The following is a 57,870-nucleotide window of genomic DNA, read 5'->3' on the forward strand; positions in this document are numbered from 1 at the left end:
CCATGATTGATTTTCTTTGTCTATATATACACCGTCCCTTCCACCATTTCCTACTTAATATTCTTTCACATTTCTCCCTTCCTCGATTCCAGTGCTATCCCGCTTTCATGTAGCTTATATCGGCCATCTGTAAGTAAGTATACCCTCTTACTATGTGTGATTCTACTTATTCTACATCGGGAGGCCGAGTTTTTGGCTCTCCTTGAGAAGAATCCGTAGAGAAAGACTTCGACTTTCCTACACGAATCGGTAGAGAAAATCTGGTACGACCCGAAATCCAACCATGTTTTCATTAGATACTTATTTAAATGTCTCATTAAATTCTTCACTAAATACCACATTAAAAGCTAATTGCTTCCCGATACGAGCTTTCCGGGCGCAGATGGAGAATCATCCAAACTCAACATACCAATGAAGAATCTATAGTGCCTTTGTACTATGACCTATAAGATCTTTTTTATCATTAGCTTTATCAGATCAACTTTAGTCCACTCCCACGTTATCTAAAATGCTCATGATCGGAAACTAAATCGATTGCTACTACATCGTCCAATATTTTCCCTCTTATCCGGATAAAGCTCTAATCCTCGAGACAAAGACCCTTGCTTAAGTCTAATTCCCGCCCTATTGGATCTAATCTAGTATTCTTTTGACTACTAGACCTCTTAGTTCCTGCCCGAGCTCGTCAATCCTCCGAACTTGGGACCCGGGCCTAGGGATTCTCCTTCAACTACTTCGACTTACAACCACCTCTAACTATATGAGATGCTTAGGTGAATTACACAAGTTTTTATGCATTTAAGACCCATTTTAACTCTCTAAATAGCTCTCTAGTGATAATAACGAAATTCAGCTTTTGAGTTCAAATCAGATTTGTGTGGGTACAATGTTATAAAAATATAAATTTTAATCGGAAACATTAGTCAACATAGGGGACCGAAATGAATTTTACCTAATTTTTAAAGGGTTCACGTGGGCCATGGGAATGAATATTGCACTCGTTGTAAATTTGTTCGCGTTGTTTATGGTAAAAAATAAAATAAAAATACGCCGAATTAGTACAGATTAAAAATAAATAAATACTTCAGCGCTCCCAGTGCAAAATTTCAAACAAAAAAAAATGCTTTGGCCTCGTACACATATTGCTGTTACGCAGATTTGCAGAGAGTAAGAGATCTCCTGCAGCAATGCCTCATCGCAACATCTCCACTGCTCAGTCTCATCCCCTCCCTCTGCTGGTATCGCTCAATTGCATCGAGGACGCTGTACTTGAACAGCAATGCTTGTCGGGAATCGCGCGCGTGGAGCATGTGCCTCTCAGCAGGTTGGCCGAGTCTCGGATCGAATCTGCGGCGGCTGTGCTTCTCCACTCGCTCGCCTTCCTCCCGCGCGCTGCTCAGCGGCGACTCCGCCCTTGGCAGTTGATTCTCTGCCTCGGTTCGGCCGACCGTGCTGTTGATTCAGCCTTAGCTTCCGACCTTGGCTTGAGCCGGATGATCCACGTTGACGTCAGCCGTGCGGAAGAGGTGGCGGATACCGTGATGGCGCTTATTTTGGGACTCCTTAGGCGGACGCATCTGTTGTCGCGACGCGCGCTCTCGGCTTCGGGGTGGCTCGGCTCAGTGCAGCCACTTTGTCGTGGAATGCGCCGATGCCGTGGTCTGGTGTTGGGGATTGTTGGTAGATCTGCCTCTGCGACGTCTTTGGCTAATAGGAGCTTGGCGTTTAAGATGAGTGTGCTCTATTTTGATGTTCACGAGGTATGCTGAACTACTTAATTGTATTTGTGTTGGCAGTTGGCATTGCTCTATCGTATTTTCATTGCCGAACTATGCGGACTGTAATTGTTTTCTTGTAGTTTTACTTAGTTCATTATTGGTTTATCGGTATGGATTACAGCTAAAGGAGTTCTGGAAACTGTTATTCAGTTTATACTTTTGTATATCTTCCCCTGTGTAGTATAGCCATTCACTGCCTTGTTAAGCTACCGTTTCACTTTAAATAGTTGTGATTAATTGTACTTTGTAGTTTACAATCAGTTCGATTATGCAATGTGATGTTCTTGTTGATTCTACCTAGTTTAACATTATTTTTGGATGCATTTTTTTGCTAATTTCACGGTGTTGCATGCTTAATCCGCATATTAGCTAAGCTGGCTACCAACAGTTGTATCAATATTTCGGTGAGCCAAAAGTTCTTTTTTGATTATTATGCTAACTTTTCGAGTATAAAGTTCTGTACTTTTAAATTATGTCTTGGTTTCATTGACTTCAGCTATTTTGCATATTTGATAGGGACATTCATACAGTTACACGTGTTTATTCTCCTTGTATCATCTTCTAATTAAGGTGTTTGTTTCTGGAACCTGTTTAGGACAATGGTAGAATGAGTAGATCTTCATTGACATTCCCAGCTGCAGCGAGAAGAATGGATACTCTAAATGACTTACTTGCTGCAAGCGACCTCATATCTCTGCACTGTGCTCTGACTAATGAAACAACTCAAATTATCAATGGAGATTGTTTGCAACAAGTAAAGCCTGGTAAATTAATAAATTGCTTGTGAGATTCTGTGGTCCTTGATTTTTGAACCCCGTGCCTTATAAGGATGATATTTCTATGGAAGGGGCATTTCTTGTGAATACTTGTAGCAGCCAGCTGCTGGATGATTGTGCTGTGAAACAACTGCTGATTGATGGCACGCTTGCTGGCTGTGCCCTGGATGGTGCTGAAGGGCCACAGTGGATGGAAGCATGGGTATGACAAATAGTGTTAGCCTGTTAGGGTATGGATGTGATAAATTATAAATATGTGGTTTAGAGAGATACGAAATTGCATTTTTCTTTTGGATATGATTGTTATTATGATAACTTATTTTGTTTCTCGAAGGTTTTTATTGCTTTTGTTTTTATGCAAATCTTGCCCATATCAAATGTAGCAACCCCTCTAACTGAAAGCTTGTGTATTTCGATTTTTTCTGTCCTTCATACTGGGGTGTATGTGTGGGATCACATTTAAAATTTGGTATAAGTACTCAGAAAACCAAAGGAAGGGTGGTATATAGGGTTTGACAGAGTGATGCATTATTGCATTTTTTTGGGTTCAAATTACTAATATGGTTTCCGTGGTCATTTGTTCGCATACTGTAACTGCCACCACTGAGAATATAAGCCCTGACATCTCTCAGGAATCGGGATAATCATATTGCCTTTTCTCTAGCATTTTACTGCAATTTTATCACCAAATTTCAGGTGAGGGAAATGCCCAATGTTCTGATACTTCCTCGAAGTGCAGATTATAGTGAAGAAGTATGGATGGAGATAAGAGAAAAGGCAATTTCCATTTTACAGAAATTTTTCATGGATAATGTCATCCCAAACAATGCTGTATCTGATGATGATGAGGAGGAATTGGAAAGTGATCTGGGATTTGTGAATGAACACCATCATTTGCTTGGCAATGAAACTTCATTCCAAGGTTCTGTTGGTGATAGAGTGGCTGAAGATATTCAGTCACCAGCTGAAAGCTCCCAGAAAAAGGCTTTAAATCAGTCAAAAGAGGCATCATCCCATACCCAAAGTTCTGTTTTGTCTCAAAATACTTCCAGTAGATCTGAAATAAAGCGAAGCAGATCGAGTAAGAAGGCTAAAAAGAGGCATGGGCGCCAAAAATCTCAGCATAAAACGGATGATTCTTCGACTTTTGAAAAAGTAAATACTTCTTACAGAGAAGATGACGCTAATATGAGTGGCACAGATCAGGTGTTGAGCTCCAGTTCACGTTTTGCTTCTCCCGAGGATTCAAGGAACAGGAAGACATCAATTGACTCAAAAGCAGAATCACCTCCAGAGCTTATCCTGACTCCTTACTTAGAACTCTGTGAAAAACCTGGTGAACTGCTGAAAGACGGTTGTATTATTGCTTTACATGCCAAAGATCGTCCTGCGCTTCATGTCTCTAGGCAAAGAATTCAAGGTGGTGGTTGGTTCCTTGACACGTTTCCAAATGTCACAAAAAGAGATCCTGCTGCACAGTTCCTCGTTGAATTCAGAAGCAAGGTATGTAGATTGAGATTTTCTTTTGTTTTTTTGTTGTACTTGATATGATCTGCTTTCTGTGGTTGTTGATGTATAAGAGCTAAAAGTTACAGAACATAGTGAACGAGAATGGTATGTAAGAAATCTAATTATTTTATCTTTGATAACCATGCTTTGCAGGATTCAATGGGGTTCAGATCATTTACAGCTGGAGGAAAGCTGTTACAGGTATTGCAATTGAGTTGTAAATATGTCGTCACGCACTTCTCGAGTGTCTAAGAATGATGGAAGGGGTAGGATGTGATGATATATTTAGGATCTGTCAAATAAACTAATCTACTCACAATGGTTAAATATGTGGGTTTAAAAGCATAAAAGTTAATCAAGTTCTGTATATTTGACTTTTGTTATCGTATAATTGAGTTTGTCCAAGTTCTCTTTCCAAATAATGCGTGGTTCTTGACATGACAATTAGGAAATAATTGGAACTTTTAATATCTCAATATTAACTTTGATTTTGCAGATCAATAGAAGAATGGAATTTGTATTTGCTAGCCACAGCTTCGATGTCTGGGAGAGTTGGACAATTGAAGGTTCTTTGGAAGATTGTAAGTTGGTGAACTGCAGAAATCCTTTGGTAAGTTCTCATTTTGACAGTGCCCGTGTTATTAATTTGTGAATTGCTGCTACACAAATCCTGATTTTATGAAGTATTATATTTTCTCTTATGTCACACTTTCCATGAAATATGTTCTATTCGCGATGATTTGCAGGGCATATTGGATGTGCGTGTTGAAATTGTTGCATCCATAGGCGAAGATGGTATCACCCGCTGGCTTGACTAGGCCTTTGGAGTTGGAACGATCAGTTTTAACAATTTGATTAAGGTTTGTAATATGTCTGAGAAGATCTTATCATTTGTAATGCATTAAATGCTTGTGCTGAAATCACGGATGCAATTTTATGATAGATGCACCGGCTTTGTTGGAAAAGCCATGTTGCTCAATTTCAATGATATCTAATTCTTCCACTTTTGGGTGTTGGCCATTCATTCCTCTTTGAGTTTTTTCTTTGACCAACGACTTCTGGTGCATATTTTGGGTCTCTCCCCATCGAGTGCAAGCATGAAGACCGAACTTTGTGTATGAAACCACCTCCATTTCTTCACATTCAAAAACCTATCAGATCTCATAAAAGAAAAGAAAAACTATTAGGTATATATCTAATTTTACTTCAATGTTATCCTTCCTTCTTTTTTTTTATTTATTGGATCTTACAAACTAAAAAAAAAGTTGATTATTTTAAAGCGAAAGTCAATTTTTATGTTTTAACAAAAGATAAAAATTGTTGGATGATTGTATGTATAATTCGATAAATTTTTAAAAATTTCGTTAAATTTTGAGTCGATTTAATTCAAGTTCAATATTCTTGGTAAAAATGATGTTTTAATTAATATGTTAATTATTTAAGTAATTTAACACCTTTGAAATGTAGTGTATTAGTGCCTAATCTAAAAAAATCATCAAAATTCTTTTTTCTAAATAAAACTGATTATATGTAATTATTATTCTGCTACATAATTTTTATTAAAAAAATGTAGTCTTTTAAATCCATTTACCTGAAATAATCATAATGATTTATACTCGATAATTTTAGCAAATACTCGTGACTTGTTACATGGCGTTGATTGCAATGTTATATAATACATTAATGCATTTAATATGCTGAATCGATCTCTTGCTTATCCAATTCTCCGTAATTAATCTCTCTCTCTATTGTATTAATTAACGCGCACTTTGTTATACACGTATCTATCTGTTAACAACCGTATAAGTTGCTGCGTCTGGAAATGATCTTGGCAAGCGTGCCTATGGCTAAAGCCTCCTTTATCGGCGCAGAACAGCCTCTGGCTCCAGATCTCGCTGCTGATCGTTCAGTCCTCCGCACCGGCCGAGCTTCTCGCCGCCGCGACATCGTATTCGTAGTAAATCCTCGAGGTATCTCGTGTTTTACACACGCTCTATCAGGTTTTGACTTGCTAAAAAAATGGATGTAGGCTTGGGGCACACTGTTTCGCTCACGGTTGCAGTGTTTGCAGTTTGAGTTTTGAAATTTCTGAAATCTGAAATTTAGAAATGCTGACTCTGAGCAGGAGCTAATGGAAGGACGGGTAAGGAGTGGAAAAAGCTGTTGCCTTACCTGCAGTCTCGCCTTGGTTCTGAATGCAATGTGAGAAATATTTTTATTCAAAACTATTAATTCGAATACCGAGTTATTTTAACTAGTGATTTGCTTCATGATAAGCTTAATTTCTATCCTCTATAATGATCAATGGTGGTGTTAGTCTTTCTTTTCGCTTAAGTTTCTTCTTCTGTTTACATTGAACTCTGCTGGTTTGGCTTGTAACTGGCAGATAGCCTATCCCTTCTGCGGTATGGTTCTTTCCGGTTGGCTTTACCATAAACTCTCAGTCGATGAATTTGAAAAAATTTCATGGCCCTTGCTATCTGTGTGTCACAGCATATAAAATTAATATATTGTCGTGTTTGCTATTTTTATTTTGACATAAGCGTAGCTTACTTTTGCGTGTGGGTTAGCATAGCTTCACTCACGTGCTTCTTCAATTTTCCATGGAGTAATTTTCGAATGTTTTTCCCTCTTATGGTCAGATATGTGAATCTTTGACTGCTGGTCCTTGTCATGCGATAGACATCACAAGGGAGGTGAGAAATACTGTCTAATGTATGTGTAAGCTCATAATAATCAATTATTTGAATCGAAATTTATTATATAACCAGGCTATACGTGAGGGTGCTGATGCGATAATTGCTGTTGGAGGTGATGGAACTCTTCACGAGGTATATTTTATTTATACTTCAGATAGATTCTAGTTGGCTACAGCATGAAATAACTTATTGCTGCCACAATAGAATTACATTGTAGGTGACATCATCATGTTATCTCTGATATCTTTTGGCCACTAACTCACAGGACATTATCTTCACGAATTTCAATTCCTCATTTAAGTGTTTAAATAATTCGGAGGTTTGGAGTAAAGAAATAGCTGAAGGGGTTAATACACGAGCTTGCAAGATTGTTCGATGTTCCATATTGTTAGTTCATACCACGAGCCCTTATTTGTATAACCATTTGTGGCATATGTTGATGCAAATATAATTGTTTTCGTCTTAATAATATGTGAATGGATAGCTTCTCTTTCCTGGATATGGGCTTTTGACATCTCACATTTTTTTCTCTATTTAACTCTTTTAACATCATATCTCACGAACCATCATGTATTCATTGTAAGGACAAACTGTATATTGCTTTAAAAGTGGCCTCTAATATCAATGTAACAAAGTATGACCCGGTTAATTTGAAAATTGTAGGTTGTAAATGGCTTTTTCTGGGGAGGTAAACCTGTTGCTAATAATGATTCGACTGCTGTCCACACCACTGCTCTTGGTGTAAGTGATACTTGTGTGTTTAAATTCTAACATATTTAAGTTAATGCGTTAATCTCTTTTGACTTGATCATTGGAATATAAGTTTTATCTGCTGTTCTCTCTGCAGCTTATCCCCTTGGGAACTGGTTCCGATTTTGCAAGAACATTGGGATGGTCAGTTCAATCTCCCGCAGCTGGTTGTTTCTGATTGGCTTTCTGTACTTCTAATTTCATGCGCACATGAGAAGAAAGAAACAGATGTTCTTTTTTTTTTTTGGTGTTATCAGGAAAAATGATCCTTATGATTCCATTGACCGAATTGCTAAAGGTATATGTTGTCTGCTAGCGCTTTACCAGATTTCTACTCTTGTCAACATTGTAATAAGTAGCAGCTCTACCGCATTATGTGCCCTTTTCTTCTCCTCTATTGAGTAATTTTTCAGGGATGAGATCTCACATTGATGTTGGATTCATTAGTGGAGAAAGTGGCGAACCACATTATTTCATAAATGTTGCTGATGCTCATTTGTAAGGATGAATTTGTGTGCATCTATTATGGAGTAATAAACTATGGTTTTGTACTAAAAAATCCATCTTGATTTTTATTTCTTGTACTTCTAACCTTGTAGGAGTGCCAAGGCTGGTTATTATGCTTCAAGATACAAAAAGTTCGGAAATCTATGTTACGTTATTGGAGCTTTGCAAGCTTTTTTCAGTCATCATAACCAAGACCTTAGAATTAAGGTTTATTTTGATTTTTTTCCCTGTGCAAGATCTCTACAAAATCTTAAATAATTTGCCTTAAGTTATTCTTGTCTTAATACAAGCTAACATTTTGTTAATTTCATCAAGGTTGATGATGGTGATTGGGAAGTATACTCCCAAGTAACGGCTCTTTGCATTGGAAATGCTAAATATTTTGGTGGTGGAATGAAGATTTCCCCAAATGCCGACCCCTCTAGTGGGAACTTTGAGGTGAAATGTTGACATAATTCATTTATCCACGTCTATTGCTTTTTGTCGCAAAAACTTTACTTTCGCATACCTGTCCAGGTGGTCATTCTTCAGGATTTCAAGTGGTATGACTTTGTTCTCAAACTGCATAAGCTATACAATGGTACACACTTATCAGTGAACAATGTATCTTCAAGAAGGTACCCATCTCTCACGTGAAAACTATAATTTGTCCATTCCTCTGTATTCTATACTCATTGGTCACTGTCGTGGACTTTGAAGATAAGTGTTCTGTATCTGATAAAGTTGTAATTCGGGCAAGTAAATGAGGTTTCAAGTTGTTGAGAAATGTTTGAACTTGTTACTAAGATGAAACACAATTATTTTTAATGACCGACTTAGTGGCTTAGTGGCAATTTTAAAGTTCTCAACTTGTGAAATTTAGATTGCTTGAAGCTTGCATGTTGACTTCTTCTTGATTTATTTACGTTGATATAGCAAATTTTTTTTGGCTTCGTTTGGTATATTTCTTCTGGTTTATATGACCTGGTATACCAGCTTTAACGCTTATTCTATTTTCCAGAGCATGTTCAATTGAAGTCCAGGAAATTGCAAGTAGTGGCGACATCTTTGTCCAGTCGGACGGGGAATATTTAGGCTTCCTTCCAAGGAAATTTAGCATATTACCTGGCGCTATTGAAATGATACGCTAACTTCCTCCCGACTAACTCAACATGAGTGAAGAAACCTGCTCCTTTTTGTAACACAACAATAAATGCAAGCTTCCTATTGCCTGCCGGATTGCTGTTCGCCAGAATCAACATCACAAGAAAGAAGATGCGCTCAACATGAGAAAGAAAAAAGGAGTCCTTCTGGCAAATCCATGTTGTTGACTAGATTTAAGATGATGTTTCGTGGCTGGTTGAGTAAAATGGGGTTGATCTTGTGAAATAAAGTTCGAACTTTTTTGTAGTGTTATCATTTTCTTTGACATTATTCTATCAGTGTATATTTATTTCTCACCCTTGTCTGGATTATCAATTGCGATGCGAGCTCGCCTCATTTCTCTGTGTTTTTTCTTGCCAACCAGAATATAATATTGTTTATCAAAACCTTATTTTATATTGAATATTTTTAAATTCCACGTATTTTTCGTTTGCTTCTGCATCTGGTAGCAGGAGTGCCAAGTCTTCCGTCTGATTGGCACACAATATTTTATGGACAATATTTGTTGAAAGCTGCTACTGATACCGCTCTTCTTTTCTGCAAGCTTTTTGCGATGGACACTTTTCTTTCATTCAGACCTGTGCTTATCCCTCCCTCTCCAAACCTCTATTCTAACCATCAGATTTTTAGTCCTAACTATTGCCAGAAAGTGAACAAATCCGAGGCTGTGCAAAGAGTAAAACTAATCAAGATTCTGAATCGGAAAATGTGTTGCTCAAAATCGCCTGGTATGGCTCTGAATTTCTTGGTATAGCTGCTTCTTTCCTCCGTTCTCCAACGAGGACCGAGGATACAGGATGAGGTGTCACAGAGCTTTCTATTGATGGTTTAGGAAAGATTGATCGGGCTGTGGTTGTGGCAGCCATCAAAGAGGACTTCAAAAGATCATACTTTGTCACTGGTAAAATACTGATACTAATGAAATAATTGCTCTTGAATATATCTGCATCTGCAAATGGCAAATGAGCCTTGTACAAAGTAAAATTGCAAATTACCCGTGGAACATAAAATCTGTAGATTGGTGTTTGATTCGTCTTAGTGGATTACTTCAAAAAGTGCAAATTTAACTTAGGTAAGTGGGTTATCATCTATGTAAGTATGCGTTTGTGCTTACGCCTGTAGAAACACCCCCTAAGTTTAAAGTCATTGGATCATGTGAGTCCACATATTTCTTGGAGCATCTACTAGTTATTTTCATCATTCAAAGGTCCAAATCTTGTCACACTAAATGTGATGAATTTGACCCCTTGTAGCATAGAATTTTCCCAATGTAACCCTTTACAGGGATAATCTCGACTTTAGGTTTTGCGACAGGGAATTTTATCATTTTTTCCTCTCGAGAAAGTGAGGTTGTCATTTTGACTCATCATTTATTGACAAGGAAAAGTGTGTTTTTGGTAGCCATGTGCTTTAGACATCTATGATTAATATTTTTTTTTTCATTTTGATGGAATGGCCTGGTGACAAAGTTGAATCCCTCTACTTCGTATGCTGTTAAAAAAATTGCAGTTCGCCATGTTTGGGACCTTGGGGTTGGAAAATGTTTGGCTTCTTTGTGGGGTGTGTTTTGAAATCACCTGAGCTATGGACATCCTTTTATTCATTTTTAAAGGTAACGAATGAGTCAAGGAAAAACTAATCCTGCTCTTCTTTAATGCTTCAGGAAATCTGACACTTGATGCTTACGAAAATAATTGTGAATTTGCTGATCCAGCCAGTTCCTTTCGAGATCTAAGTGAATTCAAAAGAAACTGTACCAATTTTGGTTATCTACTTGAAAAGTGAAATATGAACTCATGAAATGGGAGGACTTTGAGGTCAGATCAACAACCAAACAGGTTGTAAAATCCAGGATTTTAGATTTTATCATGATAATATTTTGTACCAAAATTTGCGAGATTTTCGGAATTTGTGATGTGGCATTTTTTGGAACTCAAGAATTTAAATAATATCGTGTATATTTTTTCGGAATTTGAGATATGCATAATTTTACCGGACATAGATCTAAGATTTGATATACCTGGATAAAGATTTAAGCAAGAAGATAACCCAATCTTGGAACTAAAAATCTTGAGGATTTTATCATGGGATTTTCGAAAATAATATTGAAAGAATATTAGGAAATTTTCGAAAATCATAGATAAAGGGAAAAGTTTACACGATAAATGCAGCTTGGGAAAGATTTAACTACCAGGATTTTAGGAAAATAATCAAAATCTTATTTGGGAAAAATACTACTAAATTTCGGGTTTAAGTCAGCAAATTTGTGGGATTTAAGAAATATAATTTTTATTATTTTAAGAAATAAAAAGTCTACCGAATATTGGGAATTAGACACAAAAGTTGAAATTTTGCAGGCTGGGCAAAGCATAAATTTCGAAATTTATCCTTGGGATACATACATGAATTTCGAAATTTAGGTCTAGAATAAAGAATAAAATTTAGATTTGATCACGATTTTGGATGGAGATTTGATTCAAGTTTAAACGCGCGGATGACATCTATCGAGATAGCAGCCAATCCCTATAAATAAGAGGGCCTATAACTCGAAAATTCACACCATTTTCTACTCCCGTTTTTCGAGTTTCTCTCCTAGTTTTCTTAGGATTTTCGAGAGCTTGCTCTCTCAGTGTGCGAAGAAGCGAAGCGCTGCTGCAGTCCAACCCCGAAGCTAGGGTTCGAAATTCCAGTGCAGGAATTCCCTCTATTCACGTTTTCTACGATATCTAAGGTAAGTGGGCTTGTTTTAAATGTGTAATTTCGGTGTATGCATTTTCGTATTTTCGAAATTTCGGTCGAGTACAATTCTTCTTCTACCCCTTCTGGCTACGATTTGTGCATGAGTTTTATGTTGAAACTGTGATGATTCAACTTGATATGGGAGAGAATCACAACTATGATATGACCCTCATACGGTGGGGATATAACCGATCCGGCCTCGCCCCCTTAGATGAATAAAAATTTAGGACTGACGTCAGTAAACCATTGAAAGTAGAGGAATCTCAGTGTCAGGTCAAGGATATGAATGTGGTATGAGTCAATTTATGCATGGTGTGTGTGTACGTATTTCGAATTTTATATGCATGTTGTTGTGTACTCGAACGGCCCCCACTTGCTGAGTATTTCCCAAAATACTCACCACTTACAACCTTCCCAGATAAATCCGAAGATAAAACAGAGGAACAGGTTGAGGAAGAAGAGTCGGATCAATTTTGGGGCTGGTGAAATTATTTAAATTTTGAGAATTTTGCTGCAAGGATTTAAGAATTTTAGTAGGTTTATTTTAATTGTAAACGCTTCCGCAATTTATTCAATTTATTCAGTTGTAAAGACAATGGTTGTTTTTGCGAATTTATGAAATAAACTGGTTTCGGTTTATACTGTACTACGAGGCTGGTTGTTTTTCGATTGTGTGATTGAGGAACAACGCCGGTGTCAAATCCCGAGTTTTGAGGCGTGACATTTAAGTGGTATCAGAGCCGCCAGGTTCAAAATCCGAGTGGAAGAATCGAGTTTCAAAAAAAAAAAAATTCGGATTTCGGCCAAACAGCACCTTACGTGCGCCGCCGAGCTTTTCCGCCGATTCCGGTAACGTGTGTTCGATCAGAGACCAGTTCCGAAATCGTCTCGACGAAACGAACAATAGCCCTCAACCAATTTCAGATTTAGTGTTAGGGTGAAGCCGTAATTTCAGATCTAAGAAATAGGGCGTGTAAACCCTAAACGCCGAATATTGTTTTGTCCAATTACCCTACCAATCATACTTCGATTTTAAATTAATTTTACAAAAACGATACACAATCCATGGGTAACGTTTCTCAACAATCAATTTTGGGATCGGATCAAAAAATCAAAAACGCCCAATTTCAAGGGAGTTGACCGATTTTGAGCGAGTTCCGGCCAAATTAGGCAGTTTTCCGACCGATTCTGGCCATGCCATCACCGGTTCCGTAACCCCTACCCCGTCGCCGACATACGCCTCTGCTCCGACCGTACTCCGGCGAGTCAACCCAGCGAGTCAACTCGGCCGAATTATCGAGTCAACCGGCCAGCTTTAACCTCCTATTTTCGGAAATTTTCGAAAAATACATATAAATTTCGATACCTTGCTCTATTAGTTCTTGATATTTATTTTATCCTATTTTTGATATTCTGAGCGTTTCCTTTCTTTATTGTTTCAGGAAATGGCTCGTTTTCGTGTCACCGCTCGTAAGAAAGTGACCCCGATTACTCTTACGGAGACTATTCAGTTGGATTACCACCAGCATCGCACACGCGCTCAGGCTGCTATACATTTAAAGGAATTGGCTATAGGACACCAGGATAGGACTATCAGGAGGCTGAGAGCTAGTAATCTTGAGAGGAGGCAACAAGTGAAAAATCTGACTACCAAACTGGAGACAGCAGAGAAAAGAATTGACGAGGTCTTCCAAATGTTCGAGCTCGTTAAAGAACATAACTGCGAACTGCGAGAGTCATTACAAATAACGATGAGTCAAGCCAAGCAAGCTAAGGAGGAAGTGGATAGACGCACCATAGAACTGTCTGAAGCTCGTCAAGCCCGGCTGAGGGATAAGAAAAAAATTGAAGAATCCTGGAATGTGATCATGCAATTATCTGAGAATAACCAAAGGCTATCCAAGGAGGTAGACGAAAGGAAAGCAAAAGAGAAGAAGCTCATCCAGAAGAATGAAACAAACTGCGCACACGCAAGAAATGAATTGAATGACGCGATAGGAAAGATTCTGACCCACAGGGAACAGATTGCTGAGTTGGAATCAGAAAATCATAGCCTTCAGATGCAGCTGGCAGATTTCATAGACCCAGAGATGCCTGATGACCCCGAGGAGGAAGAAGCCCCACCTGATGTGGCAGTGGGAAATGACGAGATAGCAGATTAGAACATTTAGTGGACCATTTCTTTTTGTAGTATTTCCGTTGTTGCTACATTTTATTTTCTTCAGTACATTTATTTATTTAGATTGGTCATGTTCATTTATTTTTCTGTTTGAGAAATCAATAAAATATTTTATTTGTTCCATTGATTTCAATTTACTTCTGCGCAATCTTCAAATTTCAAATTGTTTCGCCTTCTTTGCATTCATGAACGTCAATTGCGACCGTCCCTTCTTTTTGTGTTGGAAGCACTCTGCAGCAATTTCTCCTTGGAGGCTGCAAATAAAAAGAAAATTGAGAATTGAAGCAAACGAGAGAATACCACCTGTCTAGCCATGTTAATGTATTTTGTTTTGAAGATATAGTCCGTTTACCTTGTCCCATAAATTGGGATCAGGCTTCTTATAAACTTCCACTCTATAAATACTAGAAGGATCATGATCCATCTTCCAGTTGCAGCTCGTCTCTGACTCCGACACGACGTATTCGCTAGCCGTTTTGTTTGTTGCATTGTTAAACACGGCGTTGGATAACACGTAAACTGATGGCCTTTCACAAGCATTCCTTCCCAACGGTCTCGTGTTGAATATCAAACCAGAACCATCACCTACTCTGTACCAATCCAGAAAAGTTCTTGTGGGCATCTCCATGTCAATGGCCCTGATAAGGCCGCGATAGATGTGGGCTGACCATGAAAAAGTATTACTTTTTATGCTAAGAGTATTATTTTTTATTGTGAATATCGGTAGGGTTGACCCATCTCACAGATAAAGATTCGTGAGACCGTGTTACAAGAGACCTACTCAAAAAATTTATGTTACTTTCTTTAAAAATATTTTTTTTAAAAAAACTAACTTTTTGTAATTTTTTTTATTATTGACATCATTATTTGAAAAATGCACGAGACATGTTAGTATGCCACCCGTTACTACCACCGAATCCGAGGAAGAAATCAAATCAAACCTGGTGAAATCCAACTTCCTTCGTGAGAGGAACTCCAAGTTCAGACATGCAAGCGTGGATCCTATCATCTGAGCCGTACAATGCAGGGTATCTCTCTATGCTATTAAAATTGTTATTATAGAAAAACACGTTTTCAACAGAAGAGACAACATTTTGCACATATAAATAAGGCTTGGCGGTTACTGCGATAAATAGAACATTTTTCCGAGCATTTTCTTTCTTCCAGCTTTTGTACTCATCTGTTGGTTGAGTTTACATCAATGAAGATTTATTGCTCAATTGTTTTCTTGTGTTTTCTAATATGGTATCAGAGCAAATAATTCACTGAGCTGTCGTTCCGATCGTCCATGGCCAAAGGAAATCAAGCCTCCACTTCCTCTCAAGCTGTGAACAATTCCAGCGGCCGAGCAGTCTCTGAAGATTCAACCAGTCCATTTTACCTTCAGAATGGAGATCATCCCGGATTGGTGTTAGTTTCGCATCCACTCGCAGGTACTAACTACAACACTTGGAGTCGAGCTATGCTGATGGCGTTAACTGCCAAAAATAAGCTCATCTTCGTTGATAATACTTGTTTACGTCCTCAACTGGATGATTTGCTGTATGGAGCTTGGAATCGCTGTAATAGCATGGTAATTTCGTGGATTCTGAATTCTGTCAGCCGCAAAATATCAGATAGCCTGATGTACATACCTACGGCTTCTGAAATTTGGATTGATCTGAGAGATCGGTTTCACCAGAGCAATGCTCCGAGAATTTTTCAACTCAAAAAGCTTTTGACCGCTTTACATCAAGGAGCTATGGATATTAATGCATATTACACAAAATTGAGGACTCTTTGGGATGAGTTGAAGGATTTTCAACCTGTTTCTGTATGTAATTGTGGATCAATGAAAGATTGGGTCAATTATCAGAATAAAGAGTGTGTGATGCAGTTTTTGATGGGATTGAATGTCTTATGCGCAAATCCGTGCTCAAATATTGATGATGGACCCAATACCTGTGATTTCTAAGATTTTCTCGTTGGTGGTTCAAGAAGAAAGGCAGCGGTCCATACATCAAGACATCCTAGGATCTTCTGTGAACTTCTCTACTGACCAACACTCTTTCACTCAACAATCTTCTGTGGTGGCTGTGGCAAAGGGGAATCAGTATGGTAAGGAGAATTCTGATGATAAACCGACGTGCTCTCATTGTAATCTTAAAGGCCATACCATTGATAAATGTTACAAGGTTCATGGATATCATGTTGGTCATCCGAAGTATAAACAACAACAATGGAATGGTGGTCGACCGATACACGTCAATCAAACACATACTTCTCTTGTTCCCTCAGCCAACCAACGACAAGTTCTCTGAATCCTGATCAGTGCAGACAACTCGTTACCCTCTTGAGTTCACAACTTCAGCTTGGTCATCCCAACACACTATCCACACCACAGATTGAATCCTCTGCTTCTTGCTTTACTGGTACATATTCCTTATCTTTTGGGCTTAGTCCTTCTCTTAATTCAAGCTGGATTTTGGACACAGGGGCAACTCATCATATTTGCTGCTCTCTGAGTTCTTTATCTTCGAGCAAGGCATTCTCTTCAAAGGTTACCTTACCTGATAACTATGTGGTTTGTGCCACGCATATTGGCTCCGTAAATCTGTCACATCATTTGTGTTTAGAGGATGTGTTGTTTGTGCCTTAATTTAATTTCAATCTACTTTCCATCAGCTCACTGACTAGTAAAATTCCATGCTCAGTTCGTTTCTTTTCTGATTCGTGTTTTATTCAGGCACTTACCATCAAGAAAATGATTGGGATGGGTAGCATGATGGGAAACTTATACGTTCTGCGTCATTCCTACTCTCCTTCTCCAACAACCTCTCCAACAATCTGTAATGTTTCCCTATCAAAATCACAATTGTGGCATTATAGAATGGGTCACCTATCTTTTTCTAAGCTGACAGCTTTAGGACATGATTTTGGTTCTCACTCTTTAGGACATGATGATGTAATACGTTGTTCGATTTGTCCTTTATCCAAACAAAAGCGATTACCTTTCATTTCACAAAATACATTGTGTGATGCTCATTTTCAATTGCTCCACATTGATGTTTGGGTCCTTTTACTCCTTTAAGCACTGAGGGATACAAGTATTTTTTAACCATAGTTGATGATCACACTTGTTTTACATGGATATATTTGCTAAAGTCTAAATCAGATGTTTTGAGCATATTTCCAACTTTCTGCAAAATGATACAGACTCAATTTGGACATAAGGTTCAATCTGTTAGATTGGACAATGCACATGAGCTTAGTTTTTCTGATTTTTATAAATCCGAAAGGATCATTCCTTCCCATTCTTGTGTTGAAAGGCCACAACAGAATTCCGTTGTGGAAAGAAAACACTAACATATCTTGAATGTGGCAAGATCTTTGATGTTTCAATCCAACATCCCATTACCATATTGGAGTGACTGTGTGCTTACATCAGTTTATCTCATCAATTGCACACCGTACTCTTTACTTTCAAATCAATCCCCTTTTGAACTTCTTTTCCATAAGAAACCTTTGTATGGTCATTTGAGAGTTTTTGGGTGCTTATGATACGGTTCTACTCTTTTGAGTCATCGTACCAAATTCTCCCCTCGTGCCGTCAAATCCATCTTTTTAGGATATCCAAGTGGTTACAAAGCCTATAAACTCCTCAATGTCCTTACTAATGAGGTGTACATCAGTAGGGATGTGGTGTTTCATGAAACCATTTTTCCTTTCATGGACCAGCCATCTCACTTTGCACATCAAGATGTTTTTTTTATAGTGTTCTTCCTACGCAGAAACCTGTTGTTCAGGATATTATTCCAGCACCTGAGCATTCATCTCGGTCATACAGAGTTGTCAATAAACCTTCTCATTTACGTGATTACCATTGTTATGCTGTTAACTCTTCTCTCACATCGTCCACTGCTCATCCCCTATCAATGGTTCTTGGTGGTGCTCGCCTATCCAAAACTTATTCCACTTTTATCAATAATGTTTCGTCTGTCATTGAACCCCAATCCTTTTCTCAAGCCATTGCTAAACCCGAGTGGTGTCAAGCCATAGCCACTGAACTTGAAGCTCTCGAGGGGAATGGGACTTGGTCTATTGTTTCCCTACCTCCTGGGAAGGCTGCGGTTGGATGTCGTTGGGTTTATAAAGCAAAATTTCATGCTAATGGTAGTCTAAAAAGATACAAAGCGCGTCTAGTTGCTAAAGGGTACACGCAACAAGAGGAAATTGATTATCTTGAAACATTTTCTCCGGTTGCAAAGCTTGTTACAGTCCGAGTTCTACTTGCTTTAGCTTCACTTCGGGGATGGTTAATAACTCAACTTGATGTCAATAACGCTTTTTTACATGGTGATCTTTCTGAAGAAGTTTACATGTCTCTACCTCCTGGTTATCACCGAAAGGGGAAGATTCTTCCCAAACGTGCAGTGTGTAAATTACACAAGTCCATCTATGGCCTTAAACAAGCTTCGAGGCAATGGTTTGCCAAATTTTCTTCGACCTTAATTCAGATTGGATTTGTTCAGTCACACGCTGATAATTCCTTGTTTGTTCGCACCCGTGGCCATGTGTTTTTAGCATTGTTAGTATATGTTGATGATATTGTGTTAGCCACCAATGACAAAAAGGAAGCCGTGGATTTGAAAATGTTTTTGGACAGCTGCTTCAAGCTAAAAGACCTTGGAGACTTGAAATACTTCCTTGGTATTGAAGTTGCAAGGTCTTCGAGTGGAATCTCAATATGTTAGCGTCATTATGATCTACAACTTCTCACAGAAACAGGGCTGCTGGGTTGCAAACCACGTTCCACTCCTTTGGATGCCAATCTGAAATTGAGTAATGAAGATGGTGAATTGTTAACTGATCCTTCGTTGTATCGAAGATTTGTTATACCTTACTATCACTCGACCAGATCTGGCTTATTCGGTGAATAGATTAAGTCAATTTGTTGCGTGTCCAAGAGAGCCACATTTTCAAGCCGTATATTCTGTCCTTAAGTATGTGAAGAGCACCGTTGGACAAGGCTTGTTTTATAACTCTTCATCACCTCTGAAACTTAGTTTCTTCTCGGATTCAGATTGGGCAACATGTCCAGATATACGTCGTTCTGTCTCTGGTTTCTTTGTTCTAATTGGAGAATCTTTGGTTTCGTGGAAATCTAAGAAACAACACACCGTTTCTAGATCATCTGCTGAAGCAGAATACAGATCAATGGCTAGTGCTACATGTGAGGTCACTTGGATGCTTGCTTTACTTAAAGATTTATGCATTCCATACAACGAACCTGCAGTGTTGTTCTGTGATAACCAATCGGCCATACATATTGCTTCCAATCCAGTGTTCCATGAGCGTACGAAGCATATAGAGATTGACTGCCATATTGTGAGAGAGAAGCTACAGCGTGGTCTTATCAAAGTCTTGCATGTATCATCTCATCTTCAACTTGCAGATTTTTTCACTAAGTCACTATTGCCTTCTCGATTTCGCATGCAACTTACCAAGATGAGTGTTCACAATATTCACACTTCATCTTGAGGGGGAGTATTAAAAGTGTTTTTATAGAAAAACACGTTTTCAATAGAAGAGACAACATTTTGCACATATAAATAAGGCTTGGCGGTTACTGTGATAAATAGAACATTTTTCCGAGCATTTTCTTTCTTCCAGCTTTTGTACTCATCTGTTGATTGAGTTTACATCAATGAAGATTTTTTGCTCAATTGTTTTCGTGTGTTTTCTAATATATGCATCTATCTTGCATTTTTTCAAGTTCTTTAGCCATTGGATAACTTATGGCAAACCCTCCCCCTCCGTAAGCCATATTGTATGAAAAACGCAAGTTTTGTGTATGACTTTCTGTGGTACTACCAATATAATAAAACTTGGTATGATCATATTTGGACAAAACCCTAACAAGATTATCGGCCACGAAAACCGTGTCATCATCTCCCAACACGATCCATCTCACATCATCCAACTCCAACCTAACGATCTCCGACACTATACGTGATATTCTTAAAGCGGAACGGTCACCACCCACGTGAGAATACGGGAACTCTGATGTATCGCTCGATATCTTCACTTCAGGAAGAGACTCATCGCCGTCGACCGGCTTATCAGGCCATGCAAAACCTCGCATCTCCTCCGGCCTCCACCATATTTTAATGTACTCTTTCCTTCTGTGCCATAGTTTAGAAGAAGCTCCAATGCCAAAAACAACGTGTTTGAGTTAGGTTCTCTCCTGAAAACTAGGGTTTTGAAGTGCAACTTCTGTATGGTTTTTCGAAAGGGAATCAACAAGGTTTTGAGAATCTACTGTTCTAATTAAAGTATCGTTGTTATTGTAGTGATCTCTTAAACAAAGGGGCTTGACATTTGAAGCTGATCTGAAGATGAATAAAAAGAAGGAGAAGACGATGAAGTTGGCCAGCATCAACGATATGATGATCCTTGATGAACAATTTTGGTGTTTCGATGACATTGTTGCAGCCAACTGCATTCAGTGTTCAAGATGAGGTTTTACGATTTAAAAAAAAAATCAATGAAGATATGCAGTGAAGAATTTTGAAATATCTGGAATTAGCTTTAAGATTTTACTGTCCAAGTAGGAGACTTAATGTATCAGGATTGTAATAGATAATTATAGGTTCTTGTAAGATGATGTAGTAAAATCCTTGAACACAACGGAACCGGGTTTGGATTAATTAATCGGATTGCTTGTTGGGCTTGGTCCATTATATAAACCAGTTTTTAGTTGGGCCTGGAAAACTTTGGCACGGATTGGCATACGGCCCAGGATTGAGAACGAAATAGTCCTACATATGAAATTGTTGACCCGAAATATTTAAATAAAAGCCGAGCCCATCAGGGAGAATTGAACCGACTTTGGCCCATTTGCTCGCCTTTGGCACCTGTCATGCCTGCGCTTTTACAGAAATTATCGTCGAACAAGGTTTCACGCCCGGTAAACTCGAAAGATGCCGCCCAGAAGAAATAATTTTAAAAGAACTGAAGTGGGCCTTCAGAGCCAGAAGGACATCTAGAGCACAAGGATCGTGAAAGTGAATGTTGGATGATTGGTTCAGAGTGTGATAGATGAGGCAAGGTTGCATGGGGATGGTTGAAATACTGAGTTGATATAGAGTATCCAGCCAATGTTGGATATGCTGTTGAATAAGAAATTTGAGGATTTTGGCAAGATGACGATGGTAAACATGAAAGAAATGGTCAAGTATTGTCTCCGAAATCATCCTTTTACTGAGAAGAATAATTCAAAATTACTGATGTTGAACAAGGTCAATCCTCTGAAAATATTCAAGCAAGCGAAGCACGTCGCTTGATAGTTCCACCTTTCATATAACAAGTAACAGAGGAGAGTATACTCCTCCATGTCGTAGAGAAGAAGAAATTTGGAGTAGAAATCGCAGCTATGGAAAACATCCTATAAACATCTCTTATGAATTTAATACTCATGATGTACAACCTGACATGTATGAGTATTCATTTGCAAAAGAGAATAGCATGGATGACCCAAGTATTAACCCCAATTTTAACAATCGAGGGCAACATATCAGTTTTATCCTACCATATTCCATTAGTGAGGAAAGTGATACAAGACCTATACGGGCCTAGTTTGAGGCATGCACAACGACCATAATTTCATAAGCCATATCTATAAATGTTAGATTGTGATAATATCTATCCTCGGGGTTATATAGTATCTTATTTTACCTTATTCTCAGGAGAAGATGATTACGGATGTAAACGAGTCGAAACGAACAGTATCGAGCTCTAGAGGTTTAAGATGAGTAGGCATTTAATAATCATGATGTTGGTTGATTCAGTAGCCAAAAACGATTTATTGTCTTTTATGGACGGTTTTCTGGTTATAATCAAATCAATATTGCAGAGGATGAAATTTCAAAGACTATTATCAGATGTCTTGGGGCCATTGGCTCGTGAATGTTTTGTAATTTCATTCGGTTTGAAGAATGCTGGTGCAAGTTACCAACAAGCAATGAATGCTATATTTCATGATATGATTGGGCGTTATGTGGAGGTATACATTTATGATATCATGATGGTGAAGTCTGTTAAAACCTCGTATCACATTGAATACTTGAAAATAAGCTTTGAGAGGATGAGGAAACATGATTTAAAACTCAATCACTTGCAGTGTAATTTTGGCATATAAGCTGAGAATTTCTTGTGATTTTTGGTGCACCAGCAAGGATTAGAAGTGGACAAAAACAAACTCAAAGCGATAATAGAAGCTAAATCCCCATAGATTAAAAAGGCTGCAAAGATTCTTGGCACAGCTAAACTTTGAGTATATTGGCTTTTTTTTAGCTCAAAACATTTGGGACGGTCATTAGCTGGCTATGTATTATTGTTTTTTCCCCCTGCTACTGTTATTTATACCAATCCAAACACAACACAATATTCATAATCAATCAATATAACCATCCAAAACACACAACACAGTATTAACATCAATACAACTATTCCAAGCCACAATTTATCAACACCAAAATCAACACAAATATTTATACCAACTATTCAAGTGTCAAATATCCAAAACAAATGTCAATTCATTCTACAAAATGTTCAACCACTTCCAAACATTTACAAGTCAATCCAATCGAAACTCAAACTTTAACTACTAGGACTGTGTCTAAGGAGCTTGAGTCTTATCAGAATCTATAATAGGTGAAGAAAAGTCTGGAAAAGCAGAAGGAGGTTCTAGTGTTTGCGAAAACACCATACGAGCCATGAATTCACGCATCTTTTCCTCCAATTCAGTAACTCGAGTCTTCAAATCTACATTTTTTGCCCTCAACTCTTGTATCTCAACACATGAGCTACTTGGACGAACCCTTCCTGTAGAAGCAGACGTATCATGAGAAAAGGCAACTTTTGCTTGGGATCCAAGTCCATAAATGCATCTTTTCTTCATCCCTCCAACAACCTCATAATATATGTCGTTTATGGCATCCTGTGATGGAATATGTGGCTCCTCCCCCTCTGTAGTAGCTTGAGATATCTCGGAAATTCTTGTGGTCATATTATCCTATGTGGCTCCCCCCACCCCCAAAACGTCCGGTCCCCCATTGCTGGTACTTGTGTTTGGGTAATAAATATTTAAAAAGAAGAAAATGGTGCTAAAATTAGCAGCACTGTATTCTCTGCTATTTGTTTTCGTCGTGGTTTCAAATTCAGAATTCTTACAGATTCCTCTCAACATCCCCCAACAGATTTTTGTCCTAAATAAAGGAGAGATTTTTAATTTTGTTTTTTTTGAAAACTTCCATGTGAAATATAATTTTCTTTTTTCGGTGATCCCTTGCTCTGGCTTTGATATACATCGTGGAAGCGGCAACGTGAGTAAGGATTTTCAGTACAATAATTTGTGTGTCAATTTCTCCAAAAAAAATCAAAAGAGGAGGAAAAACAACTTAAAATTTAGAAAAATACCTCTAAATCAGATAACGGAGGAGCTATGGAAGACACCCTTATAGTCGGCGGCGACGGTAGACGGATGGTGTTGGAAGAATTGAAACCGCAAGGTTTTTAAGTTTTGAGATATAACTGGTGCAAGAGAAATAGCAGTGGGGTTTTTAAAAATATTTAAGTTTTATTAAAGACCACTCTCCTATTTTCGTCTCAAATTAGAGACCACTTTCATATATCTGTCTCAAATTAGCGACCGATATAATATATCGGTCTCAACTTAGATACCTAAATATAAATTCAGTCTCCAATTAGTGAGTTGAATAAAAAATCGAGTTACAAAAATAATATTAAATCTGAAAATAAATTTAGGGACCGATATTAATAACTTCGGTCTCAAATTAGAGACCACTTTCATATTTCTGTCTCAAATTAGCGACCGACAAAATAAGTCGGTCTCAACTTAGAGACCTAAATATAAATTCGGTTTCTAATTTGTGAGTAGAATAAAAAATCGAGCAATAAAAATAATATTAAATCTGAAAATAAATGTAACGGCCGTTATTATTAATTGCGGTTTCAAATTAGAGACCGAAATTACTGTCGGTCTCTAAATCGGTTGCAAATCTCCGTTTCTTTTGTAGTGAAAGTCAGCTGAGTTTTCGTTAGTTTATTTTCCACAAAGGAGAAAACAATAACAGATTTTTTAGCAGACCATCATACCACTGAGATAAAAAAATGAGCCAGAGGCTAATATTCTGGTATATACAACAGAGGCATTAACTTGGGTTTTGAAGTTTGATGGGTCCAAATACTGAGATAACATTGACATCAAGAGTGGTGATTACATCTTCTTTCGGAGTAAAAACTTCTCTGTCCTTTGATTTAGACTTTCCTTGCACAAATAATTAGGCCGGGTATGAAGTGTTGGTCATTGGAATTTAAATTTTAAAAGATTTGGGAGCAAAAGAAGTATTGATTGTGGGAGATTCTCAACTCGTGCTCAAACAAATGTCCGGGGAATAAAAATGTATGAGTATTGCTTTGACACCATATTATACAATTGCTTCTCAACTCATTGATGATTTGGAAGAAGTGTCTTCTGTTCATATATCTAGGCAGGAAAATTGGAAAGTTGATGAGTTGACTGAAATTGGCTCTGGCTTGAGAATGTATCCTCACCTCACCTACAAGTTGGTATCGGTGCAAAGAAATAATCATCATTCTACTTTGAAACAAGGAATACAAGTTGATAATTTCAATATTGATGTTGATTTGGCAATATATTGGAGAGATGAGATCAAAGAAACTATAAAGTTCCTATATAGAAAAATGACATATAGGTTATAAATGAGAGTAATTAAATATATTTTGGTGGAAGGAGAGTTGTATGGAAATATTGAAGATGAATTGTTGTTAAGATGCTTAGGCTTTCCAGAAGAACACAATTAAATAATGCAACAAGTTCATGAAAAAGTGTGTGGATTACAGCTCATTAAAGGCATTCAATAGTGAAACCATGGCTTTTTAGAGGATGGACCATGGAGTTAATTGGAAAAATTTATCCATCATCATCAAAAGGCCACTCTTTTATAATATTGATTACATATTTTTCACTAAATATGTGGAAGTTGTTTCCATGAAGAAAGTTGAGCAAAAAGATGTTATTGAGTTCGTTAAATAACATATCATTCATCAATTCAAAATTCCTCAATCAATAACCTCATATCAAGGAACTATATATGTTCAAAGGATCAAAAGTTAAAGAATCTGCAGATGATTATGGTGTAAAGTTGATAAATTCCTCATCTCATTACCTACAATCTAATGGAAAAACCGAGACTTCAAACCAAGTTTTGATTAAAATCTTGAAAAAGATTATGGAGTTAACCCCATAAATTGGCATAGATTATTGTCAGATACGTTATGGGTATATCAAAGTTCGAAAAGAAGTGCAACTGAAATCGGTCAATTTAAATTGTCTTATGGCTATTTTACCATTGAAGGTAGTAATATCCTCATTAAGGGTGGCTAGGCAGAAGTTAAGTATGCAAACTTATATTGTTTTATTATTAAAAAAATCAAAGGTAGCTCGTAGTTAAAATAAAAGAGTAAAGAACAATGAATTATACAAAAGAGATATAGTCTGGAAAACAGTGTAACATGTAGGGTCAAAGTATCGCGAGTTCAGAAAATGTTCTCCCAATTAGGAAGGACTGTTTAAAATTCATTGTGGCTTGTATGAGAATTATATTGGCTATTCAGTATAGATCACTAACCACATAAAATATGTATCAATGGTATATAATATCATTGTAGCTATCATAGGTAATTCAGCAGAGTTCCCCCAGTAAGATGATGATGCATAAAATCAAACAGCTAAAAAGTAATACAAATAAGTAATCGAGATAATAAAATCAGTCCATATGGCGGCCTACATTAAGTACAGTAAAAGATGTTATATGCCTAGCAATGAAAATAATATATCATCAATTCAAAATGTGGTCTTTTGAGCCACAAAAAACCATCCAAACAAACTGAAATAGAACCAGAGAAAAGTATAATACTCGAATAAAAAGAGTGTTTATATAAAAAAACCACTAGCTAATCGAGGTTGAGTTGGAGAAGTTCCTCTCATTTCGCATTACACTCGGCTTGAGTGTGTTCAGGCCCTTGTAAAGTAGAAGTCCAGTTCTGAAAGTCTTCTTTTTGAGCAGCCAACTTAGTCCCACAGTCATAAACCTCCTGATCAAGCTTAGTGATAAACATTTCCAAAGTTTCACTTTTTTCCAACAAGTCTGTCAAAGTGGCTTCACGTTGAACAACCTTTGCTTTCACCTTTTCCCTCAAGTGGCCTCATATTCAGCCTCTAGCATCTCAAGTTCTTGGGATTATGCATCTCTTTCAGCAACCAAATCATCAATGTCAGACTTCTCTTTTTTGAATTCTTGAATCTTGGAAGTCAAAGACTTTCTTGAGAAGTGGCTTGACAAGTGGGAAAAAGCGAAGATAGAGAACCAAGAGCCTGACGAGTAGAAGAATATGAAAAATATAAAACTGCTTGAAACAATAAAAGAGCAGAGAGCACAACAACTTTGTTTGATTCTTTAAGGCTAAGGGGATCCAAACCTAAAAAATGGCCAATAGTGACCTTTGCCAATGAAAGTTCAACACCTGTTGGGAAAGAAAGCACGCGAGGTGTAATGGTAGAATTGTCAGCTTCAATAAAACTTAGATCCAATTCGGCCTTTCTTGGAAGTCTGGACATCAACATTTGAGCTTTGAGGAAAATACGATCCTGCAAACAAATACGAAGGCAACAATTTGCGTAATATAAAGTACAAAGCTAATTGGACTCTGAAAAATAAAGAATTACCTGAGGAAGATGATTAAACGTATCAGGCAATGCGCTTTGGGCAGTTGAAACTGTATCAGCATGTTTAACAAAGAGTCGGCCAAAAAGACAACTCGAATTCAACTGATTTTAATCACCCGTGGCAGTAAACAAAAGATCAAATGTCCAGCACACAAGCTTCTATTTACCGAATTCCACGGTGTATATGCAAATATCAAGAAGATAATAAAGATTACTTAATATTGAATAGTTTCTCAAATTTCAACAACTATTATATTGTCAATGCATGTTTTTTAATTTCCATTATTTTTTCTACATGGCCCTGGCGTTTATAAATGATCATTTCACTTTGTTTTGTTCAATTCCAGTTTATAGATATGTTTAATGTCGTTCGAAATAATATAATTAATTTTCATGTTGTTTGCGAATCAATTTTGCATGTTTTTTTGTTGTTAAACATTCATTTCTTTAACATCTAAATCTAGAGAGACTAGAACGAACCACAAAATTAGGAATTTGCGTCGTTTAATATAGAAGTCAATTTTCTTTTATTGTTTTCAGGTGGTGTCGCTTAGACACATGACACAGCCACACTTTTATCAAAACTAGCAGCAAAACACGTACATTATACGTAGTTAACGAACTTGAGTGCAATTATGAATATTAGTTATAAATTAAATTTCAGGGAACAGAGTAATATGATTGGTAAATACCGAAGTTAATAAGTGAAAGTTTAGGGACGTCGATGGAATTTAATCTTTCTTTTTCCTTTGTTTTTATTTTTATTATATATATAATTTTTTCTTTGTTCTGTGCTTTGCCCCTGTACCCAAGCAAACTACACAGGTCACAGGTGTTCTTTCGAATGTCCCTTTCTCCAAATATTTAAATTTTCTCCCTGCACAGGTGTTCTTTACATTCTTCATTTCCTCCAAAAAAAAATTTATAGTTCTTCTCTTATTTAAAGTTCAGAAGCTGGTTGAGGTGTTGAAATCTAGAAAGCTGGTCTTTCATAAGCATTGTTCTTCTTCTTCTTGTTGTTTTTGTGTGTGTTAATTTGATTCAACCTTTTTTCCGTAAGATTTATTGTTATTAATGTAATACGTGAATTTGTAAATTTCTTACTTCTCCACGATTTTGCTTTGTTTTTCTTATTGCAGATTTGGAGTGTAATTCATGTGAAAGTGCTGAGACTTGGACTTTGCTTAGGTGAAGATTTTGATTACTAACTGACTGTGTAGAAAATTCTGCCGAAAATTACTGTATGGATGCGGTGAGAATTTCTTGGCTGAGACCTTTATGTTCTGCTGCAAAAGCTAATTGTGGATTTGATATTAAAACGTCTCTTGCATACACAAGTAAATGTTATCACACTAGAGAATCTGGGCATGTGAAGAATTTTGAGCGCAATAGTTATAGAATACTGTGTTTGAACTCTGCTATTTTTGCACGGTGCTCAAGAGGGGGTTACTTTGATGCTTGTTATAGAAACAAGCTATTGGGGAATTCGTTTTTTCGAGGTAGTTTTTCATTTGTAGGGATCAGCTCTTTGGCTAGTAATAGGCTGTTTTCCTCATCTAGCGGGGGTAAAGGTAGCATTACTCGTGATTCAAATGTTATTCCTAATTCGGGTGCAAGTGGGAGCAGTGTGACTGATGGTGGTGTTGGACAGGACGGTTGGATTGGTAAAGCAAATGACATATGGCAATCGACAGTTGAAGCTGTGAAATATAGTGGGGAAAAGGCGAAATCGGTGTCAGATGAAGCTGCTCCTCATGTTCAAAAGTTTCTTGATACCAATCCTTACCTTAGAGATGTTATTGTACCAGTAGGCGGAACTTTGGTCGGAACTTTACTGGCATGGTCGTTGTTGCCGAGTATCTTGATGCGATTTCACAGATACTCTATACAAAATCCGGTTGCTTTGTTGGCTAGGAACACGCTGTGGGGTTCTGTCCCTTATGAGAAAAGCTTTTGGAGTGCAATGGAGGACCCAATTCGATATTTTATCACGTTCATGGCATTTTTGCAAATGTTAGTGTATCTATATTTGGTTTGAGGTTCTTTTGATTATGTAGGAAAAGTGGATTTAATCTTCTTTTCTTCCGCAGTGGTGAAATGGTAGCTCCAACGGTTATTGCTTCACAATACATCGTGCCTGCTTGGAGGAGTGCTTTTGTTGTTTCACTTGTCTGGTTCCTGCATCGCTGGAAAACAAATGTTATTACTCGAGCTTTGGCAACTAAGAGCACGGAACATGTCGACAGGGATAAGTTGGTAACTCTGGACAAAATCTCATCTGTTGGACTCCTTGTTGTTGGGTTTATGGCTTTAGCAGAGGCATGTGGAGTGGCTGTGCAGTCAGTTATTACCGTAGGAGGCATAGGAGGTGAGTTTTTGTTAGTGATAATGGTCCATGATAGAAATTATATGGAGTATATTTCAAGGAATAACTTTTTTATGAGTTATGAAAATAAAACGCTCATAGATCATATGTCATCTTTTTGTATTAAAATTATTTTAGTCACCAGATTATTTTATTGTTTCGACTTTGTTAATGACTGTTAACAAAATTGAGACGAATTTGCCATGATATGAAATCTCAACAGCGAGAATCATATCAGAATAACTATGACCTGTCTCCAGTTTACATTTAATCAAGAAGGTATAATTAATTTAAAAGAGTACCTCGTAGAATATCTTGGCCCGGAAGTGATGCAATTACCAGATTAAGATGATCGACAATTGCTACGGTTTTATCAATAAGACCACTGGCTGGATGGTTCCATTAGTCCTTTGCTTTCTTTTGTTCTTCCAATCTCTGTGTGTGTGTGTGTGTGTGTGGGGGGGGGGGGGGGGGGGGGGGTTCTTGTTGGTGGTTTCTTCCAACAATCAATTGTACTATACAAATCATATAAGTTCTTTAATAGTTCAAATCTGATTGTTCGTTCTGGACATGATTGACTGAAGATTTTAGAAAAACTCTATATAGTTCATTATTAATTGGCTGGCGACCTATGTTAACCTGACTCGATCATTATGTATGTTCTTTGTGTCAAGACTGCATATTCTAATTGGAATGTCAATTGAAAGTTTTGGAAGATTGATTTCAAGGATGTCTTATCTTTCAATTCAACATTTATATCTACGAATAAAATTTTGTTCTCGTCAATAAATAAATTTAAATCTGACTGCACCATCTTTTATATGTTATCAGGAGTGGCAACTGCTTTTGCTGCAAGGGACATACTTGGGAATGTTCTCAGTGGTCTTACCGTGCAGATATCACGACCATTTTCGATTGGAGACACAATCAGAGTACGTAAAATATTTGGCCGTTTTAGAAAATATATGGATTTTTGGCGTACAGGTTGTGTTGGAGTAAGAGAACATAATATTTCGGTTGTAAAAATACGTAAATTCCATTATTTCGTAATGATAATTACAATCAATAATCACCTAATATATAGACAACCCTAGACTATATAGAGTTGAATATTCAATCTCATAAATTAGTTGATTTCTTAATCAACTATAACAATATCCTCAATTATAGAGATATACTAAATCAATTTTGATTTGATCTCTTCTCTTTGACATTCTCCCTCAAGCTGATGAATAGATATATGTCATTCCTAGCTTGGAAACAATCTCTTGACATGGTGGGCCCATTCAATCCCTCGGTGAATATGTCTGCTAGCTGGTTTGTAGAGACATGTGATGTACAAATTAAGCATCTATCCAACTTTTATTTAATGAAGTGTATGTTGATCTCAATATGCTTTGTTCGATTATGCTGCATTGGATTATGAGCAATATTGATTGCTGATTTTTTATCACAATAAAGTCTCATGGGCCCATTCCACTTCACTTTTAGATCTTCCAAGATGATCTTCAACCAAAGCAATTCACTAATTCCTTGAGCCATAGCTCTAAATTCTGATTATGCGCTTGACCTTGCTACAACATTTTGTTTCTTACTTCACAAGTCACAAGATTTTATCCAAGAAAGGTGCAATATCCCGTAGTCGATTTAGAGTCAATGATGACCTAGCATAATTTGCATCTGTGTAGGCAACTCCATAGCATCACTTTTTTAAACAGAATTCCTTTTCCTGGACTCCCTCTGAGCTATTGGAGTATTATGGCAACAGCATGCCAATGCACTTCCTTTGAGCTTTGTATGAATTGGTTAATCACACTAAGAGTGTATGATATGTCATGTCTTGTGTGACAGAGATAAATGAGTCTCCTACAAGACGTTAGTACTTCTCTCTATTCACCATGTCGTCCTCTGAGATATCCCCAAGCTTGTGATGAAACTCCGGGTGTGCTCATAGGCTTAGAAGCTAATTTCCATGTCTCTCGTAGTAAATAAGTTACGTATTTCTGTTGAGAGATAAAGATTCCTTGCTTCGAATGTGCTTCTTCTATACCAAGGAATTATTTCTACCTTCCGAGATCTTTGATGTCAAATTCTGTTGTTAATCGTTGTCGAAGCCCTGCTTCTCTTTTTCATCATCGCCTGTAATGATTATGTCGTCAACATAGACAACTAATGTACCGATTAACCCTGATTTCAAGTGTGTCACAAACAAAGTATGGCTACCCTGACGGCTGACTTAGTACCCGATAGATTGCTTGACCTTCGTGAGTGAACCAAATCACGCTCTTGGGGACTGTTTGAGTCCATGTAGAGCTTTCTTCAATCCACAAACTTGTCCCTTTCTCAGATTCTTCTCATATCTGAGTGGAATGTTCATGTAGATATCTTCACCAAGATTTCCATGCAAAAAAAGGTATTTTTAATATCAAATTGTTGTAATATCCACCTATAATTTGCTGCAAGTGACAACACTATTTTGAAATGTTCATTTTTACAATTGGGGAAACACCATACGACTGTGTGTACCCTTTGGAAACAAATCTTGCCTTATCTCTTTCAAATGTGTCATCCGATCTATATTTTGCCGTATATAACCTGGTTATATACACCTTACTGACTGATTTCCCACAGGTAAATCATTGATCTCCCAAGTGTTATTTTTCCCTAATGCTTTCATTTCCTCATCTATGGCTTGTTTCCTGTTTTCATTGACAATGCTTCAGATAAGGTGGAAGGGTATGAATATTATTTAAGTTTACTAAGTAGCTATGTGATGGTGAGTAGTTGTCAAATGTGACAACATTAGACAATGGGTAGCATGGGTTTTTAGTGCATTCTCTTGTTCCTTTGTGAAGTGCAATAAGTATATCAGTTGCATGTTTGTCTTGTGTAGTGGAGTTCTCATTTGTCACCTCAGTTCCATCACTCGGTTCGGAGTCTTGGTCTTGCACAGTTTCAGGGATTGAAGGAGCTGTCCGCCTTGGACATACCTGACCAAACAATGTCGTATTAGTCCGAGGACTAGGAGGATTGGGTTCATTAAGGGCTGAGTTGGTTTCTTGAGGGGCTTGATGAGAGGCAGCACTTGGGGAAGAGCTGCTGGTTAGGAATGGAAGGGTAAATGGATCCTCATCTTCAAGAGAAGGCTCTCCTGAAGATGAGGGGCTGAGATGTAGGATTGAGCTTCATGGAAGGTAACATTAGCAGAAACAATACTTTCTTAGAAGGTGGATGATAGCACTTACAGCCTTTTTGGGTAAGAGATACCCCAGAAATACACATTTAAGTGCTCGAGGATCAAACTTGCCCCTACTTGGACTATGAACATGAACAAAACAGACACACCCGAACACTTTTAGTGGCACTTGATTGATTAGTGTGCAGATTGGGAAATGACTCTGACAACATATCAAGAGGACTTTTATTGCCTAAGACTCTAGAAGGGAGTCGATTGATAAGATGAGCAGCCGTTAAAACATCCCCCCAATAGGATTTAGGTAAATGGTGTTGAAAAAGAAAAGCTAGGGAATGTTAAGCAAGGAGTCATTCTTCTTTTCAGCAAGTCCATTTTGTCGTGGAGTATGAGGATTTGACCTCAAAATTGTTTTGAATCACGGTGTGAGAGACTGGAATAATAGAACTTAAATTGGTTTTATTTTTGAGCAAACAAATCCAACACATTCGACCGTAATCATCAATTAAAGAGATGAACCAGTGAGCTCCAGAAATGTTTGTAACATTAGAGGGACCTCACACATCACTATGGACTAGTTAAAAATTAGTAGAACATCTTTAATTGCTTTGTGAAAAAAATACACGCTTATGTTTCGCAAATTCACATACATCACAAGAAAAAAAAACTCATCTAATCCTCTAAATCTATATCTATATACCTATAAAAGTGTTGATAAAGGGCAATGTTTTCCGATTGTGCATTGACAAAAATATCCTTCGTGCAAACTTGAACAAAATAAAACTTATTATTATTGTAATGTAAAGATAAAACTAATAGGACATAAATGCCTCGTCATTAAATAACATTTTCTTCATACATAATTCTTAGAAAAATATTAAAAGAATATATTTTTAATCTATATCTATATCTATATACCTATAAAAATGTGGATAAAGGGCAATGTTTTCCGATTGTGCATTGACAAAAATACCATTCGTGCAAACTTGAACAAAATAAAACTTATTATTATTGTAATGTAAAGATAAAACTAATAGGACATAAATGCCTCGTCATTAAATAACATTTTCTTCATACATAATTCTTAGAAAAATATTAAAAGAATATATTTTTAATCTATATCTATATCTATATACCTATAAAAATGTGGATAAAGGGCAATGTTTTCCGATTGTGCATTGACAAAAATACCATTCGTGCAAACTTGAACAAAATAAAACTTATTATTATTGTAATGTAAAGATAAAACTAATAGGACATAAATGCCTCGTCATTAAATAACATTTTCTTCATACATAATTCTTAGAAAAATATTAAAAGAATGTATTTTTAAATTTAAAAAAATCTATATACCCATAAAAGTGTGGATAAAGGACAATGTTTTTCGATTGTGCGTTGACAAAAATATCATTCGTGCAAACTTGAACAAAATAAAACTTATTATTATTGTAATGTAAAGATAAAAATAATAGGACATAAATGCCTCATCATTAAATAACATTTTCTTGATACATAATTCTTAGAAAAAATATTGAAAAAATAGCTTTTTAAATTTAAAAAAATCTATATACCCATAAAAGTGTGGATAAAGGACAATGTTTTTCGATTATGCGTTGACAAAAATATCATTCGTGCAAACTTGAACAAAATAAAACTTGTTATTATTGTAATGTAAAGATAAAAATAATAGGACATAAATGCCTCATCATTAAATAACATTTTCTTGATACATAATTCTTAGAAAAAATATTAAAAGAATAGCTTTTTAAATTTAAAAAAATCATTAAAATTATTAAAAGAATATATATTTAACTATTATACTTATAAAAGTGTAAAAAGAATAACAAAGTTTTTCATCGTAAATTTTCTATTATCCCTTTAAATTGTGTGTTGTTAGATTAATTGCATGAAAATTTTCTACACAATTTTTGAGAAATCTATGCATTAAAAATTAATATATGTTTGATGATAAAAATATATTTTTTATCTATATACCTACAAATTTGTAGATAATTAGCCATGTTTTTCAATTGTCAAAAGATAAAAATGACTTTCTCATCAATACAAATCCAAATATTCAATAAAGATATATTTGTAAATTCTAATTGTTGTAAGTGTAAAAATGAAATATCAAAATTTTTTATTTATTCCACCTAATATATAATTAGTTAGTAGCCTAATTATTCCACATAATATATAATTAATAGTCTAACAAATGATAATGAATTATCACTACAATATATATTGATTGTCATAATTTATATCACTTGAAGAATAAAATGTAACTCCTATATTAATTTTCTCAAATAATCCATCTTTATACTAATTTTAAATATTTTATCCTTTTAATTTTCTTTCTACATGTTATTTTATGATTTTAATGCAATTATGTAATTATATTTTGGTGTAGTTTCTAACTATGTAATAAATTATAGTATCACAAGAAGATATAAGAAAAAATAATTATATATGTAATAGTACAATAACATGATAATAATATAATAATATGAAATTTAATACTAATATATTTTATGATTTTTTAACTAAGAATTGGAAGTAAAACATTTAATAAATTATTTAGTAGAATTTATATCAATAATTATGAATGTTAATATATTAATAATATCATAAAATATGAATCTGCTATAAAATTTAAGAGAGTTGGTTATAATAAGAAATTTAAATATTTTAGTAGCATTTTTTTTAAAAAAAATTATATATCAGACAAAGTTTTTTAGTGGAATCCTTCCTACAGAGGAAGAAGGGGTGACGTATTATTGTTTTTCTCCGAACATCCATAAAATTCCCGTGTCTTTACTTTTCACAAGTTTTTACATTTCAAACTATATCTTGTTGTTTAGATTGCCAACCGGTTGAAAATATTATTAGAAATATTGAACCGTCTTCCACACTTTTCACGTGGTTCATATTTTTAACTGTTTGAGAAAATCTTTCAACCGCCTAAAAACGTTTGAAAACAAATTTTAAAATCAAATATTTTTTAAAGAGTTTATTCAACCCCATCTAAATTCTTTCGTGATCCCAACAATATACAATCACTAAACACATACAAATATAATATAATATATATATAATTCGTAATCGATGGCTTAATGAAAAAATAAATTATATACTTTTTAAAAAATTATTCATTAACTAATGTATATGAAAATTAATTTATCTATGATATATAATTCTAAAGCAAAAGGTAAAAAAGTTATGTAGAAGGTTAACTAATATTTAAATGGAATATTATATGTTATATTTTATTATCAATATTATTATTTCATTAGTTTTGATAATATTTTGATGAGTTAGTCACAAATATTTTAAATTGATAATTATTTGTCCTTAGTGTGCTTCACTTATATAAATTATTATTTATGCATTTATAAAATCCATAATTTAGTTGATTTTTAGGTTCTTATACCTTATACGTGGTGCTTAGATATATATTTTTTCAAATTTTGTTTCAGTTCAATTCATTCTATATATTATGCTCATTATAATTTATTATATAACATAAAATCAACGACTTGAATTTTAATTTGAGAAACAATTTTGAAATTAAGATATATAAGTTTTTAATTAATTTATTCGTCTAATATGACAAAAGACTAAACCACTATAAATAAAAACATGATTCAAATTATTTTTTTAAAAAATCAAACTTTAATTTTTATTAAATAATAAATATTTACGTGCATCGCACGTGCTTCTTGCTAGTAGGTTAAAAAACACAGACTTTGAGAGGTTTGAAGGATGAATGTCCAAATCTACGATGTTGAAGCCATATTTTCTCTTTATTTGATAAAGCAGAATGGAAAGAATCTTTTTGAACTAAATTGAGATTGTCTGGTGAGTCAAGGTAGTAGAGTCCATACCTTTCCTTAGCACGACCAATCGTCCTCCCGATGCTTGGTCTTGAAATTCACAGCAGTTAGAAGTCGGAAAACTTCCAAGTCTCTAAAGCAACAGATACAATAAAAAGATTGAACCTCGAGCTTGAAATCTTCCAACCAAAAATGAAGGAAGAAGAAAATTCTAAGTTCAATATCCGACAAATGATTAAAATTACAAAAGTACGATATAACAGTAAAAGCAATACATGTAAGTGGATCGACTCATCAAGTTTCCATTGAAATATGATCGATACAAAGACTTGTCATTCGTTGGTTATTAGCGGTATCCCAAAAACGTCTGGGTCGAAATTTTAGTTTCGAATTAGTGGATGTTGTCTTAGGGAGTGGCGATGCAAAGATTGAACTTCGAGATGTAATTTTGGAATTAAATCGCTCAATCAAAAACAAAGAAAGAAGAAAAGTCAAAGTTAAATTGGCAAATGACAAAATAATCATAATTATACCAAAAGACAAAAATAAGGCATGAAACAATTTAGTAAACAAATAATGAAAACTCACACTTTTATATAAATAATAGATAATAGATATGTGATCATGTTTTGGTTTTTTTCCCATGTTCCATGAATCATCTCAATACATTTTCCTGATTCGAGCTTGTTAGTCTCCAGAAAGAAATGAATAAGTCATACCAGCAGATTTATCGGGGATGGTATGTATTTTCATTCCATGCTCGAAGTGAGATTTCAACGGATTATTTATAATATGTAGTAAAAGAGAACCTCCTGCATAATATCCGTCATTCCCTCCGTCTTGAAAAATTACCTTGCTGTCAAGGTCAAAAACAAAACAAAATACTATAAAAGGGAATAGTTTTTGTTCTTTTCACATTTTTAGAACTAATTCAGGCTACCCATATCCTTTCCTGGTGGTTGAGAGCTATGGAGGAAGTGAATTAAATACTTTGCATCTAGTGACTCACAGTCTCGAGTCCACAGGCATCCTATTGCTCAAACTTCAATTGCATTCTACAGATCGGATAGTCTGTCATCTTTTTCAACATCCCTTTCATCCTTTTGCGCTTTGTTTTGCAGGCTGGATCTGTGGAAGGTCAAGTGGTAGATATGGGTCTTACTACTACATCGTTGCTGACTGCAGAAAAGTTTCCAGTTATTGTCCCGAATTCTCTGTTTTCCAGTCAGGTATGCATATTTATTTCGTTTTCGTTTGTTGAATTACTTGATTTGTTTTTTCTTGGATATTGTTTTAGTTTATATAATGACCACCAGAGATTATCCTAACAGTCATCTGACTTGTCTACATCAACAAATTTTATTATTGATTGATGGATACAGCTGTAGTTGATGAATCATTTATGTCACATTCTTGAAAACATCATGATTAGAATTTCTATTAATATCAGCTTCCCCGGCTTCTTATGTTTAACACTTTGCATTAGCATGCATTTATGAATCGTTTCCAGATGTACATTTTGCGAACTGTAAAATTACTCGGTCAATATAGCAAGCGCAAAGGTCGATGGTGGAGTTCAAGATTTTTCTGTTCGGTAGAGGTTAACTAGATCCTTGTGCCAATTATAGGTCATTGTGAATAAATCACGGGCCAAATGGCGTACAATGTCCACGAAGATCCCGATACAAGTTGATGACCTAGACAAGATTTCCCAGATATCAGAGGATATAAAAAGCATGCTCCGATCTAATCCAAATGTGTTCTTGGATAAGGAGGCACCATATTGTTTCTTGTCTTGTATTGAGAGATCATATGCCGTTTTGACCGTTGGATGCAATCTCAAAAATGTGGTATGTCCTTTTTTTGGTCATTTCAAATATTTTATGATCTGAAAACAAGTTAATTGGACAAAGAAGCATACATAATAACCACTTGATTGGACAAGATTTTATCTATTTTTATCTGTTTTTGATTTGGCTATACTTTTAGAGTAGTTCCGAAAGCCTTTACAGAGATTATATTTTCAAATTATTATAGTTATAAAATTGAAAACACCGGTGAATTTTGCTGGGTTCGCTTTATAAAACAGCCCAACCTTATTATGCTTTTTCTGATTTTTATTATTTTTCTGATTCACAATCAACTTAATGAATTTCTTCTAGTGACATTGGATTTTGTCATTATGTAACTTTATATTTAGTTCAGTTCTCTTGATGAACCGTGATACTATGATCGACTCTAGACGCGTATCACTCTAATAGGTTTTCACTGATGGTTGAATTCTCTCATTCTCCGAATCTTTTAAATTTTAAGAACATTAGTCAAGTTGGTTGAATCCAGACTCTAATCTTTTAACATTTAATTTAAATTTATAAGTTTCTTATTTAATTCGAATGATTGACATCGCTTAATGGTCATCGTTGTTCTTCCATTTCTCCTGATACCCTTTCGTACATACATTCCAAGATCTTGCATAATGTGTTAGTTTTATATATAACTCGGTTTAGCTGATGACAAGGTCCTCACGGTGTTGATGGTTGTAGGGCAATGAGGCGGAGCAGGATATTCTTCTGCAGGCTGTCCGAATAATCCAACAACACGCTGCATTAGGCAGAACTCAGGAAAACACTCTACATTGACACACTGGTTGTTGCATCCTCTGGCATTTTGTACATAAGACTCAAAATAATGTCTTTCACAAAGACCATTTTGGATTCGTCGGTGTGTTTTACCCTTCAAAGCATTTGGAATTTAACACTTCGTGACTCTGCAAGTTTATTTTGGAAGTGAATGAAGTTAATTTGCTGTCGACATTGTTAACGTTTTTTGTATAATCCAATGGTTTTGTTGTACTGAAAGCGTGTCAATCCATCAAAACAATGGGAACAAAATATTGAGAAACTCATAATCGTGATATTGAGATCTCGAACTGTATCGACTGAACTTTGGTGGGGGAAGTAGTTGACGATTATCTTGGGTAGCTGTGGAATGGGATTTTTTATGGGTTCTTGGATCGAAATTCCGGGGCTTTATTTATTTCTAATAATGATTTATCTGAAGTTTTCATTGCACTCTCAAAGGGTGCCTATCATCATCGTTAAAGTAAGGATCAATTGAATCTCATTTCGTGGAATTTTCCATATTCTACTCTTTTACAAGGCAGGACCTTAATATATCACATGGTCATTAGTGTTTGTGGGTTTCATTAAAAGTGCACGTCCGTTCAACATTGTTGAACGACAAAATAACGTTCTTAGACTGCGGGAGGCGACTTTTCAGAATCAGCAAAGGTCTTAAAATTCAATAATCTTACTATTATAATATCACATTTCATTCTCAAGTCTCGGTAGACCAAGTAAAACGCGTTTATTCAAAGAATTAGCAAATTTCTTCGCTCTAGAAATAAACATTGGATGTCCTTGACATGAACATTTGGGGGTGAATGACCTAATATGCAAATAAATTAACTTATTCGTATTCAACATTACATATATTGTATTAAACAATGACTGGAGCTGAACAACAACCAAAAGATTTATATTCCTCATTAAGTCACAACTAAATGATTTTTAACATATATTTTATTAATATTTTAGCATCGATATAAAATACATGAAACTCACAAACTCAAAACTTTATATGAACTTTTGCTTCATATATCAAAAAATTAAACTCTAACAAAATAAATTCAACTCCAACTCACTCAGCTAGAACTAAAAATAATTCATTTCATACAAAGTGCTTCAGCTTCAGCTTCAATTCAACCCAATAAAATTCGGGTTCGAGCTTGAATTCAAAAGCACGAATATTACTCTGTTCAGATCAAGTCGCATCCCAAACCTTCCTCACCGGCCGAGTGGGCCAGGGGCTGCAAAGGAAGAAAGATGAGAAAATCCTCCACCATAGAGGCTAAAAACAAAACCACCGATGCAAAAATTAACACATCCACGGAGAACATAAAATCCCAAACTCATTCCATTAACCTTACATAAGGGTCCATACATTTCGTCAACCACTATTACATCAACGTACCACAAAGCACAACCATATATTACATATATTGAGCTAGAAAACAAAAACACTCCTTAAACTACACATATTTGTATACAAGGAAGATTTATACCTTCCGTTTTACCTTACCATCTGGTTTTTTCCAGTGTTGCTACCCCGCACATGGTCAAAGGCGTCGCCACCAATCCTAAGGTTAGAAATCAAAGCATCACGTCCAGTCAAAACAATCTGGAAGAACCTGTCCACCTCCTTTGCAAGGTGATCAAGTCCTTGTGAGAAAATATCTACAGATTTTTTCAAATCCAAGGTCGACTCTTTCAATACTCCAGTTTCAGTACGGTCTACCCCATCTTCTTGCACAATAGGGTACAACTTCTTTGCTCTCATGTCCACAGCTTCAAGTTCTTTCAATATGGTGAAACTTCTGATGGAATATATGCTTCTTATTTCAGCATTGATGAATTCCTGAATCGCCATAAATTCACCCGCCCACAAGTAAGACTCGGGAACCGGAAGGTCTATTAACTTATTAGGAGAACCGGAGAATGCAGCTGCAAAAGTGCTGCAAATGAAAAGGGTTACAACCTTGACTCCATACATAGCTCGCATTAAAACCTTTCCCTTTGAAGAGTTTTTAACGTTAGGTTCATCTAGCATTTTGACCAGACTGTCCATTACCGAAAAGCAGTTATCAAGTCTTGGATTCTTCGAAGCAATATGCATACTCCATCCGTCGAGGGATGAACGAGCCCGAACAAACTGATTAGATGAAGCACTGCTCAAATTATGCAAAACACACTGGAGATAAAGGTGGCCTTGTTTCAGTCGGGCAACTTCGGAGCTGAAAGAAATGCATATATCTAGCAACTTAACACTATTGGCCAAGTAAACGTCAATCCACTTATCCTCCCAATCAGAGACAGGGAGCTCAAGTGATGTTATAAGAGTTTTTATGTCAGTATGAATTTCACACAAGGCTACCATTGCAGAAATCATCCATGATACACGGAGCACATCTTCCTTATCAGCTGGCTTAAGCTTTTTAAGCCTCGTTGCCAATGTGTCCTCGAAATTATTCAACAAAGCGAGGAGCTTTGGGGAAAGTTGAGTGCCTTTCGGCAAAATCATTCGGAAGGGATTTCCAAATGGGAGGAAAGGCCTGTGTGGTTCCTGTGCACGGCTCATTTGCACACAAACTAACTGCAAAGTAAAAGAAACACTTCGATTACATGCAGCAAGTCAAGTTCTTTAAACTTTGGATCCTACAAGGAAAAGAAAGCGGAAAAACGTAGAAAAAGATGACATCCGATGAAGATCTAAGAAGTCAACAAATGTATTGTTTCAAGGATCAGTATGACCTAAACACATTAAGCAGAATCTTACAGCTTCAAACATTGACGGTAATACAGACTTTAAGCATGAAATCATCAATCTTACTACTAAGACACTCAAAGACGGATCTTCCCCAGAAATCATCATATTTCAACCGCATCTGATCAATGTTTCTACTAAGACACGCAAAGCCCAGGGGTATTCCCCAGAAATCGTCAAATTCCAACAGCTGGTCTGAGCTAGCAATAACAACCGTGTTCTAAATTTCATAAGACAGGTCTAAACGTTATAATAAAATATTCAAATTGCCTACAGAAATTCAGTGAAATATAGATATTATGCGTCAATTTCTAAATATAATTACAAAAATTAAAACCTTAAGATATTAACCACTTAAAAAGTCAGTAAGCATACAAATTCTTCAAGAACTTAACAAGATGATCATCGAATATTTTCACAAAAAAACATAAGATTTTCACCGATTAGCATTGTCAACGCACAAATCTCACAAAAAATAAAGGATTTTTTTCAAATACTTTACCAAAAATTCTAGATCATCGTACAAAAAATTTCAAAGAAACTAAGAAATTACATTCAAATATTTACACCAAAAATTAAGATCTTCAACTATCAAAAAGGCCAACGCTAGATTCTCCCGAAATTAAATTTATAAGTGAAATCCTAATTTTTATCAATATTCAACATAATTATCTAAGAAAATCATTCCGTCGATAAACAAACAATGATATTCTAAAAAACCCTTACCCAAACTCACAGATCTGCGCCGATAAGAACGTTACTCAGAAATTTAAAATCAGGTCTAGTAAAATCACACGACAAACGTAAAAACACAGAAATCAAACATATTAATATTAATACATAGACGTACGTCATATATAAGGAGAGGAGACGAACCTGATTCTCAGAAAGGCGTAGAAAAGTTAGGAAACTTCGTCCAAGTCTTCGCAAAGATGGGGTTTGTTGTCTGTCATAGAGGGAGACGTGCTGCAATATGATTGGATATTAGTTGTACCATGAGTTTATTTACACCAACCATTAAACCTTAGTTTATAAAACATCTTTAAATTACATTTTCGCCCATAGTTTTTTCATTAATACGTAGGGATGACAATGGCGTGGCGCGGGGTGGGGCCGGGATGGGTTTGCCATCCCATACCGTCTTTGAATTCCATCCCCATCTCATATCCGTCCCGATCTTCGTTTTTTTGGGTTCGGGAAATCCCCAAACTCGAAAATTTCGGGATCAACCTCTCATCCCCGCCTCAATCTATGTTTCAAAAATATTAATATGGTAAGACGATGATGGACTCAGAGATTTTCTCAAACCAAAACTTATTATTATCTATTATTGTTAGTGATAATACTAATATTAATACTAGTATCAATATTATATTATTATTATTAATTTTTTAAAAATATTAATATTATTATATTATTGATACTAATTATACTATTATTTTATTATTGATATAATTTTTGGTACGGATTCGAGGACGAGGATAGTAATCCTATATCCGCCCTGAACTACATCAGGGATTTAAAAAAAATCCTAGAACCCGAAAAAATCGGAGATCTTCATCCCCGTTTAAGGTTTTTCTCGTGAGATTCTAAACCCGTATAGAAAGTTATCATTTCTATTTATGTGGGTATAAAACTTTGATATAATTTTTTTAAAAAATACTTTGACATGACTTTTGTCGTATATCATAAAAATAATCTCATATAAATTATAAAAATTTGTACCATATGCATGTGTTGGTGTAAAAAAAGGTGTAAATATAAAACTGTCAAAATGTTGTTGTAGTGTATATTGTAAAACTATTGAGACAAGGCAATAACATAATGTAAGATGATCTTAGAGTTGGATTCTATCTTACGAACTTGTTTCACACACAATGTTTATGGAATGCGACGATAGTCTCCCTTAAATGCAAGGACTTATGTTTTGTGATATGAACACTCATATTCACAAAACTGTGACAAACTTCTAACATGTTTTTTGAACTTTCGAAATGAAGAACGAAAATTACATGCAACAATAAGCAGTGGATGAAAATGTATTTGTATTTTCGAGTTTCTCATAGTCTAATCTTATTCCATTATGAAGTATGGTTCTATTTAGGGGTGGACGTTTATTCTCAGGTATCGGGTACTCGATCGGGTATCGGGTACCTGATATTATCGGGTTTTTACCGATACCCGATCGGGTATTGGGTATCCGACAATTTTTTTTGAACTTTTCTTTATGGGAGGGTCTATCCGTTTATTCAATTAAAAAATACATGTATTTTTTTGTGGCTAGTCATAACCCTATATAATTACAAATAACTAACCATAATATGATATAATGACATGATTTTTTGTGAAATGTGAAAAATACATGTGTTTTTTTAATTTACTAGTCATAATATGATATAATGACTAGTCATAACTTAATATAATGACAAGATATTTTGTGAAATGTGAAAAATATATATATTTTTTCAAAAATAAATTTAAAAAAATTTAAAAAAAAATGTTTCTTTTTCCAGGTACCCGACTGCCGAGTACCCGAAAATGCCCAAAAATTTCGGTACCCGACATGATCGGGTTGGTGTCAAGTAGTAAATTTACTACACGACTTGTCGGTTACCTGAAATTTCGGGTACCCGAAAACCCAACCCGCGCCCATCCCTAGTTCTATTTATATTTTTCTAAGGATTGCATGGTCTTTTCTCTATTAGTTGTCTCTTTGATGATATCCAATCTTATCCGTCGTATCTTAATATAATAGTTGATGATACCCCAATTGGTGAGCCACCATTATATCACATCCATTGATTAGATTGAATCTGGTCCATTTGAATCGAACGATGCAGATCGCATCTTTTCAGGATGACAACAACATTTGGAAGCAACCATAGATATGACAGATCTCAACCTCCAGTCTTGATCCAATGGTCCAGACTTCATCTCCTTGATATAGATTAATCTAGCTCATTCGATCATCTTGCAACAATCATGATCTCGCCCACTCTTAAATCATCACATACTTTCATCATAACCCTTCAGATCCTGATCCAATGGCTCGTAACTGTCATCTCACTCGTCATAGTGGCACACAATCACTTGCCACATCACTCAGTCACTGCCACGTGTATGGTGACTAGACCTTATCTCAAGTCACCATATGCCACCCTATCGAACCATCATTTTCGAGTCGTATATGGGACCCATCATCGCCTCAAAAAACATGGAGTACACATGTCACATACTTATTATATTAATACCCTTTTTCCTCACATTTGTTTTAACATTAACACTCATTATTCGTAAATTTCAATGTTCACTCATTCATCTTTATTCTTATTTTATATTATATAAATTCATTTTCAATTTTATTTACAATATTTAAATATATATTACTTAAAATAAATAATAATAATAATAATAATATTTTTAAATATATTTATTATTTAAAATAATTTCATCATATTTTACGAATGTTATTTATTTAAAATTAGAATTTTATTATAAATTTGAAATGAAATAATATAACACAGAAAAAAAAATAACATTTGCATAAAATTAAAAAAAACATATAAATTAAATGTTCCAAAATATGTAAAATAGGAATTCACATATTGCTGTTATATTGTGTCTAAATATACTCAATTAAGTCGGCATGAAATTGGCGATGCACTTGATTGTCACATAATTTGTAATATCACCGGAGATAATCATTAAATCCTCGATTTGATCCATGGACGTGAGAGGTCATCATCACCTTCACCGTTGTATCAATTTGTCACGTGATCTCCTCTATTTTCAACAATTATTTTATGCAAAATAATGCATGTTAAAATAATATGTTTAAACTTTTTCTTGTATCAATAATGAGCTGGACCTCTGAAAAATTTCCATTGAGATTGGAGCAACCCAAATGTCTGTTCGACATCTTTTCTTGCAGCCATTTGTCTTCCATTAAACAACATCCTCTTGGAATTCTCCGAGCAAGAAAAAGTCTTCACGAAAGTAGTTCATTTCATATATATTCCAATATGTTAGAAATACCCCTTCGTATATTGAGTCACTCACTATGAAATCAATCTCTAGGGAATTTCCTTGCAAGACGTTATTGAATATGAGATATTTGTACTACACATTAATATCATTACGTGAACTGGTTACTCAAAGAATGTATGTCATATCCACAAGTTTCAAGACTCGACCGCTTCAAATACGATAATTGGTGACCCATGTCCTTTTTGTAAACTAGCTTTTCCAAGAAACTATGTAATTTTTTTCATTTCCAGTGCATGCAATCGAGGCTGCCCATGTCAGTGAAGCCGTGCCTCTCATCATGAATTTGAAAAAGACGCTAAACATCATCAACATTCGGCCTTGTAACTAACGTCTTATATGCTTATATATATTATGTATAGACAAATTGACAATTTGAAAGTGATTTGCTACTTCCACGATGGAGTCTAAATTCATCATTTATTTTGAAGCACTATTATATGGTGAATTTTAAGGAGTCTCATTTGGCTTAGAATTTTGAATTTTATGTCTAATCCATTAAGATTATATTACGACAATTCATTTGTAGCATTGTGACTAAAACGACAGTCGAATTAAGTGTCGACATAAAGTATTTTAGCCGTTGAAGAATGTGTTAAGAAAAACAAAGTGGTCATTGAACACGTTATCACTGAATCGAGAGTCCTTGACCTTTAGGCTGCATGTAAATTAATATGTTTAAGGATCGTGTGATAATTATTGGTGAACTTGATTACTAAAAGATTTAATGGTATACATTTGGTTTTGATTTATTAAACTCGTTTAGGTATGATATTTCTCATATTCAGTTATGTACATGTTCAGTCATCTTGATAAAATATAATAAAGTTGGACCTTGTATAAACATAAGGTTTATTCATTAAATTATACAGTTTTGAGAGACATAGTACATTGTGATACATAGAATATAATACTCGCTTTTAGAAGACTTATCGTCATGATTCATGCATTTTTTTATGAATCAACTTAGCGATAACTTCTTATGCTATTTTGTGAAATGTGAAAAATATATATATTTTTTCAAAAATAAATTTAAAAAAATTTAAAAAAAAATGTTTCTTTTTCCAGGTACCCGACTGCCGAGTACCCGAAAATGCCCAAAAATTTCGGTACCCGACATGATCGGGTTGGTGTCAAGTAGTAAATTTACTACACGACTTGTCGGTTACCTGAAATTTCGGGTACCCGAAAACCCAACCCGCGCCCATCCCTAGTTCTATTTATATTTTTCTAAGGATTGCATGGTCTTTTCTCTATTAGTTGTCTCTTTGATGATATCCAATCTTATCCGTCGTATCTTAATATAATAGTTGATGATACCCCAATTGGTGAGCCACCATTATATCACATCCATTGATTAGATTGAATCTGGTCCATTTGAATCGAACGATGCAGATCGCATCTTTTCAGGATGACAACAACATTTGGAAGCAACCATAGATATGACAGATCTCAACCTCCAGTCTTGATCCAATGGTCCAGACTTCATCTCCTTGATATAGATTAATCTAGCTCATTCGATCATCTTGCAACAATCATGATCTCGCCCACTCTTAAATCATCACATACTTTCATCATAACCCTTCAGATCCTGATCCAATGGCTCGTAACTGTCATCTCACTCGTCATAGTGGCACACAATCACTTGCCACATCACTCAGTCACTGCCACGTGTATGGTGACTAGACCTTATCTCAAGTCACCATATGCCACCCTATCGAACCATCATTTTCGAGTCGTATATGGGACCCATCATCGCCTCAAAAAACATGGAGTACACATGTCACATACTTATTATATTAATACCCTTTTTCCTCACATTTATTTTAACATTAACACTCATTATTCGTAAATTTCAATGTTCACTCATTCATCTTTATTCTTATTTTATATTATATAAATTCATTTTCAATTTTATTTACAATATTTAAATATATATTACTTAAAATAAATAATAATAATAATAATAATATTTTTAAATATATTTATTATTTAAAATAATTTCATCATATTTTACGAATGTTATTTATTTAAAATTAGAATTTTATTATAAATTTGAAATGAAATAATATAACACAGAAAAAAAAATAACATTTGCATAAAATTAAAAAAAACATATAAATTAAATGTTCCAAAATATGTAAAATAGGAATTCACATATTGCTGTTATATTGTGTCTAAATATACTCAATTAAGTCGGCATGAAATTGGCGATGCACTTGATTGTCACATAATTTGTAATATCACCGGAGATAATCATTAAATCCTCGATTTGATCCATGGACGTGAGAGGTCATCATCACCTTCACCGTTGTATCAATTTGTCACGTGATCTCCTCTATTTTCAACAATTATTTTATGCAAAATAATGCATGTTAAAATAATATGTTTAAACTTTTTCTTGTATCAATAATGAGCTGGACCTCTGAAAAATTTCCATTGAGATTGGAGCAACCCAAATGTCTGTTCGACATCTTTTCTTGCAGCCATTTGTCTTCCATTAAACAACATCCTCTTGGAATTCTCCGAGCAAGAAAAAGTCTTCACGAAAGTAGTTCATTTCATATATATTCCAATATGTTAGAAATACCCCTTCGTATATTGAGTCACTCACTATGAAATCACTCTCTAGGGAATTTCCTTGCAAGACGTTATTGAATATGAGATATTTGTACTACACATTAATATCATTACGTGAACTGGTTACTCAAAGAATGTATGTCATATCCACAAGTTTCAAGACTCGACCGCTTCAAATACGATAATTGGTGACCCATGTCCTTTTTGTAAACTAGCTTTTCCAAGAAACTATGTAATTTTTTTCATTTCCAGTGCATGCAATCGAGGCTGCCCATGTCAGTGAAGCCGTGCCTCTCATCATGAATTTGAAAAAGACGCTAAACATCATCAACATTCGGCCTTGTAACTAACGTCTTATATGCTTATATATTATGTATAGACAAATTGACAATTTGAAAGTGATTTGCTACTTCCACGATGGAGTCTAAATTCATCATTTATTTTGAAGCACTATTATATGGTGAATTTTAAGGAGTCTCATTTGGCTTAGAATTTTGAATTTTATGTCTAATCCATTAAGATTATATTACGACAATTCATTTGTAGCATTGTGACTAAAACGACAGTCGAATTAAGTGTCGACATAAAGTATTTTAGCCGTTGAAGAATGTGTTAAGAAAAACAAAGTGGTCATTGAACACGTTATCACTGAATCGAGAGTCCTTGACCTTTAGGCTGCATGTAAATTAATATGTTTAAGGATCGTGTGATAATTATTGGTGAACTTGATTACTAAAAGATTTAATGGTATACATTTGGTTTTGATTTATTAAACTCGTTTAGGTATGATATTTCTCATATTCAGTTATGTACATGTTCAGTCATCTTGATAAAATATAATAAAGTTGGACCTTGTATAAACATAAGGTTTATTCATTAAATTATACAGTTTTGAGAGACATAGTACATTGTGATACATAGAATATAATACTCGCTTTTAGAAGACTTATCGTCATGATTCATGCATTTTTTTATGAATCAACTTAGCGATAACTTCTTATGCTATTTTGTGAAATGTGAAAAATATATATATTTTTTCAAAAATAAATTTAAAAAAATTTAAAAAAAAATGTTTCTTTTTCCAGGTACCCGACTGCCGAGTACCCGAAAATGCCCAAAAATTTCGGTACCCGACATGATCGGGTTGGTGTCAAGTAGTAAATTTACTACACGACTTGTCGGTTACCTGAAATTTCGGGTACCCGAAAACCCAACCCGCGCCCATCCCTAGTTCTATTTATATTTTTCTAAGGATTGCATGGTCTTTTCTCTATTAGTTGTCTCTTTGATGATATCCAATCTTATCCGTCGTATCTTAATATAATAGTTGATGATACCCCAATTGGTGAGCCACCATTATATCACATCCATTGATTAGATTGAATCTGGTCCATTTGAATCGAACGATGCAGATCGCATCTTTTCAGGATGACAACAACATTTGGAAGCAACCATAGATATGACAGATCTCAACCTCCAGTCTTGATCCAATGGTCCAGACTTCATCTCCTTGATATAGATTAATCTAGCTCATTCGATCATCTTGCAACAATCATGATCTCGCCCACTCTTAAATCATCACATACTTTCATCATAACCCTTCAGATCCTGATCCAATGGCTCGTAACTGTCATCTCACTCGTCATAGTGGCACACAATCACTTGCCACATCACTCAGTCACTGCCACGTGTATGGTGACTAGACCTTATCTCAAGTCACCATATGCCACCCTATCGAACCATCATTTTCGAGTCGTATATGGGACCCATCATCGCCTCAAAAAACATGGAGTACACATGTCACATACTTATTATATTAATACCCTTTTTCCTCACATTTATTTTAACATTAACACTCATTATTCGTAAATTTCAATGTTCACTCATTCATCTTTATTCTTATTTTATATTATATAAATTCATTTTCAATTTTATTTACAATATTTAAATATATATTACTTAAAATAAATAATAATAATAATAATAATATTTTTAAATATATTTATTATTTAAAATAATTTCATCATATTTTACGAATGTTATTTATTTAAAATTAGAATTTTATTATAAATTTGAAATGAAATAATATAACACAGAAAAAAAAATAACATTTGCATAAAATTAAAAAAAACATATAAATTAAATGTTCCAAAATATGTAAAATAGGAATTCACATATTGCTGTTATATTGTGTCTAAATATACTCAATTAAGTCGGCATGAAATTGGCGATGCACTTGATTGTCACATAATTTGTAATATCACCGGAGATAATCATTAAATCCTCGATTTGATCCATGGACGTGAGAGGTCATCATCACCTTCACCGTTGTATCAATTTGTCACGTGATCTCCTCTATTTTCAACAATTATTTTATGCAAAATAATGCATGTTAAAATAATATGTTTAAACTTTTTCTTGTATCAATAATGAGCTGGACCTCTGAAAAATTTCCATTGAGATTGGAGCAACCCAAATGTCTGTTCGACATCTTTTCTTGCAGCCATTTGTCTTCCATTAAACAACATCCTCTTGGAATTCTCCGAGCAAGAAAAAGTCTTCACGAAAGTAGTTCATTTCATATATATTCCAATATGTTAGAAATACCCCTTCGTATATTGAGTCACTCACTATGAAATCACTCTCTAGGGAATTTCCTTGCAAGACGTTATTGAATATGAGATATTTGTACTACACATTAATATCATTACGTGAACTGGTTACTCAAAGAATGTATGTCATATCCACAAGTTTCAAGACTCGACCGCTTCAAATACGATAATTGGTGACCCATGTCCTTTTTGTAAACTAGCTTTTCCAAGAAACTATGTAATTTTTTTCATTTCCAGTGCATGCAATCGAGGCTGCCCATGTCAGTGAAGCCGTGCCTCTCATCATGAATTTGAAAAAGACGCTAAACATCATCAACATTCGGCCTTGTAACTAACGTCTTATATGCTTATATATATTATGTATAGACAAATTGACAATTTGAAAGTGATTTGCTACTTCCACGATGGAGTCTAAATTCATCATTTATTTTGAAGCACTATTATATGGTGAATTTTAAGGAGTCTCATTTGGCTTAGAATTTTGAATTTTATGTCTAATCCATTAAGATTATATTACGACAATTCATTTGTAGCATTGTGACTAAAACGACAGTCGAATTAAGTGTCGACATAAAGTATTTTAGCCGTTGAAGAATGTGTTAAGAAAAACAAAGTGGTCATTGAACACGTTATCACTGAATCGAGAGTCCTTGACCTTTAGGCTGCATGTAAATTAATATGTTTAAGGATCGTGTGATAATTATTGGTGAACTTGATTACTAAAAGATTTAATGGTATACATTTGGTTTTGATTTATTAAACTCGTTTAGGTATGATATTTCTCATATTCAGTTATGTACATGTTCAGTCATCTTGATAAAATATAATAAAGTTGGACCTTGTATAAACATAAGGTTTATTCATTAAATTATACAGTTTTGAGAGACATAGTACATTGTGATACATAGAATATAATACTCGCTTTTAGAAGACTTATCGTCATGATTCATGCATTTTTTTATGAATCAACTTAGCGATAACTTCTTATGCTATTTTGTGAAATGTGAAAAATATATATATTTTTTCAAAAATAAATTTAAAAAAATTTAAAAAAAAATGTTTCTTTTTCCAGGTACCCGACTGCCGAGTACCCGAAAATGCCCAAAAATTTCGGTACCCGACATGATCGGGTTGGTGTCAAGTAGTAAATTTACTACACGACTTGTCGGTTACCTGAAATTTCGGGTACCCGAAAACCCAACCCGCGCCCATCCCTAGTTCTATTTATATTTTTCTAAGGATTGCATGGTCTTTTCTCTATTAGTTGTCTCTTTGATGATATCCAATCTTATCCGTCGTATCTTAATATAATAGTTGATGATACCCCAATTGGTGAGCCACCATTATATCACATCCATTGATTAGATTGAATCTGGTCCATTTGAATCGAACGATGCAGATCGCATCTTTTCAGGATGACAACAACATTTGGAAGCAACCATAGATATGACAGATCTCAACCTCCAGTCTTGATCCAATGGTCCAGACTTCATCTCCTTGATATAGATTAATCTAGCTCATTCGATCATCTTGCAACAATCATGATCTCGCCCACTCTTAAATCATCACATACTTTCATCATAACCCTTCAGATCCTGATCCAATGGCTCGTAACTGTCATCTCACTCGTCATAGTGGCACACAATCACTTGCCACATCACTCAGTCACTGCCACGTGTATGGTGACTAGACCTTATCTCAAGTCACCATATGCCACCCTATCGAACCATCATTTTCGAGTCGTATATGGGACCCATCATCGCCTCAAAAAACATGGAGTACACATGTCACATACTTATTATATTAATACCCTTTTTCCTCACATTTATTTTAACATTAACACTCATTATTCGTAAATTTCAATGTTCACTCATTCATCTTTATTCTTATTTTATATTATATAAATTCATTTTCAATTTTATTTACAATATTTAAATATATATTACTTAAAATAAATAATAATAATAATAATAATATTTTTAAATATATTTATTATTTAAAATAATTTCATCATATTTTACGAATGTTATTTATTTAAAATTAGAATTTTATTATAAATTTGAAATGAAATAATATAACACAGAAAAAAAAATAACATTTGCATAAAATTAAAAAAAACATATAAATTAAATGTTCCAAAATATGTAAAATAGGAATTCACATATTGCTGTTATATTGTGTCTAAATATACTCAATTAAGTCGGCATGAAATTGGCGATGCACTTGATTGTCACATAATTTGTAATATCACCGGAGATAATCATTAAATCCTCGATTTGATCCATGGACGTGAGAGGTCATCATCACCTTCACCGTTGTATCAATTTGTCACGTGATCTCCTCTATTTTCAACAATTATTTTATGCAAAATAATGCATGTTAAAATAATATGTTTAAACTTTTTCTTGTATCAATAATGAGCTGGACCTCTGAAAAATTTCCATTGAGATTGGAGCAACCCAAATGTCTGTTCGACATCTTTTCTTGCAGCCATTTGTCTTCCATTAAACAACATCCTCTTGGAATTCTCCGAGCAAGAAAAAGTCTTCACGAAAGTAGTTCATTTCATATATATTCCAATATGTTAGAAATACCCCTTCGTATATTGAGTCACTCACTATGAAATCACTCTCTAGGGAATTTCCTTGCAAGACGTTATTGAATATGAGATATTTGTACTACACATTAATATCATTACGTGAACTGGTTACTCAAAGAATGTATGTCATATCCACAAGTTTCAAGACTCGACCGCTTCAAATACGATAATTGGTGACCCATGTCCTTTTTGTAAACTAGCTTTTCCAAGAAACTATGTAATTTTTTTCATTTCCAGTGCATGCAATCGAGGCTGCCCATGTCAGTGAAGCCGTGCCTCTCATCATGAATTTGAAAAAGACGCTAAACATCATCAACATTCGGCCTTGTAACTAACGTCTTATATGCTTATATATATTATGTATAGACAAATTGACAATTTGAAAGTGATTTGCTACTTCCACGATGGAGTCTAAATTCATCATTTATTTTGAAGCACTATTATATGGTGAATTTTAAGGAGTCTCATTTGGCTTAGAATTTTGAATTTTATGTCTAATCCATTAAGATTATATTACGACAATTCATTTGTAGCATTGTGACTAAAACGACAGTCGAATTAAGTGTCGACATAAAGTATTTTAGCCGTTGAAGAATGTGTTAAGAAAAACAAAGTGGTCATTGAACACGTTATCACTGAATCGAGAGTCCTTGACCTTTAGGCTGCATGTAAATTAATATGTTTAAGGATCGTGTGATAATTATTGGTGAACTTGATTACTAAAAGATTTAATGGTATACATTTGGTTTTGATTTATTAAACTCGTTTAGGTATGATATTTCTCATATTCAGTTATGTACATGTTCAGTCATCTTGATAAAATATAATAAAGTTGGACCTTGTATAAACATAAGGTTTATTCATTAAATTATACAGTTTTGAGAGACATAGTACATTGTGATACATAGAATATAATACTCGCTTTTAGAAGACTTATCGTCATGATTCATGTATTTTTGTTTTTTCTTATGAATATCGAATTACGGACGAGTGAAGTTGGAGAATGTAAGAAAGTATTTCGATATGTTCTTCACCTGCCACAAGTTCCTCTTGGTTATGGAAATGTTGGTCCAAGCTAAATAGGTCCTTGATTTGTTCATCATATATAAAAAAGGGGACGGGAAGTCTCTGAGAACTTGGGATTCTCCTTGGATCCGTAATTCTTTGGCTTTAAACTCGTACCAAAAACCCTTGAAAACCTAAAGTTTCAATGGGTTAGTGAACTCCTACAGGAAAATAAAAAAGATTGGAACATTGCCTTGATCAAATCGATATTCCGGAATCATGATGTGCAGGCAATTTCCAAAATTCAGGTGATCATAATGCAAACAAAGATAGATTTATATGGCATATTCACAAAAAAAATAATAAAAAAATTAACGTCCATTCTCCTTACAATATGCTTATGGAACAATTTATGTGGAACACGACTTGGAAGCTTGAAATCAAAGAGAAAAAACGAACAGTCAAGATTTGATGGATTGTACTTTCATAAAAAAAAAATATATATTGGCATAACAAATTTCTTGAGAAAAAAAAAGTAATTTATTGGATTTTGTGAATTCTAAAATATTATTGTTGGACTAGGCTAAGTACAATTGGGCCTTAGCTGATAGATCCACTCAAATCTTGTTAGTTTTCTTTGGATATTGTTGGGCCCAAACTGAAGACAACCTAACGTAAGCAAACCAAAAATATATACGGGCCTGACCTATTTATCGGGCTGTTTGTTTTCACGGTTGGAATGATAGCGATAAGCCCTCAAATTTTATTGGTTGTTAATTATTACAGTTACTCATATCTCGTGACTCTCGAAATTTCATGAGGAACCCGCGCATTTATCATAAAATATATTTTGTGATCGAAGGAAAACTAATAAAGATGATTCCGTCTTGTCTGCAAATGCGATTTCTTGAGAAAATAATGTAAATTTTCCGTTATTGTCTGTTTTCCTGTTTTTCCATTAGAATTTTAGTAAGTAATGGTAGATGATGTATTTATATAGCATTGTGTTGATAATATATTTACCGATCTATGTTTTATCCATAGAGTGGCAAAAGAAAAGGACATATTTGATGGGACAGTAAGACTTACCAAATACAGCCATTTGCCAGTTCATCTACACTCATATAGCACCAATGTGACCTGTACTGGCATTCATGCTGAATTCAATGCAATCTTCCAACATGTAACATTGCATGTGCACGCCTAGTTGCCATTTAGCAACCAGGACAAGAATTTCGACCAAATTAGCTGGCTAAAATGGCCCACCATGCTTTGTTCATTGCTTACTTGGTTGGTTTTATTCTACCTGGTCCAAAGGTGCGTACCCAAAAGTTGAAAGTTTATTTCTGTTGAAAATGGTGATAAATGATAATGCCCATGATTTATTGTCACAACTTCGGATGAGGTCTCGGATTCGAGTCTCTCCCCGGCTATTATTTTAGAAAAGTAATCATAAAGTTCGATTTTTTTTTTATTTTGAAAAGGACAATGGCCAAGTCCACATAAACGAGCATGTGGGACCTGACCTGGTGCCACACTGCCATAGGATTACAATCCTTCTCAATATTTACTCCATTCTCGTGTCAGTGAACTTTACAAGAGAAAAAACACTGATCCAGTTTTGAGGGGAGGCTATGCTGCCCGGTGCAGTCTGGGCCATTGATATGCATGGATCCCACATGGAATCATGTAGGGCTCTTGCATATATCATCACACCTGGTGTAACACTCTGGGGGATAGAATCTCCCCAGTTCTGAGTTGAAGTCGCAGGTAACAGAAGTACGAAGTTAAATGGAAAACTCGCAGACCACACATTTATCTTTTACTGGCATAAAAGCACGTGCATTCGCACGTGAACCCATATTCTAAATAACTAAAAAATAAATTAATAATAAAAATATTTTTAATCTTTGCATAGCGATCCAATCCATCAAACAACATTTCGTTCGAAAAAAGATAGATCAATATAACAATACAAATACAATGATATGAAAAGATTTGAATTGATTAAGCAATATAAGAGTGTACATATAATTATATGAATATATTTTAATCAATTAAGCAATATAAAAGTGGAAGAAAACATTTTAGTATATGATGTTGATATTTATCTACTCATTACATCAATTAATTGATAAATATGTTCCTAAAATGTAAAAATTACATCTTGAAAATCTAAAATAGTACTTACTTATAATTTTGGAGTAATTAAGGACATGTGACAATAATTTTTCATTTTAAGTTATATTCTAACGTAAATATCGTAAATTCGAATTTTTTCAAAACCCTATATCTTGTTAGTCAATAAATTATATAAAATAATAATAAAACATTACATTAGCTAAAGAAAGCCTATGGACACAAATTGTATTTTGAAAAAAAAAATTAATATATTTAAACACAAGAATTGAAAATAAAGTAAATAAATACTCCATTCACCCCTTCTAAGGATGACAATGGGGCGGGGCGGGATAAGTTCGGAGATGGGGATAGTAAGCTCATATTCGTTCCGAACTACTTCGAAGATTTTAAAAAATACCCGATCCCGAACCCTAACCCAAAAAAATCGGGAATCTCATCCCTATTTCGGGTTTTCCCCGCAGGGTCCCAAACCTGTGGGGAAAGTTGTCATCCCTAACCCCTTCTTTGCCCTAGTTATATTTGCTTAAAGCAATGAACTAAGAAAATTTTATTTCCAACAATTTTATTAAATGGAGATTCATTTATTTAAATTAATAATTGAAATATCACTATTCTATCTCAGAAAATAGAAAAAAATATCACTACTCTAAATTAATCTTCAGTAACATGTATCATCATAATCATTATCCTCTCATTTTTTTAGAATTACATTTGCTAAGGTTCGAAACTATTAACAGAAAATTTGAATTCGTTTTCACTATATATTTATATTTTAAGATGTTTCTTATTATCATTTGAAAAGTAAAATCATGTACTAATGAATTCTATATATATTGGACATTAAAAAGTTAATAAATTTGAATTAGAATAATTTATAATTACTTAAATATAATAATATTTTTCAATTCAATTGAATATTATATTGAATATTATTAGAAGGTTATCAATAAATTAGATTAATATCGTGCATAACTTCTTCAAATTTTTGTTCTTTTTTTGTTAATTAAAAACAATTAAATTCAACATCACAAAATGGTGATGCATGAAATAATAAATAATAATGAGATAGTAATAACAATGGATAATCAATTCTTATTAATTATTAATCAGGATGGTCAAATCGCGACTCATGATAGGTATATATATAAATATATATTATTTATAAGGCTCTAAATAATGAATATACAACGGTCACATACAAAAGTTTTAGTAATAATGATGAGG

General features: G+C 34.9%; 4 protein-coding genes and 1 pseudogene across 12 annotated transcripts; 3 read left to right on the forward strand and 2 right to left on the reverse strand.

Moving 5' to 3' along the window:
• The first annotated feature begins 1,081 nt into the window (after positions 1–1,081).
• Positions 1,082–5,066, forward strand: LOC142526785 (C-terminal binding protein AN-like). 2 transcript variants are annotated; one of them, XM_075631374.1, is made up of 8 exons: positions 1,082–1,760; positions 2,374–2,542; positions 2,626–2,756; positions 3,251–4,057; positions 4,217–4,264; positions 4,560–4,673; positions 4,810–4,923; positions 5,007–5,066. In XM_075631374.1, exons 1-7 carry the CDS (start codon positions 1,188–1,190, stop codon positions 4,879–4,881), a joined length of 1,914 nt encoding a protein of 637 aa, XP_075487489.1. In that variant the 5' UTR covers positions 1,082–1,187; the 3' UTR covers positions 4,882–4,923; positions 5,007–5,066. The 2 variants fall into 2 exon arrangements, with proteins under 2 accessions (XP_075487489.1, XP_075487488.1); XM_075631373.1 differs by having other exon boundaries at positions 4,810–5,066.
• Positions 5,067–5,800: 734 nt separating this feature from the next.
• Positions 5,801–9,498, forward strand: LOC142526775 (sphingoid long-chain bases kinase 2, mitochondrial-like). Its single transcript, XM_075631352.1, has 12 exons — positions 5,801–6,033; positions 6,189–6,265; positions 6,706–6,759; positions 6,835–6,894; positions 7,426–7,503; positions 7,610–7,656; positions 7,770–7,810; positions 7,926–8,010; positions 8,112–8,226; positions 8,335–8,457; positions 8,536–8,636; positions 9,020–9,498. Exons 1-12 carry the CDS (start codon positions 5,886–5,888, stop codon positions 9,147–9,149), a joined length of 1,059 nt encoding a protein of 352 aa, XP_075487467.1. The 5' UTR covers positions 5,801–5,885; the 3' UTR covers positions 9,150–9,498.
• Positions 9,499–14,248: 4,750 nt separating this feature from the next.
• On the reverse strand, positions 14,249–20,564 carry LOC142526078 (uncharacterized; annotated as a pseudogene).
• A 7,109-nt stretch (positions 20,565–27,673) lies between these two features.
• Positions 27,674–39,095, forward strand: LOC142526573 (mechanosensitive ion channel protein 1, mitochondrial-like). 5 transcript variants are annotated; one of them, XM_075631053.1, is made up of 7 exons: positions 27,674–27,716; positions 28,031–28,904; positions 28,982–29,259; positions 30,088–30,188; positions 37,404–37,511; positions 37,911–38,132; positions 38,826–39,095. In XM_075631053.1, the coding sequence occupies exons 2-7, from the start codon at positions 28,135–28,137 to the stop codon at positions 38,919–38,921; spliced, it is 1,575 nt and encodes a 524-aa protein (XP_075487168.1). In that variant the 5' UTR covers positions 27,674–27,716; positions 28,031–28,134; the 3' UTR covers positions 38,922–39,095. The 5 variants fall into 5 exon arrangements, with proteins under 5 accessions (XP_075487168.1, XP_075487170.1, XP_075487171.1 ...); XM_075631055.1 differs by having other exon boundaries at positions 27,697–27,776; XM_075631056.1 differs by lacking the exon at positions 27,674–27,716 and adding an exon at positions 27,739–27,854.
• Positions 39,096–40,234: 1,139 nt separating this feature from the next.
• Positions 40,235–42,675, reverse strand: LOC142526574 (protein BPS1, chloroplastic-like). 4 transcript variants are annotated; one of them, XM_075631060.1, is made up of 2 exons: positions 42,541–42,675; positions 40,235–41,493 (listed from the first exon to the last, which is right to left on the reverse strand). In XM_075631060.1, exon 2 carries the CDS (start codon positions 41,476–41,478, stop codon positions 40,414–40,416), a length of 1,065 nt encoding a protein of 354 aa, XP_075487175.1. In that variant the 5' UTR covers positions 41,479–41,493; positions 42,541–42,675; the 3' UTR covers positions 40,235–40,413. The 4 variants fall into 4 exon arrangements, with proteins under 4 accessions (XP_075487175.1, XP_075487174.1, XP_075487173.1 ...); XM_075631059.1 differs by lacking the exon at positions 42,541–42,675 and adding an exon at positions 42,391–42,534; XM_075631058.1 differs by lacking the exon at positions 42,541–42,675 and adding an exon at positions 41,731–41,943.
• Positions 42,676–57,870: the final 15,195 nt, after the last annotated feature.

This window comes from Primulina tabacum, chromosome 15 (genome assembly GCF_025594145.1).
Source record: "Primulina tabacum isolate GXHZ01 chromosome 15, ASM2559414v2, whole genome shotgun sequence".
NCBI lineage: Eukaryota > Viridiplantae > Streptophyta > Magnoliopsida > Lamiales > Gesneriaceae > Primulina > Primulina tabacum.

What these genes read in the sequence shown, in the direction of transcription:
- LOC142526785 (XM_075631373.1), top strand. Translation starts at nt 1,188, where the DNA reads ATGCCTCATCGCAACATCTCCACTGCTCAGTCTCATCCCCTCCCTCTG. An exon ending in TTTGCAACAAGTAAAGCCTG is followed by an intron (nt 2,543 to 2,625) that starts GTAAATTAATAA and finishes TTTCTATGGAAG; the next exon opens with GGGCATTTCTTGTGAATACT. An exon ending in CTGGAGGAAAGCTGTTACAG is followed by an intron (nt 4,265 to 4,559) that starts GTATTGCAATTG and finishes TTGATTTTGCAG; the next exon opens with ATCAATAGAAGAATGGAATT.
- LOC142526775 (XM_075631352.1), top strand. Translation starts at nt 5,886, where the DNA reads ATGATCTTGGCAAGCGTGCCTATGGCTAAAGCCTCCTTTATCGGCGCA. An exon ending in ATTCGTAGTAAATCCTCGAG is followed by an intron (nt 6,034 to 6,188) that starts GTATCTCGTGTT and finishes GACTCTGAGCAG; the next exon opens with GAGCTAATGGAAGGACGGGT. An exon ending in ACCAAGACCTTAGAATTAAG is followed by an intron (nt 8,227 to 8,334) that starts GTTTATTTTGAT and finishes AATTTCATCAAG; the next exon opens with GTTGATGATGGTGATTGGGA.
- LOC142526573 (XM_075631053.1), top strand. Translation starts at nt 28,135, where the DNA reads ATGGATGCGGTGAGAATTTCTTGGCTGAGACCTTTATGTTCTGCTGCA. An exon ending in TACCGTAGGAGGCATAGGAG is followed by an intron (nt 29,260 to 30,087) that starts GTGAGTTTTTGT and finishes ATATGTTATCAG; the next exon opens with GAGTGGCAACTGCTTTTGCT. An exon ending in CGATTGGAGACACAATCAGA is followed by an intron (nt 30,189 to 37,403) that starts GTACGTAAAATA and finishes TTTGTTTTGCAG; the next exon opens with GCTGGATCTGTGGAAGGTCA.
- LOC142526574 (XM_075631058.1), bottom strand. Translation starts at nt 41,772, where the DNA reads ATGATGATTTCTGGGGAAGATCCGTCTTTGAGTGTCTTAGTA. An exon ending in CGTCTTTGAGTGTCTTAGTA is followed by an intron (nt 41,494 to 41,730) that starts GTAAGATTGATG and finishes TTTACTTTGCAG; the next exon opens with TTAGTTTGTGTGCAAATGAG.